The 54,915-nt window shown below is 44.3% G+C and overlaps 2 protein-coding genes across 2 annotated transcripts; both read left to right on the plus strand.

The window, feature by feature from the left end:
- The first annotated feature begins 1,627 nt into the window (after window positions 1-1,627).
- On the plus strand, window positions 1,628-9,145 carry ABRACL (ABRA C-terminal like). The gene is made up of 3 exons (XM_083498252.1): window positions 1,628-1,848; window positions 5,788-5,854; window positions 7,198-9,145. The coding sequence occupies exons 2-3, from the start codon at window positions 5,794-5,796 to the stop codon at window positions 7,380-7,382; spliced, it is 246 nt and encodes an 81-aa protein (XP_083354378.1). The 5' UTR covers window positions 1,628-1,848; window positions 5,788-5,793; the 3' UTR covers window positions 7,383-9,145.
- An 11,261-nt stretch (window positions 9,146-20,406) lies between these two features.
- HECA (hdc homolog, cell cycle regulator) lies at window positions 20,407-50,642 on the plus strand. Its single transcript, XM_083498247.1, has 4 exons — window positions 20,407-21,045; window positions 37,105-38,145; window positions 43,032-43,186; window positions 45,076-50,642. Exons 1-4 carry the CDS (start codon window positions 20,814-20,816, stop codon window positions 45,238-45,240), a joined length of 1,593 nt encoding a protein of 530 aa, XP_083354373.1. The 5' UTR covers window positions 20,407-20,813; the 3' UTR covers window positions 45,241-50,642.
- Window positions 50,643-54,915: the final 4,273 nt, after the last annotated feature.

Consider the following 54,915-nt stretch of genomic DNA (forward strand, 5'->3'; position numbering starts at 1 on the left):
ACAAAAACCAAATTGTGTGTGAGCTAGAGCTGGGTTAAAAGCAGGCTACTGGCAGAATCCAGCAAGTGACAGCCATGCTTGATTTCTGCTTGAATCCAAGGCTGTGACTACAGGAGAAGCAAGACCTTCTAGGTTGTTAATGCCGTGAGCCCCTCCACCATAGGCTCAGGTTGCATATACAGTGGTACCTCAGGTTACATACGCTTCAGGTTACATACTCCGCTAGCCCAGAAACAGTGCTTCAGGTTAAGAACTTTGCTTCAGGTTGAGAACAGAAATCGCGCTCCGGTGGCGCGGTAGCAGCAGCAGGAGGCCCCATTAGCTAAAGTGGTGCTTCAGGTTAAGAACAGTTTCAGGTTAAGTACGGACCTCCGGAACGAATTAAGTACTTAACCCAAGGTACTACTGTATGTGTAAATAAATCATATATCAGAAAGACACCACAGTCTCTGCTGTCCTTCATTCCAAGGAAACCAAACCCTTGGAATCCCACACTGTTCAAAGATTGGGGTGGCATGCATCACTAATTTAAAATATGATAATTACAATTTAAACTTTTAGAATAAACAAGTAGTACAAAATATTCTCAGGCCAACTTCAAGAGCTGGTGGCACAGGCTTCCTGGTCTGGGCTTCCACACTTCTCTCAGAGCACACAGTAACTTCTGAAGTCGCTGGACATAGGAGCCAACTCCTGGGGCCCAAGGGGTCTTCACCTTCCATAAAATATTTGAGGGGGCCGGGTCCCCTCCCCAAAGTTGATGGGCATTGCCATTCAAATAGTGTGTGCACACCACATCATGTGATCAGTTATGCAGGGTGGGGCTTACCTATCCCCCCAATATTTTATTCAAGTTGGAACCCCTGCCCTGGGAAAGTGGGAGGGGGGCTACTCTACCAGGCTGTTGATGATTTTTGGATCTATAAAGTTTTTTATTTGTACATACAAACCATTGACTGATGCTGCCGTAGCATATAATGAACATACAGGTGCAAATCAGCCGTTATATCAAGTGTGGAGAACCTTTGCTAACCCCCCCCCCCGTTGCTGAACTACAGCTCCCATTATCCCTGACCACTGACCATGCTTACTGGTGCTAACGCAGTTGTAGTTCAGTAACATCTGCAGGATCGATGGTTCCTCACCTTACCTAAAGTAGGTCTACACATCACTTGTGAAAACTCCACAAACCCTTTCCCCAGGAGAACTCTGTGGAAGTGAATCCTGTACCAAAGCCCATTATAGAAGCAGAGTGGCCAGAGGCAAATCATGAAAGGGTTTCTGTGCGCTGAACAGTTGTGTGTAGAAGAAGCTTTTTTGCTGAAATCCCTTTACATTGGACAGAAGGCAGATCTGGATCAACTAGTAGGTCTCTATGTGACTCCCACCAGTTTAACGATGGCAGCAACAAAATGAGTTCCCCCTGCTTTACACTATATATATATATATATATATGGTATTCAAAATGAATTCCTGGGCTTACAATTCTTTAAATTCTTTTGAATCAGGTTGGGGCATCTCCAGGTTCTGGCGGGGCCAAAACAGATCCCGCAAGTATGGAGTCTGCCCACGCAACACTAACAACAGAGGACAGGGCTTCTGTACCTGTTTCGCTCGCCCCACCTCCTCTCCCTCTCCCAAGAGAGCTTCTGTTCCTTTCTGTGGGCGGCACCTACCCTATTCTCGTGCCTTTTTTTTTTTTTTGGCAGCAGCTTCCCTCCTTCTGACACTCCCTCCGAGAGCCACACTTCCTCCTGTACTTTGCTTCCGAAGGCGGCTCCTTTCTAACCATTCAAAGAAACCGGAGGAAGGAGGAGAAGGAATCCTGCGCAGGGGAATCTGATCAAGGTGAGCGTGGAGATGGGGGCGCACCACGAGGGTGGGCAACCGGTGGTGGGCGGCGGCGGCATGGAGGGGCTCGGTGGTTGGCCAGCCGACTCAGAGCTGGGGCTCATGGGTGGGGGGAACAGGCGAATGCATGCAGCCATTAAGTAAAACCTGCGTTTTTGGCGCTGAGATCCAAGGCGGTGGCGATTTTGGGGAGCCCGGGGATCTCTCGCCCTGGCCCTGCTTAGGAAGGAGGCGGCGTGTCAACCTGCAGTACTTCCGCACCGGGGTCCCCCACGTGACCTGCTGCACGCAGTTGGGGACTGAAAGGAAGAAGCCGCCGGTGCGCGTCACGTATTATTTTTTATTTTAAGAAAAAGGGGTGGGAAAGGGGTCTAAAGACTCCTTCCCTCCTTTTCTTAAATTAAACAATTAAAAAATCCGGATTCTTTGCTACTGCTAAGGGTTTGTGATGGGCTCTCACCCCTATAAGGTAACAGCAGCGCTCGGAAGGGCGCGCTGGTTTCATATGGAATCAGGGCTGATCTTCTCCCTAGTAAAATAAAATAAATCAACATGCTTTGCGGGACTTAATGCTCAGCATAATGGCAGCACCAGGGTGGCATTCCTAAGCAAGCTCATTTTGGGTGGGCGGAGTGGGGCTGGCTTCCAAGCAAAAAAGCCTGGGGTCGGGGCTGCAAGGCTCGCTCCCGTGGCGGCACGTGCGCCGCCGTCTGCTTTCCTCCAGTCGGCGCCTGCGAGTTGTTTCCACGCCAACAGTTCCCGCTTCCCCGTGTCCGCCCCGCCTCCGTCTCCTCATTGAGTCTCCAGCACAGGTTTCCTCACCGAAGAGCTGACGCGCGGCGCGCCTTCTGCTGCTCTTGGAAGCAAATGACGAAGAAAGCAGCGTGTGACCTGTGGGGTGGGGGACGCGCACAGGCAAAAAGCTGTTTTGCCGAGGTAGCCTGGGAAAGGAGGGTTTGTGGGAGCCCAGGGAAGCAGCAGCAGCAGCAGCAAGGAAGGCTCCCTTGGCGTGATCTGAACCCAGAGGCAACATTGCCAAATTAGGGTGTGCAAAGCATCAGGAAGGAAGTTACTCAGCGACTGGTTTGCAGAGCGCTGAACTAACCCACACGAAAGGAATTTGTGGTCCTAAACACAACCAACCCATTTCCTGCCTCTCCTGCACTCCTAGGACCAGCATCCTAAGTCAACTCCCCCACTAACATTTAGCTGTTGCAGGGGTGAGGAATCTCTGGTTCCCCAGGCTCCAGTTTCCACTTTTTCCAGATAGCATGGCCACTGGTCAGGGGAGATGGGAGTTGCAATTCTACCGCCTCTTGGATCTATTGGGATCCAACTTCATGCCTTAGCATTCTGTGAAAATTTGGAGATAAATATATCCTTTCAACACCTTGGAATAATGTGTGAACAGAAACATATTCAAGGAGACATTGGCCACTTCCTGCCACATTTATTCTATTTCAAGTATTCCAGTCTTCAACTGGGAATATACTTGTTCCAAGTTGTTGCATTTCATGTAATTGTGGAAGCAGGATCATGACAGTGATAAATGTGTGTAGCAGCTACAGTCATTTACTCACTTGCTGGGCAGTAAGTCTCATTGAACTCAATGTTTCTTCAGAGTAGACATGTTTAGGATTCTACTTCTTAACTGAAAATATGGCAATTTCTTAGCCATCATGGTTATGGTGAACAGACAGGAAATTAAGAGACAGTCTGCTAAAGTCTCTGTCCTGCTTCTAATATGTTCTGTGTTCCGTGTTAAAGTGATAAGGTGAATGTCTCTATTGAAACATCACCTGAGGGCAGTAATAGTTTGTGGACTCATTCTTGAAGAAGAACTTGCATGTCTGTCAACTCCTGTTCAAGGGTTTAGTTCTGGACATTCTGTGGGAGATATCCAGCTAATTTGTCCCATCAGCACAAGGATTTCTGCTGGCACAATGAAACTCAATCCCCCAGCCCCTAAATCTGTTTTGGGATTTCCCCCAGCTCTTCAGTACAGATTTTGGATGGGTGTGGGGTATGTGGGCAGGAGAGAAGACACAGGGAAAGTTCTGCTGTGTAAGCAGAAATCCTTGTGCTGACAGGACATGTTAGGGCGGTATCCAGATATGCGGTTCATATACAGAAACAATAATTTTATCCAGTAAAAATGCCATTGGTTGGCTTAAGAAGTAATTTGCTTCAGCGGGTCAGTATCATTGGAGGTGGTAATGTTACAGCATATGTTGTCAGGATGCTGTGGTCTGTGACCACCTGCCTATCTATGATAAAATTATGTTTTTGGTGTTTGGCCATTTTACTCTTCCACTTTTTTTTCAGAGGAACTGTGAAACCACTTCATGTGCAATGTTTCTTTTAAAAATGTATACCCAATGAGACAAATATGTATGGAAACACTTATATTCCACAAGTATACAAATCAGAGAGACAGCATTGACTGCAGTTCTCTGCTGAATGTACGCCCAGTGGCAAATCCTAGTTTACTGCTGTGTAATGTGTGGCATAATCCTCATGGCACGCTACCAGCTTACACAATTCCACCATCAACTGTAACTTCATTGTTTTTGGAAAAACAACAACTTCTCTTTTCCTACCAGAGGAACAAAAAAGATAAAACTAATGGCTGGCCTCCACATGTTCACTTTGCATTGCTTCATGTGACTGCCGTTACTATATAATGAAACACTTGTGTTCAGGGCTTACTACACAGATTGGGTCATTTCTCTAACGCAGAGCAAATTATCATCAAAGTTTGATGTGGTAGCATGATAAGCACTGCCTGATGCACATGGTAAACTCCTCTAGTGTTGTTTTATGTGCCATGTGGAGCACGTTAAAGTGACAGTAATGTGTCAGCAGCAACGCTTAAACCTTTTCTCAGCCTATGGGCAGATATTCTGCTACATATTACAGCTATTCTGTTCTATGTATTACAACCTGTTGCACTTTGGGTGCCACGCATGCATGTTCACACACACATGCCCTTTCTGAAAGCATATGGAATACAATCCTTTAATTAGCCATGCTGGAATTAAATATGGCACGTCTCTCCAATTTAGACCAGAGCTGAAGGAATAAACCACCTGTGGTCTCAAAATTAACAATGCTTATTCCAATAACCTGAGCACAAAATGCACATGGACCATAAAATATCTAGAACCAGTAATCAGAGAAGACTCTGCCAGTTTTTCCTTGTGTTTTGTTGAGGAAAGTAATGATTTAAATCCTGCGGGTTGTATCCAGCTCAAGTCATACTCCAAGTAGACCCACTGATATTAATGGATTTAAGTGAGTTAATGGTGGCCAATTTAAAAAAAATAAAATGTAAAAAGATGGTGAATCACAGAATCATAGCATTGGAAGGGACCCTGAGGATCAACTACTCCAGGCTTCCTGAACCTCGGCCCTCCAGATGTGTTGAGACTACAATTCCCATCATCCCTGACCACTGGTCCTGCTAGCTAGGGATCATGGGATCCCTAGCTATAGGGAGTTCCAACAATCCCTAGTTGTAGGCCAAAAACATTTGAGGAAGCCTGAACTAGTCCAACCCCCTGCAATGCAGGAATATGCAGCTGTAATTGAGGCTGTGCATGAGACTGGGATCGCGGGAAGCATGGCTGCCGCATCCCCACACTGCCCTCTCCAAGAAGCCTTGCAAGGCTTGGATCCACAGAGGGTGGCACGAAGAGGGCACAGCAGCCATGTCACTCAGCACTGGTGTTGCTCCAGTGGCGGTAGGGTCTGGGCGGGCACAGTGGACTCTGTTTGTGGGCACACGCACCCATGCATACATGCACCCTTGTGGCATGGAGACACTCTCCGTCGCTGGCACTGAGTCCACAATAATCCAGTGTGGTGTGATCTGGAAAAGAAAAGAAAGAAGACTGAATGGAACAAGTTGTAACCCATTAAATAATTTATTTGTAGGCAACAATGAACATTGAACATGAAATCGGCCTTTTAGTTGAAGAGATTCGGAGACTGGGGACCAAAAGTAAGTATCTGGAACTTAGTGGTTAAGAAAGAAAGAAAGACGGTAACGGTTTAGGCATCTACCTCACTCTCAAGATTTCTGTACTTAACTTTCTGAGAACAACTCAAATGTGATAGGATACGGTTACAAAATTTGTTCCAGTCTGGAGAATTATCTTTAGCACCTCTGTTTTGGGGTTCACCTATGACTTACGTACTGTAGGAAGTGTCTTCAGAACTCCCCATTTCCAGTTAATGTTTGTCCAGCTGCCATTTTCCTGGGCTCTGATCTAGCAAATTCCTAGCTAGCTATGCTAAGAAGACTAGCAGAGTATGTGTGTTTGGCTTTCACTGGCAAAGGCAGCTCTGCTCTGCATTGGCTTCTGTGCTACCTAAATGTGGAGTTTACAGTGAGGGAAAAAAGTATTTGATCCCCTGCTAAATTTTCCCTTTTGCCCTCTGACAAAGAAATGACCAGTCCATAATTTTAATGGTAGGTTTATTATAGCTGTGAGAGACAGAATAACAACAGGAAAACCCCCAGAAACCCAGAAGACAAAAGTCCTTCAACTTTGACGGATGATATACACCAGGCACCCTCAACCTTCGGCCTTCCAGATGTTTTGGACTACAATTCCCATCATCCCTGACCACTGGTCCTGTTAGCTAGGGATGATGGGAGTTGTAGTCCCAAAAAATCTGGAGGGCCAAGTTTGGCCATGCCTGCTTTATGCCATAATAACTTTTTTTAAAAAAAAGTTTTTAAGGTGTGACAAGAATTTTTACAGTTACCCCTGAGTTACTTTAGCTTAACTAGGCCTAAATGATTTTGGGTTTTATTAATAGTACTCAATATAGAATCATAGAATTGAAGTGTTGGAAAGGACCATGAGTTCGAATCTGCTTTTGTCCTTCTAACTTCCTGTGAGTTGAGGGGGGAGAGGCTTCACCAATTTGCCATCTCACACAGATCCACTTTTTTTGTTCCCCTTCATGGCCCATCACCCAGGCGATCACCTCATCAGGAGGCTGGCCTGACTATTCCAATAATTAGAAGCCTTTATTGGATTTTAACACTTGCTGTATCCTTAGAAAGGTCTCTGCATGTAGTCTAACATCCCAAAGTCATAAAAGTATTTTTCAGATCTGCTTTTAACTGAAAACTGTTCACAAGGCACTTTGCAGCAATTCTAAAAACCTAAGTAAAAGCAATTCATACAAAGCACAAAAAAACACCAGGACAACTAAAATAATAAGACCAAAAGTGTAAAATCATGCATGAAAATCATGTAAAAGACAATGAATTAATGCTCGATGAAATAAAAATATTGTCTATAATCGCAATGTAATTATTTCATTGTCTAGATCCTGATGGGACACTGAGTGTGAAGTTTGGTGTGCTCTTTGCTGATGACAAATGTGCCAACCTTTTTGAAGCTTTGGTGGGGACTCTTAAAGCTGCAAAACGAAGGAAGATTGTTAATTACCCTGGAGAGCTGCTTCTGCAAGGTGTTCATGACAACGTTGACATTTTGTTACTGCAAGAATAGCATAGCTTTCTACGTTCGTTATTTTTTCAGACAAATGAATATACAGAATTCTCAGACCAAGGCCAAGTTTGCATGAACGTGTATTTTGTTATATATCTTTATAATGAAAATGAATGTACTTCTTTGGGGACCTAAGCCTTTCCTTTCCCTTCTATCATTTTGTGAATGCATTGCTGCAAATGAGTGTTGGATAAAATGATATAATGATCTCCCTTTTTCTTTTGTCTCAGGTATTGCATTTTTAAACTGTCCAAATGGTTATTAATGTTTGAACAGGAGATTTTACAAATAATTTAGCTGTGTTTACTAGCTAAAGGCACGAATCCTCAGTGGCCATGCTTATGTTGGTTTCTTTTTTTGTTTTGCTTTTTTTATCTTTGTAACTAGGGTAGCCACTAAGATATTGCCCCCTCCCCCGGACACAGATGTGTATGAGCAAGTAAATAAACAAAGCTGCAGATTTAGAAATAATTACTGTAATTTAATAATTACTGTAATTTAAGTAGAAATACAATACCTTTCACCACAGTCTGTTATCTAGGTGCTAAGCCCTGAAGGGCAACTTCAGGGCACTTCCTGTTCTTTATTTTTAATGGTCCTTTATCTTGAAGCCAGGCTTGGACAAGGCCTTCAAATGGAGGAGGCCTTCAAACCAGCATCAATTACTCTAGGCAAAACAAAGTAATACAACAGAAGAACAGACACACACAAAGAAGCTTGAAAAAGTCTGTATTTAATAGACTCTCCCCATGTGACATTTGAGAGGCACAACACAGTAGTCTTATGTGATGTATCTCTTTCTGGCCTGTAGCACTTCAGAGGGGTTGTGCAAGGGATAGAAAATGTCTTAGAGACCTGATAAACAAGATAACTGCACGAAGCTTTTATTTTGAATGACCGCTGTGTAGGACGGTTATTAGAGAGCCCAATTCCTCTATAGAACTTGAAGGTGCTTCCCGTCTGGGAAAATGGGCAATTCACACCTGTTTCCCCCCAGGGAAATTGGGTGGGCTCCTATAGGCTGCAGGCTGCTGGAGATCCAGCCCTTGGTCCATTTGAGAACCAGAGAGCCCAGAAAGGCCTCCCTCTTTCTAACTTGAAGCCTCTGTGGAGATTGTAGTTTCTTAAGGGCGCATGGAATTGTTGATCTGTGAAGGATATGCTATGTGATTCTTGGGGAGGGTGTGTGCGCTTTAAATGTGCTTTGAATGATGGGAGGAGCGTCTCATGAAAGAAGAAAGCGTTGTACTGGAGAATCAGCCAAAACAAACAAACCAAACCAAACTGTTCTACAAGCACATTCCATGATCTTCCACTTCTCTGCTCAGGATAACTGAACTGTTCTTCAAACGTGTGTCATTTGTTCAGAGAACTAATATGACATTTCTGTCCCAATAAACATTCAGGGGGAATATCCAGTAGCTTTAAGGAAGTGGCAGTACAATAACCACCCATATTTTGCTACTTACCTTCTAAGTCTGTGGTGAACTTCTCTCCATAGTTCCGTCATGAACTTGAAATGCACTGATGAGTCTGTTGGTTTTGCACTTTCTTTCTCTACTGAATCAGTGGCAAAGTGGTCTTTTGTGAAAGCTTTCCAACAGTCCTGAAAGCTCCAGCTAGAATAGTAAAAAAATAAATAAAAACATGATAGTTATTTTTTGCCATCCTTTCTCTGTGTAAATAATTTCGCTTTGACTTGAGAGACTTTACTTTGTATGTTTGCACCAGCAGAATTTGGTTCAATAAAAGTTTCAACTTTCCCCCTGCTCTACGATAAATATTTTCAAGTCTACAAATCTCAGCAGTATTCATGTATTTCTTTCAGTACTGGAAGACACTTGAGCACAGGAACCTTGTTCTGTTTTATATAGATCCTCCTCTCCTATTCTACACACATATTAACAGCCTCAGGGCTGATTCACACATGAAGTTGAAAATGCCGTTTCCTTCCTTTGAGGAATATTGTCTCTCCATGTTAGGTGACATGAGTGGAGCAGCTGGAAAAATGAGGGGGAGAGAAATGGAGCTACCAAGGGTGGCAGGTAGAGGGAAGAAAGAGGGCTGCTTCAGGAGTCAGGGGAGATAGTGTGTATGGAATTGTCAGAGACAGGGAGGGGCTGGAACACCAGAGTGAAGGCTGAATCTGGTAAAACATTCACATAAAAATACATTTTTAAAAAGTGTCGCCCTCCAATTAAATAACCAGTCACATGAGTTTTCGTTTACTGAACTGTAAAAACCACAGATCTAGTATGTTACAGCACTGGGATGGCAGGGGGGCGGGGAAGGATCCCTGATGTGGCTTGTTGTAGTTGTTCTAAGAAATTCCCTCAAAACCATAATCTGATCATAGGCTATCTCTATGGCCTACATGTTTCCTCTGATTTGTTGGTGCTTTTGTTGCCATCCTGTGTAAGAATATTGAAGGTCCATGAGGATCTGTGCCTTGGGTCAGTGTTTTCTGTGGTGCTTCCAGCCCCAGATCTGTACTGTGCATACATGTCCACAGGTGGGAGTGAGCTCTCAAGTCTGGAACGCAAGAAAGGCTAGACCTGGGGCTGGCAGGAACTTGAGCTGGTCACTGGGAGCTAGCAAGTACCGGTACTCCAAATAGCAGATCTACACCACACTATTGAATACCACCCCAGTCTCTGAGCAGTACAAGAGTCCAGGGATTCTAGGCATTTACTGGTATACACTTTACTTAGGGTTTGTGTTTCTTTTGGAAATGAGGCACAGCAGAGACTGTGGTGTCTTTAGGATATATGGTTTATTTATGCGTATATAGTATATATAATATATACAAACTGAGCCTACGATGGAGGCGTTCACAGCATTAACACCCCAAGGGGGCCTTGCTTCCCCCACAGCCACAGCCTTGGATTCAAACATCAATCAAACATTGCTCTATCTCTCTCTTGCTTCCCAGCTTTCTGCTTTGCTTCTAGCTCACATCACTCCAATTCTCTGCTCCCAACTCCGCCCTTGTCCTTCCAACTACCTGCAAATTGAGGGAGAGGAGCCGCACCCATTTGCTGTCTCACACAGACCTTTGTTGCCCTTTATTTTGTTCCCCTTTGTTCACTCAGGCTATCAACTCACCAGGAAGTTGGCCTGGCTAGTCCAATAATGAGAAGGGGGCCCAGGCATTCAACCTAACCCCCCCAAACTCATAACAATACATTTAAAGCACATCCAGTGCACACTTCAAGCCCATGACTTCCCCCAAAGCATCCTGGGAACTGTAGTTTCCCACCCACAGAGCTACAATTCTCAGCACCCACAACGAACTACAGCTTCCAGGAGTCTTTGGGGGAAGTCATGGGTGTCAAACGTGTGTTGGATGTGCTTTAAATGTATGGTGTGGATCTGCCCTGAGTTTCATCTGAGCTGTTAGAGACTTTCAAAGGCTGCATCTCTTTGCTGAGAAAGAGAAATAAGAAGAGAAGGAGAAAGGGAAAGGTGCGTGGTGGTAAGGATGACATGAGCAGGGTAACAAGGATATGTATGTCCTATGATTAGCAGTTTTTAATCAGCTATTGCCTTCTGGATTTAATAAACATGTGCAATGGAAGTGGAACACATAGACAATGTTCCAGCCTTGAGAAGCAGTAAGAAAGTATAGATATTGCGAAGGTGTAATTGCAGGGGTGGGGAAGGCTATGGTGTTAGTCATGTGTTTGTCAGAGTTGCTCTAAAGAAGCCTTCATAAATTCTAGTTCCCTACTCCATAAATAAACAATAACTTGACTTCAAATCTTGTTGAGCTGAACCTCGCTAGTAGAAAACCCGCGGGAGCAAATAAGAAGAACTGCCAGAAAGCAAGGAGCTATCGGTGCGCATGTAGGGTAAATCAATTGCAGTCCCTTGAGAGGCCTTTAGTTGTCTGAAACATCTTGTTTTAGCTGGTATATGCAATGTTTGTTCCCCCATCCCTGTGTTCTCTTATTGTTTCACTGCTAGCAGTCTTCTGGGTTGGCAGGTAGTCCCTGGAGAACATAAATGCAATGAAATTACTGAAGGAAGTAGGCACAGTGGAGACTTGGGGTGTTTTCACACATGAGGCTAAAGCCGTGCTCGTTTCAATCGATTCAAGCCTCAGCTAAGATGTGAAAAATGCTCTTGGAGGTCTGCTGAAATCTGTTTGGAAAAGTTCTGAGCACAGGAAATGTGGTTAATAGAATCTATTTGGAAAATTTCTGAGCACAGGAAAGATTTTGTGTGTTTTAAAATAGTGGTTAACGAATAACCCCCTACATTCTTAAATGCTGCTTTGAAACCAGCCAAGAGCATTTATTCTGCCTGCCTCCCTCATTTTTGGCTAAGAAAAGCCCCCCTTGTCAGTGCTGGGGATGACTGAAATGGAACAAAATTTACCTGCCTTAATCAAAGACTTCATGAAATATGCCTTTTACTTTATTTCAGCAGGGATTATAGGTAAACGTTTCTCATTTAAGAAATTTAATTTTAAGTGATTTTATTCTTTGTATCTCTTTTGTAACCACATTGTACACGGTTTAGAAACTATGGTGTTAAATGGTTTATACGTTGTATAAATAAATAAATAATTAAAAAAACAAATAAAAAAACAAATAAACCAGATGGTGCTGTAATGTCCTGTGCTCTGTAGTCTCTGCTTACATTTCCTGAATGGTGCTGTTTCACAGTTGACAATCCCAGGAAGTGTTTTATCTGGCCTTTTCACAGTTAGCTCTTCCAAGAATGTTGATTTCCATTGTATTCACCTTATACTGTTTTGCCCATTCTTCTGCCAAACCAAGAATCCCTTCAGTTATTTCTGTCATATTTCAGGGACACACAAGTCATTACACAAACAAACATACAGCCTCAACCCACATTTCTTTCTATATTATGTTGTTGTTGTTAATGCAGGAGTAGGATGCTCTTCCAGGGTAACATTCGCAAGCAAGCAAGCAAGCAAGCAAGCAGTATGGCCACTGAACCCCTTCCATGCCTGTCCATTCTTGGGCCACAAACAGGGATTTTTTCCAGCCAGAACTCACAGGAACTCAGTTCCTGCATCTTTCAGGTGGGTGCCATGGCTATTATAAAAGAATAAGGGAGGCATTCATGGTGAGTTCTGGCACCTCTCTTTCTAGAAAAATAGCACTGGCCACAAACCACTTCCCCACCCCCACAGCCAATGAGCTTGGCTCAGTTTCTTCCCTGTAAATCCTCCCCAGCCTTTGCATAACATCATGAGAAGAGACACAGGGACCCCTTGTTTCCTTCCATCAGGAGTTGCTGAATTTGTCTGTGCTCCTTGGTGTGGTGAACTGCCAAACAGCAGGTGGCAGCTTGTTGGAGAAATACCTGCAGGTTATGGTCTGACTCTGCCCACCCAGGCTGGCCAAATGGATCATCTGGAGCAGGCAGGAAGTAGTATAAAGTGCTTCCTGTTCCAAGTTGAGCCTTGCTTGAGCCATGCGGTCTTCCTGAGCTTTGGTGTATCCCTGACTTCTGGTTTGCTCTTTGATTCTGCCTCTTGGTTTGCCTGTTGGTTCTGACTTACTCGTTCCTGACTCCTGGCTCAACCCATGGCTCCTAGTTTGCCTCAGACTGCTACCCACATCCCAGCCCTGATGCCTTCATAGAATCTAGTTCTTCCCTCAGTGGTATCTGAACAGGAGCAGCTGGCAGGGAATGGCGACACCATGGACCTGTGCTCTGAACAGAAGCATTGTTGCCCCAGACTGAGATGGTGCAGGGATGTGGCAGGGCGCTGGTGAGGTTGGGACAGTTCGGGTTCAGCAGTGGAAATTCTGGATTGGCTTGTTGTTGCTCTGCTCTGCTCCTACACTGTCCTGATATGCAGTGACACCACCATCAGGGTGCTAGATCTATAGCACCGCCCTTCCCCGCTACACAAGTCTGCACAATATGTGACACACCAACTATGTATTGTGACATGACAGGTGCTCTAAATTTCCCTGTGGTGCCAGTTTTGGGTGGGCAGAATAAATATTGAGCTCCTAGTAGGCGACTCTACATGGCTGCTGAGAAGCATTTGTGGGAGAGGTATGTATCTCCAGAATCTCATCCAGCAATGTCACCTGAAAAAAAGTGCTAGGTATCTCTACTGCTGTTTTGTTAACAAGGGGTGCAGAGTCTGGTGTTATAGAAAGCAGAAATAAACCGCCACATTAGGGAATGTTAAAAACAATCACTCTCTTGGAATTCAGAGGCTTATATTTCCTTCCACAGCAGGAAGGAAGTAAACTGAATTTTCAGGGACGCATACAATAAATATGGGAATTCCTCTTGAGAATACATTAGCCAAAATTAGACCAGAGGGGAAAAAAGGTTTTATCCCTTTCATCATCATTATTAACCGTAGTGACTAATATAATATAATTCTATGTTGTAAAAGGTGTGTTTTTAATAGGCAGCTTTTAATTGGGAGTATGTCTAATAAATAGAAAGGAGGACAATTTAAGATCTGAAATTAATGTATGCAAGGACAAATATAATTACTTTTTTATTTCTTATTTTGTTTACACTTAATATTTAATGTTATTTCCAGAAGAAAACTTTACATTTTGGAATAGTATTGTTCCTTCATGCAGGCCTGGATAGGATAGGATGGGATGGGATAGGATAGGATAGGAGTTGTTGTTGTTGTTGTAAGGGCATTTGCCCTGGACAGGTTATGGGTGGTCTTTACTGCACTTTAATCATTACTGACACTGTGCCAGGGAATGGGGGGGGGGGGGGAAGCCTTTTGATAAGAGAGGCCAAACTAGCCATGACCGTTCAATTTAATTATGACCCATTCATCTAATTTATAGACTGAGTGGGTGACTGTGGGACACCTGTTAAAGACCAGCTCCTCCACAACCTGTGTTAAATGTTCAGCCCTGAAATGTGTGATGTCAATATAAAAATAGTGCCTTTGAGCATGTGCAGAATGCCTCTTTCTTGCTGCTGAGGTAGCTGGGTTGGTTGACGGGAAAGAGATGAGCCTTCAAATCAGTAAGACTTGACTTCGCTTTTCATCTTTTTTAAAAAAAATTACGGTAAGCACTGTGGAGGGGCTTGTCTTTAAAAATGACTAGCCTGGAACCTTTCTTTCCCCTGCCTTCCACCAGGGAGAGACTACAGAGCATACACCAAAATATATTTTTTAAAAAACAAGTTTATTTGATTGCTGAGATTTACAGGACACAGATGTTGCAGAACTTTCATATACATTGCAGGATGACAGATCAAAATGTGAAAGGAGATACAAAGGCAACTTTACCATTGGATGGAAGTTCTCACAAAATCGTTCCTTGCTGGTTTGATTAGGGTGAGACTTACTCCAAATGGCTAAGGCAGGTGGCTCGGTTCTCCAGTTGCTTTTCAACACAGCCCACTCGCACCAGCCTGCAAATGGCAAAACTATTTTTCAGGTAATCATCTTTATTTACTCCTCAGCCCTTGAACTGAATTGACCAGGTTCAGTAGGATTCTTTCATGTCTTTCTCCTTTGAAACATTTTTGCAACTTGTCAAGGATCATTTTGTTCATGTGTGTGTTCATCCTCAAAGTCCCCGTTCTTTTCCATTATCCCTGACATAGCTAACTTGCTGCTGCTGCTTGGATGGTTGGGGTGGGGGGGGTGTGTGTGAGTGGGAGAGGAGGAGTTGGGAACAAACAGCCTGCTATTGATATATTTTATATATTATAAATATTCAAATAAATAGAAAGACTTTAGACCCTTGGCATTCACAAAGTGGTGTGTGTGTTGGCAGTGCAGACTTTTGCCCCCTATGGCAATTTTTTTTTTTGATCGGGAACTGCTTTCACACATCCCATCCTTGGGAGTTGAAATCTAACATTTAGAGGACCACCCGTTAGCCATTCCCTGCTGTGAGTGTCTACTCAGATGTAAGCCCTGGCAAGTTTAGTGAAAGAAAAGCCTGCTTCAAAGGATTAGTGCTTCCACATCTCTAGAAAGATAAGATTTGTACAAGCCCTAACAGTGGATATACAGCTGAAGTAGATTCATAGGATCAGGGACGCAAGGATTTATTTTAAACTCAATTATTGTATGCTCACAATAATGCAAGTCTCTGCCACTGCAAACACACAGTAAAAAACGGGCCTCTATCTTCTAGATCTCTTCCCTGGTCTTCTAATATGGAAATATGTCAAAAATGCTTTGCAAGCTTGTCTGCAACAGATTTAAGGCTTTAGCTGAGTATCTGCACAGACATGTAGGCCCCTAAATGCGTTGTGCATTTTCAGAAAGATTAGCCTGGATTAGCTCTCAAAGATCATTTCTCAACAGCAGCTAGAACTGCTTTTTTCCTGCCATCGATAAGGTACAGGTGGCGTTGTTTGGATATAAAAAACACAGAGTAGCAGTGCTAAAGAAATAAAACTTCTTTATTGGCATTACAACTGGGCAGCGGTTTTAAACAGATAATTGAAAAAAAGACAATCGCAGGGGTAAACAAGGGTAGGTTGTTGTTTAATACCTGCACATAAAACTAATTATTCTAGTTGAAAACCACAGTACATATATTTTAAGGTGTAATGAAAAATATATTGAGCTGTATTGTGCAACCAACCCCTCTACTAATCTCAAAAGATTTTGAGTCCACGTATGGCTCAGGTGAAACAGCAAAAAGAATCTTTTATTGAAAAAGCAAATTATAAACATGTAGATCAAAGAGAAGACACAGAATCTTCTTGCATTTCAGGCTATAACCCATTTTGAGCTGCATATTTTATGGGCTTCATGATAACTGAGTTTTGTTCACTGGCTTTGCCAGCAAGCACCAATAAGAACCACAGCAACAACAAACAGAGACCCATTTACCGGTATTTGCAAGAGAAATTGAAAAAATAATAAATGCAGACAGTGGAGCCAAAGATCTACAAGGAAAGGCAAGAGATGCAAAATTTAAGTGTTATACTAATTCTAAACAAAAAGTAATCCTATGTTCCCTGAGAGGGCAGATGGGGGCCACATAGGAAGTAGTGGAAGGGTTGCCCCACCCTCAAAGAGGGAGGCCAGCCACTGGAGAAACCTTCTAGCATGGTGGTGGAAAGCTCCTTCTCCATTCCTCTCCTGCTAGTGGTGTTCTGCAGGTTGTGGAGCTGAAATAGAGTCTCTCACTAGGACATGACAGAGTCTATGGAACTGCAGAATCCTTTGATCCACTCCAAGCAGGGCCCAAACTATGCCAGCCTTGGAACTGTCTCAGTTAATTCCCTATGGCTTTTGGACATAGCTAAGATGGACAGGGAGGCTAAAGAATGCATGAAGAGGTGTGACAAGTGTCAGGCTTCAAGACTGCTGCCACTACATGCTCCAGTGAAACAATGGGAATCATCAAAAATGCCATGCTCAATGACTTCATATTAGCTTTTCATGCCCCTTCCAAGGGTAGACCTTCTTGATTGTTGTTGACTCATACTTCAAATGGTTGGAAGTGGTTTCTGTTTCATCAATGACATCCTGTGTTGTTGTCAAGGCATTATGCAGACTCTTCATAACACACAGGCTGCCAAACACCATTGTCGCAGTCAACGGGGCCCAGTTCACATTTGTGGAATTCTGTCCATTGGACTGATCCGACAGGTCACTTCAGCAGCCCCTTTTCATTCAGCATTGAATCGCCAGTCTCAGCAGATGGTCAGGACAACAAAGGATGCATTCAAGCTGATTTTTTTAGGGTGACTGAGACTGTTGCCTTGCAAGTTTTCTCCTGACAGAACACATCACACCACATTCCACAACTGGAAGGAAACTTGCCAAGCTATTAAAGAACAGGAGGCTAACAACTCTGCTTGATTGTAGGGCCCTGACAATCAGTGTCAGGTGCAGTCCAAAGACCTGCACGTTTGCCCTGGACGACGACCTTGTGGATGTCAGAAACTATGGCCCTTGTGCTACATGGATTCCTGCAACTGTGACCCAAGCTATGGACTCAAAACACCAGATAGCCATGTGTTATTGACATGTAGGCAAGATGACAGGGTGCTTTCCATATCTACCAGTTATCTCTGAACGTGCTGGGGATGCCCAAATGGAAAGAAACAGCAAGACATTGGCTACTTATAGGGTTGCCATATTTTGAAGAGCAAAAAATAGTACATATTTGTTGACTTCTACTTTTAACTATGGATTGCTATGACAACTCTCATTTTACATATGCATGAAAAAGAGGACGTGTCCTGGAAAAAGAGGATGTATGGCAACCCTATAAGAGCTTTTGTGCCTGGACAGTGGCAAATATCCAAATGAAGGGTTGAGCAGCATGTCAGCAGCACCAATTCACAGCTGACATCAATCAACCCACACAACAGCTTGCTCACATTATCTTCAGGACTATGTGAGCTTAGCGGTCAGGGTGTGGTGTATGTGAAGCACCGTCTTTTTCTGCATCACAAGCAATTGCCTGTTGCATGATTTTTTTACCTCCATAAACTGTTTGTATTTACACTGGTTTTGTTCATGCATTATGTGTGTGACTGGCAAACTCTTCACAATTTCCCCCCAAAAGATTGCACTATGAGCCTCCACCACTGGGTGGCTTCTGCTTTCCTTCGCAGTTTTTTTACACAAGGTGGTATCCTTGTGTAAGCAACAGTACTCTCCGGTTGAAGGTTGGAAATAGAGGGAATGACTGGGCTATTTAATCATTCCTAGTGCAAAGAAACGACAGAGTCACCCACTCTAGAAGGAACTGTTGTGTCTCTCTGCATGACTCACTACTCTGGGCTTGCCTCTTTCTAGACAGCCCAGACCAGTGATTCACTTAGCATCACTGAGGTTTAGCAGCAGCAAATAGCTGGTTGTCCATAGAACCGGTCCAATATATTTTGTCAGGTTTACTGGGATCAGTTTCTTGACTATTTGCCTTCCTGATCCTTGTCTTTCTTGAACAAGAACTAGCCAGTGATACTTGGCTGCCTGGCTCTGGAGGCTAGTAGTGTGAGTGGTTGAGATGCAACCTTTATGAAAGCAATGGTGGTGCAGTTCCTTCTCAAGACATCCTCCTCTGAACCCTAAGGTGTTTGACAACTCCTGGCTAGCAGTGAAATGGCTTTGGTCATCCTGGTTGGTTATCTATACCGAGTGGGAGATGAGGAGAGTGCAACTCTATTCATTTTCATTTATATCAGTGGCTTTTGATACCATCAACCATGGTATCCTCCTGGAACAGCTCTTCAGATTGAGAATTGGAGGTACTGTATAAAGTTATATTGTTTCTCCTTCTATCTGCAGGACTGCTGCCAAACAGTAGCATTAAGGAATTTCTGCTTGGCCATTAGCTTCTGGCCTGGTGGATACCACAGTTTTCCATTCTGTGCCCCACACTACTTAACATTTATATGAAAGTGGGTGTTGCTTTCTGGGGATTTGGAGAGCTATGACATCCGTATGCAGATGACAGCCAGCTCATAGAATCATAGAGTTGGAAGAGACCACAAGGGCCATTGAGTCCAACCCCCTGCCAAGCAGGAAACACCATCAGAGCACTCCTGACATACGGCTGTCAAGCCTCTGCTTAAAGACCTCCAAAAAAGGAGACTCCACCACACTCCTTGGCAGCAAATTCCACTGTCAAACAGCTCTTACTGTCAGGAAGTTCTTCCTAATGTTTAGGTGGAATCTTCTTTCTTGTAGTTTGGATCCATTGCTCCGTGTCCGCTTCTCTGGAGCAGCAGAAAACAACCTTTCGACCTCCTTTACCCGTACCACTGGCCATGTGGCTTTTTGTCTCTTTGTAGCATGACAAGTCACTGAACACTGAGATATCAGAATGAAATCTGGAACACATGCTGATTCTACATTTGAAGTCTGACTGCTCAGCTAGACTACCATACCAGGTTTTTTGAAAGACGATAAAGCAAAACACAACTCAAGTCCTACACCTCCTTGCAAGACTGGTATCAGATTGTAAGATTGGCATGCACAGTTTGGGTTACAAGAGTGGAAACCCATCTCAACCCTTGCCTTAACACGCAGCACATCAAGAGATCTTCCCAGATATTCCAAAGGTTGAAATACTGGAAGCAAAGTTGAGATCCAGATCCAGCAAAAGGTTTTGCATATTTCTGAGAAAACCCACCTCAGTCCCCACAACAATTTCCCAGAGGGCTAGGAACAAGCAACGCCTCTGAAATGCTATGATTATGGCAAGCAATCCTAACAGCTTCAAAAATAATAAATTTGTGGGAATAGAAACTGACTTGGCAGCGGGCTTTCTAACCAGTTATTTTGAAGAATAGACAACATTTTGAACTTCAGGCTCTCTATCCTACTGATTTTAAAGCATTTGAATGATCAGTTAGGAGGACTCTTCCTTCTATCAATGTTCATTCCCACTGTTCACATGTCTTACTTGTCCTGCTTTCAGTGTGCCCATGTCACCTCCGTCTAGGCATTCATGTAGTGGAGACATTGACCCACGTGCCTCCCTAGATGCTGGCACATTCTGCCTTGGTTGCTTCCAGCTGGGCTTGGGGCAATCCCTGACATATTCTGTTGGTATTCACCTGTGCAGGGAGAAGGAAACGCCTCTTTCGCACACCTAAGATCGCACTTCTAAAGCTCTCCGCTAATCTGGACTGACGCCTCCTGGTCCTGTTCTCACAAAGCAATCAGAATCTCCACCCGATTGGGGGTCCCTGCGAGAGCAGAGGATGAGGGACTAGATAGGCCTTTGGACTGATCCCGCAGGGCTCTAGTTCTGCTTTTACCCCAATATGTGGACTGGGGGTCGGTGTGGAGGCATCCGGAGTGAACATGAAGTCCACACCACGAAGGGTGCCCACAACCAAACCATATCCCCACAGTGATCATGAGACCTTGGCGTCCCGACTCGAAGAAGGAACCCTCTTCCCCACGGGCAGCGAGCACAACCCTCAAGTCAGCTCCGGGCTTTGGAGAGGAGGGGGGCAAGCCGAAGCGCCTCCCCGCTGCCGCTAAGCCCGGCCTCTGAGCCGCGCCTTCCTCCGTCCTCCCTCCCTCCCCTTTCACTTGCTCTTTGCTTTCCCCTGTCACCAAGGCCTGGCAGGCGAGAGAGAAGCAGGAGGAGGAGGAGAAAGAGGAGGCAGCGGCGGGCGGGGAAAGGAGCGCCGCGGAGCAGGCGGGGGGAGCAGCAGAATCAAAACAAGCGAGACACGCCTTTCCCGCTCGCTCCCTCGCTCGCGCGTCTTGCCGTGGCCCGGCGGCTGGGGTGGGTGTGCATGCGGCGGGGCCGTGGAGAGCGCGCGGGAGGGCGCCTTTGCTCCTCCGCCTGACAATGGAGCTGCAATAAGCCGCGGTCGGTGGCGGAGCCCAGCAGCCGAGCAGTAGCAACAGCGAGAGAGGAGGCAGCAGCAGCAGCCGCCGCCTCCGCCACCGTCGCCTTCTCCGCCTTCCCGCTGCCGCGACCCGCTCCTCCTCCTCCTCCTCCTCCCTCGGCGATGCCGAACCAGAAGAGTAGCAAGGGCAAGAAGAACAAGCGCGCCAACAGCAGCGGGGACGAGCAGGAAAATGGAGCCCTGGCGGCGGCGGGGGCGGCGGGCGGAGGAGCAGCGCTGGCCGCCGTGGTGGCGGCGGGGGGAGCCAGCGGGCCGGCGGCGGCCGCAGGCAGCGCCGGAGGCTCCGGAGGAGCGGCGGCCGCCGCGGGCTCGGCGCCGGGAGACTCCAAGAACGGTAAGTACCCGGGGAGGCCGAGAGGGGGGCGGCGCGGGCGGCCGCGCAACTTCTCCCACTCTCTCGCTCTCCCTCTTGCGCGCACCATCTCGCTCGCTTCCTTCCTGCTCCTGCGGATGGGCAGGGCGGGCGGACTCTGACTGGCGGCGCCCTAGTAGTTGCGAAGCTGCCCGGGCCTTCGATGGCGCAGCAGTCAGAGGATGTTTAAAAAAGAAAGAAAGAAAGAAAGACCGGGGGGGGGGCGAGCGAAAGGAAAGCGCGGGCCCTGCTCCGGTGCTCCGAGGGCGGCCGCAAGTGCGTGCGCGGCCTGCCTGCCCGCGCTCGCCTCGCTTGCAAATGCACATGGCTTCGAAGCGTGCACTGGGAGACCGTGCCTCCCTCCCTTAATTGTAAGGGTCCCTATCTTGGCCACCCTCCGCCCCTATTTATTTGCAAAAGCTTGCGCTTGACGCTTGGAACCGAAAGTAGGGTGGCCTGCCTTTTCGGCTCCCGTGCCCGGCGTGGCGTACTGAGACACTGCTGGGCCCGAGGTGCCGGACTCACCATGAATGGATTTGAGTCATCCTCGTGCAAGACTGTGTGTGTGTGTGTGTGTGTGTGTGAAGTCGGGAGGTGCGGGGAAGTGGCCTAACATCTACTAGGCATGCTGTACACGTGCGCACCCCGCTTCTGAGGCCTGCAGTTTTCGGCAGCTGGCCTTTGTTTTAACACAGCCGGAATCGTTTGGTTCTGTTGAAAGAAATGTGCAAATGCTGGGGTGCTGTTTGTTAGTAAGGCTGGTCGGTAGATAGTCCCGTGTCCATGCGTTTAGTCCTGACACTCTCACCATCATGGGCGTCCCTGCCCATCAGTATCTGTTACCTGAGGCATGGGAGAGAGAAGCCCCACTCATCTGCATTACTGTTATTAAATATATTAGGTGCCGAGTAACTATGTTAGACAGTGAATGCTGAATAAGCATTAGAAGGGCAAAATAGAAATTATTTGTATTAATAGGGCAGGGTAGAAATTTTTGTATAAATAAAGATCCTGTCCATGATTACCAAGTGTGCATACCTAGCTGACCACTCTGAACATGCCCTCGATTCTGAGCGATTGGTGTTGATCCTCAAGCTTTAGCCAGGTTGCTGAGCCTTTTTGGCCAGCTGACCTCATTGTACCATGGTTTGAATTGCTGGGAACAAGTGATTGATTAAATAACTCCTATTTCTGCAGCAGGACTGATGTGTGGCCCAACTGCCACTGTGCCATTGATCTCTCTATACTTACCTACCACCATCTGTAATGAACAGGAACTATTGCTTTCTCTTCTCCCTGACCTTTCCCTGTAGGTCCTCAGTGCCCATAATAATATTGCATTGTGAGTACTTCAGGTTTGAGTGGAGTGGGATGCCTATTTTGTAGGTGAATTTTCTTCTTTGGAAAGGTACCGGTGGGTGCTTGGATTGCTTTGGTCCAAGGGTGTGTGTAAAAAGAAACAGAACTATTAGACCCATGAATAAAAGTTTGCAAATTAGTGATGTAAAACTTCTGCACCCAGACATGGTTATTTGCATGCTTAAAACATTAAGAATAGGGTTGAAATAAATGGACATAATTAACTGCATTTCGCTGGGTCTTCTCTGAGCAGGACCTGTGTTGAATACATGTCTAGGAGTTTGAAGGAAATAGGAAGAATTTGTGCTTTGCTTCTTCTGCCTGCTACAGTGATGGGCACAATAACTGCTGTCTACAGTTATTATTAGTGCCCTTTCCAGCAAAACAAAATCAGAAAATTTGCAGTCACCAGGAGTAGCTTTTGGCACAATGCCCACTAGTGATGAAATATAGCAATCCGATAGTTTGTGCTAAATATAGGACAGATTTGGATGAGGTTTGATAGTGCATGTGTGTAAAGGATGGCTATTTTTGCATCTCAATAAGGATATGTTCCCAGACTTTGGCTCCTCTTCCTCAAGCTGGCATGTTTCAAAAAGAGTGTGTAGAGAGAGTGGGTGAGTGGGCGAGCATGAGAGGAGGAGGAGTGGGATTTGCTCCCTTTGCAACTTGTACACTATTGAGGCTTCTAAAAATTAGGGGGATACTGTGGTTCTTTCCCCCATCCTTCACCACCTATCTATTGCACTACTTGGTGCACACATCCATTTGTTTTTCAAACAGTACTTAATTTGTTGTGGAGCATCTATATCCTACAATAGTATTAGCTCTCATGTTAATAGGACTTCTTTTCTGATTTATTTTCTTACAGTTTTTGTAGCAAAATTATATTGGGACATGGCCCAGAGGCTCCCTGGTAGTCATCAAACCACTGGTGTGATGCTTGCTGTATGCTTCTGGGTTCCTGACAATTCCAGTGTGCAGATTCTACAAGGCTTGCTTTCTGTTATAGTGGCTTAGATAAATTTGAAATGTTTAAATGGCACAGAAAGTTTCAAGAAAGAGTAAACACACACACACACCATGAATCAGAAAGCATTTCCTAAAGTTACAATGTTTTAAAAATAGATTGTGGTTTGGACTCCTATAAAAAAGTAAATAAAAACATGTGTGGAGATTTCTTCTATCATGGTGTAGAAAATTCTCCTATTAAGTTTTTCAACAACTGGCTCAAATTTGCAGGTAAGACTTTCAGAGTTAAGTGTACAGTGCAGTATGAAAATAAGTATCTGATGGAAGATTAGAAGCAGGTGAATGCAAATTGTCTGGAACCCTTCAGGCCCTGAGATATTTTCAGCTGAGTCCTGAGGTCAAAGAAACTGTTAACCTCTGCCTGGCATTGTATTGCTTGCTACATCATGCTCACTCACCTTGAATATTTTTTGCATTGTTAAAGCACTTGTGGGTATTCAGATCTGCTAAGATTAATGAGACTGGGGGAATCCAGACATGCATATCAGTGGAGTACAGAACACTTGGTAACACACAAATGAATGTGTTCACTGATGCTATTTAAAAGAGAAATCATGGTGTCTTGGATTATATGGAAGTTCTACCTGTTGTGTGTGATCACTGATGGGTCATTCACATGTGCACATTATAACGATTGTTTACCACCATCAAGTGGTGAGCATACTGTGTGAACTAGCCCTGCATTTGCCTTAGTGGTCTTCTCAGCAACAAACTCAGCCAAAGTTACTATACACTACAGCAAGCTTAATTGTAATGTGTACTGTACTGTATTACACTTAACAAAAGATTGCTATTTAGAATAGGTTTGCAATGAGCTTCAGTCCCTGTTTTATGAGCCATTAACTTGTTAAGTTATAAAAGGGAAGTTACATGTTTGTACATAATGATAAATCAAGAACCTTGGCTTAATAAACCATACTTAATATGCAGTCTATGCTCCCACTTTCCTCTTTCAGGAAAAAGAATCATGGTTTGTTTTCCATTAACAACCCAAGATTTGTAAGCCAACAACAAACCTTGGTGCAAGGCTGGCTACCCCTCCCCCCCAGCTTGTTAGGGAGAAACAAACTAGGATTCCCAGGTTTGGATGTAACACTAAATTATACCCTTCCTGGTTTGTTTACCCACACATTCAAAAGAAAGGAAGTGGGAGCAATTGTGCTGCATGCATTAGCCTGCATCTCAAGTCCAGTAAGGTTTTTAAAAGCCAAGATTCTTGGTTTTTCACAGGGGTAGCAAGCCCATGGATAATATCTGGCCAGTGACCTGCTACCTCTCCAAAAATTGGCTCTCTTTTCTGTTTACTGAGCTGTAATATCTTGCAATGATGTTGCACCAGAGGGAAAAGAAGAAGGAAAGGATAAATGGAGGGCTTTCTTCTCAATGCAACAGTAAGCTGGGAGGAGAGGTTCAGCTGTAATGGGGAGGAGCAACAGTGTTGCCTGCCTGCCTTAGTGTTTGTGTGTGTCATGAGGACATGGATGCACATGTGTGTGTACATGAGTGACTGTGTGTGTGTATATATATATATATATATATATATATATATATATATATATATATATGAACAACCATGGTTGAGTGTTTGGGCTGCTCTGGCCATGGCCACGGCTGGCATATCACACTTGGAGTGTTGACAATCCTCAGTGTGGCCTTCAAGCCAAAAAACGATAGTCAGCTCTGGTTCATTGTTACGTACAAATGCAACCAGCATCTCATACTTTTGCACAACCCGTTTTCTATAACCTGTCACTGCTGTTGTCTTAAGCTTTTAGATCTTCATGAAATGTTCATGGCTGCTGTAGAAGTATATTGTGTTGTCAACTTCTTTTGCTAAAACCCTCTCGACTGGAGTTGAATCTCCTTTTAAAATATACATGTTGGGTAGATTTTTTTTTTAAAAAAAGAATGACTTTATGGATTGTCCGTATGTGAGGGATGAGGAAGTTCAGAAATTCCTGGACTACAACATCCATCACCCTTGCTCACTGGTTATGCTGGCTGGAGTTGATGGGAGTTGGTGTCTGACTATATCTAGAGCAGGCTTCCTCAGCCTTCCAGATGTGTTGAGACTACAATTCCCATAATCCCTGACCACTGGTCCTGCTAGCTAGGGATCATGGGAGTTGTAGGCTAAAAACATCTGGAGGGCCGAGGTTGAGGAAGCCTGATCTAGAGGGTCACATAGCCCATGTCCTGCCATATATATCATACCTGGGTATATACAAAACTGCCTTATACTAAGTCAAACCAGTGATCCATCAAGCTTCAATGTTCTCTTCATTAATTGGCAGTGGCTGTCTAGAATTTTGGACAGGGATCTTTCCGAGCCCTACCTGGAGAGGCCGAGGAACGAATCTGGGACCTTCTGTCTGCAAAGCAGATGCTCCATCACTCAGCTGCAGCCCTTGCCTTTAAGAGCGGTAGTCACGTAATCTGGGTAACCGGGTTCGCGTCTCCGCTCCTCCACCTGCAGCTGCTGGGTGACCTTGGGCCAGTCACACTTCTCTGAAGTCTCTCAGCCCCACTCACCTCACAGAGTGTTTGTTGTGGGGGAGGAAGGGAAAGGAGATTGTTAGCCGCTTTGAGACTCCTGAAGGGGAGTGAAAGGCGGGATATCAAATCCAAACTAGCCCCTACTAAAAGAAATGTGTAAGACAGAATGAAATTGTAGAGTAGTTGGACTCCTTTTGTTTTGAAATTACGATTTGTTCTTACACCTATTCTACTGGCTGAGAGCTAATTCAAACATGCAACTTTCAGCACGTAATACAGTCTTCTCAAGGCTTTGTACCAACTCAGTATTCAGGTACTGGGTGTTTGAAAACACCCCACATCACTTTATAAGCTTCTGTATGTATAAAGGTAGCATGCCACCTTGATTTCCACATGAATGGAGGTTTTGATGTTTTTCAGGGGTGGTATAGGCACATGAGAGGGCTCTACCAATGTGTTGGACCAAAGTCTTAGACCAGTTTGGAATGAAGTCTGCTAGCAGAGACTTGCTTTATTTCTTCATAGTTGTACAGAAGCTGCCATTTTTAGCTGATATTAATCAGCATTGCAAAATGTTACAAATCCCTGACAAGTACGGTTTGTTTGTTCAGCTAGTCAACAAAACAACCCCAGACCTGCAAGGTTTGCCTTATATAGGCTTCATTCAAGGTTGTCCTGAAATGCCATTCAGTGCTATCTTACAGTTCCCTGACTTAATTATTGTTACTGTTTCTCTGCTTTTGAGCAAGGGTTGAAAATATGCAGCCTTTGACCCAATTTCAAAAGTCTTCTACAAGCACTCAGATCAGATCTCCTGGTTGCTTCCTCAGCAGCCTGCTGGGCTTTAAGGAGTAGAAAGAGATGGGGTGACCTGATTCACTTTTGGTTCTGGTTCACCCACTGCTGGCTTTCGTCCTGCCCACAGCATGTGGTCTCCAACATACTACTGAAGAAAGGCAGCCATCAACAGACGAAAGGTTGCCTATTGCTGCTTCAATTCGGAGTGAAGGCTCCTGATTGTCCCTCTGCAAGTGTGGGGCTCTCACTCTTGATTGTTCCTTAGCAAGCATGGTTTGCCTTTGGTACTATTAAATTGGGTGCTGAATGCAACCTGCTTTGGTTTGCTTGGGATTGTAGCCCCCTGATGTCATATGATTAACAGCTGGGCAGCCATGGAGGGTTGGCCGTGATTGCTTAGACATTGGGCCATACGTGGGCTGATTTCTGCGATGTTTGAAACAGTATCTTTTGTTCCGTTCCTGTAAGTGACTGAAAAAATGTTGTATTCATTATACAGTACTTCCCAGAATTGCCTCCAGAGGCTGTTGTACTATGGGGATGGAAATGAACTTTCAAAGTTGAGTGGTGAGCCAGCAGATGAAAATGAAAGTACAGAGCAATTCTAAATCATGGTTTGCTTGTTCATACTCGAGAAGGTTCAAGCTGAGGTGGTGTTTGAGTTGAGTATATGCCGGCTTGTTGAATCCATCCACTGTACCTTGTCACTTAGAGAGAAGAAGCTCATGCAGCTTTTAATCCTTCTCTCACAATATATGGGCAGTAAGGAACGTGCTAAGGATGCACCAAAATTCCCTGTTGCAGTTCATGCTCTGGCTGGGATGCTAAGAAGCAGTATTAACTGTACTGTTAATTATGGGTGCGTGTATATAAGTGCACATGTTTGCTTGTTTGCAAGGTGGAAAGACTTGGAGCCATCTCCTGCTCAAGAGACATCTATCATTGGGTCACTATCTTAGAGGAGAGGGCAGCAGGAAGTTAATGTGGATCTGAGTTGAAGATCAGAGATAAAGCAGCGCTGGTAGCTAAGCTTGTGTGGGCATCTAAAATTGGGATCTGTTCCGCTCTTGGCAGTGGGACTTTTTTGTTGATAAAATGTAAAGGGGGAAAGTGTATATCTTGAGCTCTTTGGAGGAAAGGCTGGATATAAATGTAATAATAATAATAATAATAATAATAATAATAATAATAATAATAGAAGATTAACCCTCCTCAACTGCATTGCCCATTTGGAGATTTTGCTGATGGGGTGTGTGTGAGGGTGTGTGTGCAGATGTGCGAGTGTCTGCCTGTGGTTCATCTGTGTGGCAAACTTTGGTCCCAACCAACTTTTGGACCCCACCCATCACTGGCCTCCTTTTGGATTGATGGTGACAATAGAATCTGACCTTCAGGATCAAAAAAGGTTCTCTACCCCTGGCCTGGAGAAGAGAGGGTTTGATTTCTACCTGAAAAATGAGAGAGGCACATGGGTGAACCAAATACTTGTCATTGACAGCAGTACTTGGTTTAACCTGAATACACCCCATTTAGAACTGTTTTCTTTTTACTGTTGTAAATGGGATACATTTGCATTCATCCTTCTTTCTATAGAAGCTTGATTGCTTTTAGAGCTCCTGTGCAAGCACTAACCTGTTTTGAGTTTTTTGAGTGATCTGATTGAAGGGGATTTGGCTAATGTAACATTTAAAAAGTTGCTTGTCACTTTACAGTTACTAAAAGCTCCACTGCTGCAAGTTGTAATGTATGTGTTACCTAATTAGGCCTGTACTTAGCTGCTCCTTTTACTATGTCTCTTTTAAGAGCTCGTGTACGTACTGTATTTCATCACATAGCTGTTGTACAAAGATGTAATTGCTGTTGTGGTTATAAAAGCTGAGCTGAATGTTTCTCATTTCTAATCTTAAAAGTAGTGATTTGGGAGACCCTGAAAATCTATCGTTTTTACCTTTAGCCTCCATGGCTGGGTCGGTATATGCAGTTTATCAGTCTTTTGCTGCCTCAGTAGCTGCCCCCCTTTCACTCTCCTCATGTGATCCCACCTAATCAGATCACTGGATGTGATGATGCTACAATCCTGTGCATCCATTCAGACTTGGCTGCTTACTGCACTAAGAGCAGATCAAGTCCATTTACAGAGAAGCAAGGCTTCCTATTCAGGTCACAATCATGGATCACAGAACTAATATTTCTGCTGTCCTTTTGACACAATTCCTGAAAAAACTGCCCAAATGTGGTGTGCTTTTTTAACATTCTGATTAAAGTTTTAGCAAAACAGGAGAAGTCCCATTTGGGCACAATTCTATTACTTATCTTTGAACGATTACAAACTACAGTAATCAGTAGCTGGTGGTAAGAGATAAGCAAGAATCTGATCAGGCAGCTGCTGTGGTTTGGGAACAGCAGCATTCTTTGGGAAGATGGCAGTTTCGACTAAGTCTGATTTATTGAGTCATACAGTATAAACCTAACGTCACAAAGGGCAGATGACAGCAGTTTAAAATATCTAACATTAATGGTACCAAGTGAAGTGAAAACAGCAATGTTCTTACCTGCACACTCGAACACGCACACTTTTTATACTGTCTAATAATTTCCCTCCCCTTACACTAGATGGGCAACTGCTACCTTTTTGCAAGCTATATCTGATCATTCAGGTATGTGGAGTGTTACTTTGTGTAAGACTTAGCTTTTTATGAACAAAGGTGGTAAAGAAAATTCTTAGAATATTTACTTCAATCTTCAGATCACCTATTTTGGAAGTTCTGAGATAGATTTGGGAAGCAGGAGTTCAAGACAAGAATAGTGTAATGTTAAATTCCAAAGCTCACTGCTTCCTTGTCTTCAGAGAGCTGCATGTTTTCTGAATTCCATGTTACAAAATTGCTTTCAACATATATGCCAATCTAAAGCTATTTTTTCTGTTGAATATCACTTCATATTATCTACAAATCCTTTCTGAATAACTCTTGTAAGAAGATTGCTTGACTTACATCATTATCTAGCCTCTTGTATTGCTACTGCATAGTTGACATGTGAAATCAATCTCTATTCACCTTTCTTACAGGATGCTACAGATACATATTAGGCTTTCTTCATAATTTTGTAAGAACACATCTGTGTGTAGTTTTCTGCCCCCATCCCACCCTGGTACTTGGCAGTTTTTTTAAGTAGATCAGATGTCAGGGCTATGTGTAAAGAAACTATGACCTTATTGTGTTCCCAGTGGTTAATGTCCAAAACATAGTCTTGAACAGAGTCTCCCACCATTCCACACACTAGAAGAAGTGTGTCCTCATACTGAGTGTTAATAATATGCATAGATGCAAGAAACATGACTTATCTGAATCTGTTTCCCTTCATCACATCTCATTCTTACAAGCAAAATATGTCATAGTCCCTTTGCCACCAGGTATGATAAATGGGGATTATAGACCCCTCTAGTAGTCTACACAATTTAGAGTGTGATGTTGGTGAGGTAAAGGTAAACCACTGAGTCTCTTGAGCTTACCGATCAGAAGGTCAGTGGTTCAAATCCCTGCGATGGGGTGAGCTCCCATTGCTCTGTCCCAGCTCCTGCCAATCTAGCAGTTCGAAAGCACACCAATACAAGTAGATAAATAGGTACCGCTGCGGTGGGAAGGTAAACGGTGTTTCTGTGCACTCTGGTTTCCGTCATGGTGTCCCATTGTGCCAGAAGCGGTTTAGTCATACTGGCCACATGACCTGGAAAGCTGTCTGCAGACAAACGCCGGCTCCCTCAACCTGAGAGCGAGATGAGTGCCTCAACCCAGCGGCGTAGCATGGGTTGTCAGCACCCGGGGCAAGGCAAGTAATTTGCGCCCCCTAACCCGGGGCAAGGCAAGTAATTTGTGCCCCCTAACCCGAGGCAAGGCAAGTAATTTGCGCCCCCTAACCTGCCGCCGCTGCCAGCTTCTTCTTGCTGCTGCCTGGTCTGGTCTGGTGTGGTTCTCTCCTGCGCTCTGGGCGGCCGCTGCACTGTCCCTCCCCCAGATAGTCCCTCGCTCTCTCTCCGCACCGCACGCCTGGCACCCACCCCCTCCACAGTGGGCGGCGACCCAGTGGCTCGGTTCGGATTCGCACAGCCAGCACTGCAGTGAGAGAGAGTGAGTGAGCCAGGTAGGGGCAGAGAGCTGCGAGTGCGAGCGCCCCCCCCAGATGTTGCGCCCGGTGCGGCCGGCCCCCCCTGCACCCCCATGCTACGCCACTGCCGCAACCCCATAGTTGCATTTGACTTAACCATCCAGGGATCATTTACCTTTACCTTTTTTTTGCCTTGGTGTTGATTTTTTTTCTGAACAGCACCTGTACTTGGGTTTGGTGCTGAATCTGGAGTGAGAAATGGTTTAAAGTGAATACCTTTTAAAATATCACTGAAGAACAGTTTAAATGTGGTCTTAGGCAGGCTAAAATTGTTTACCTAGGAAGTGTTGTTCTGGTACTGCATAGTGCCTGAGGTCTTGATTTAAACATGAATCTGGCGGCTTAGAGTTCTACACTTGTGAGCTTTTAAAACTTATTTGGCTTCATGTTTTAATCAGATTTCATAGTTCATGGCTTATGTTTGTTTGCAAGCTAGGCAGTTTTCAGTGGTTTTAACAGATTCTGGAGTGGCCAGTTGCTAATGTGGCTTCTTTTTGAAATACAAATTTTCAACAAAAATCTGCACATGCAATTTTGATGTTGCATGTATGTTGTACCTTAGGACTACTCGTATCTTGATAAAATTTAAAAAACCTCTTCCATCCCTCTTCCAAGCCCCTTCTTCCTTTTCCTACTGAATTTGTTATGAACAATTAAAAATAAAATAAAATTTGTAACAATACACATAATAAAATAACAGTGTTCAACACCTTATAGAAAAGATTTTATTAAAACCATTGGGGGGGTGGCATAGGAATAAATTAGATTACAGTACAATCATTGCTCCTTTGCTACCCCCAGCCCTACTTCATAGGGACTCCATGGGAAGTCAGCTATGTCCTGCTGGTCCCGAATGTGGAGATGAAAGGATACTGATTTTGCACACACAATGATGCTGTTGTCGAATAGCAAAAAGCAGCCTTCCCTGCACCAGGGAAAATGTACGAGGCAGCCACACCCCACACTCTTGCATACACATGCAGTCACACATGCATCTCTCTGTGTATATGTCTGTCTCTCACACCAAGCAATTTCAGATACACAGAACTCTGCTCATGCTCTTATGTACAAGCAATCATTTTCCCACACACAACCACACAAATATGTCTCTATTTCCTCAGGTGCATGTCTTCCTTTCTCACACGCACCGCCCATGCACATAAACCTCCTCTTCCTCTCTCTCTCAAACAAACACACCCCACACTCCCTCTCTGCCCAACTACATCTGACTGCATCAGACTACACATACATGCACACCCCTTTGTTTCACATGTACACAGAAAACATATACCGTATTTCTCGCTCCATAAGGCGCACCTACTTTTTTTGGGGGGGGGATTCAAGAAAAAATATATATACGGCTTTTGGGGGCTTTTGCGGGAGGTGTCCCTTCCCCCACCTCCTGCAAAAGCCAGGGATAGCTGCGCGAAGCCTCCCCAGGGCAGCGGGATGAAGGCTCCCTGCTGCCCTGCGAAGGCTTCATGGGCTACCCCAGAGCTGCTCGACCCAAAGAGCAGGTCGGGGAGCAGCGGAAAGGCTGCGTGCAGCCTTCCCGCTGCTCCCCGAGCTTGTCGGGGCTGGCGCGGGAAGCCCGGTTTCCCCTCCCCCCCATCCCCAGGGACCACACATTCGCTCCATAAGACACACAGACATTTCCCCTTAGATTTTAATAGGGGAAAAGTGCATCTTATGGAGCAAAAAATACGGTATATCCTTCCCTCCATCAAACATCTTCTATAGCATCTCACCTGTATATTTGGGTATACACCTCTTCAAGTTGTTTCCAGTGCTCTCTGTTGTTTGCTTGCTGCATCCACACAAACCCTGCTGTTAGTTTTAGTAGTCCATCCATCACATAGATTTCTGTCGTCATGGTCTGTTAATATTGTAGGGTTTCCACACCAGCACTGCTTTTGCTCCATCAACCTGAGCTTTCTCTTGCCGCATGCCCTGCATGTGTCCGTTTCAACTTTGCAGTCTTTCCCACTTGCTCTGTAACTTTTTACCTTTGTTGGGTCCAATTATTAGTTTTTCTTTTTTTTAAGGATGTGCCTAACATTGCTCATTCCAGGGCATGTTTCATTGTTCTTAACCTTTTTATGTTTCTTTGTGTCATGGTCCAGTTCTCTGCTCCATAACACACTATGGGTAATATACACGTAATGAATGTGTGCATAGCTTTCAGATCTGAGGAGACATTTTCATTATGAAGCTGAGTTTTCCAAAGGTGGCCCATTATTATCCCCCCCCCACTTTATTCTTTGGTTTGATATTATCTCCCCAGTATATATATATATTGTCCTAAATAGATGTACAGTGGTACCTCGGGTTACAGACGCTTCAGATTACAGACTCCGCTAACCCAGAAATAGTAGAGTTCAGAACTTTGCTTCAGGATGAGAACAGAAATCACGCGGCAGCGGCACGGTAGCAGTGGAAAACCCCATTAGCTAAAGTGCTACCTCAGGTTAAGAACAGTTTCAGGTTAAGAATGGACCTCCAGAACAAATTAAGTTATTACCCTGAGGTACCACTGTCTTCTTTAACTTGCTCTGTTTCCATCCAACATAAACACCACAAATCTCTCCCGACTCTCTTATCACAAATTACACATGCGTATCTTTCTCAGTCACAGATGCATAGAAAACAAACTGTGAGAGAAGAGGAACAGGAGAGGCAAAAATGAATCTGAGCAAATGCAGTTACTTGCTTTTGTTTCAAGTTGAGATGAGGGCAGTTTACAGGGTTCAGAACATGGCAGTCTGATCCATTAGGGGGTTATTGTTGTTTAGTTGTGTCTGACTCTTCATGACCCCATGGGCCAAAGTACGCCAGGCACTCCTGCCTCTTGCAGTTTGGTCAAACTCATGTTAGTAGCCCATTAGGGATAGCTAACCTTTTTTGGGATGCATTCTGGTTTAGCCCATGGTAAGTGTGCTGAGGCCCATGGTGCAAAAGTGGGTGTGACCAGTCTTTATTGAATAGTATACATACTCAACCTGGGAGTTCCATTGAACTCAATGTAACATGTATAGAATTGCATTTGTAAAAAGTTTACTAAATAATATATGATTTGATGTGCCTTCCTAGTAGGGCTGAAATTAATTAATTATATCAAATGAATCGCTTTAAATGACTTGAAAGTTTGAGCCATTTAATTTAACTTATAGTATGTAACTAATCAGGAAATGCTGTTTTTTTTAAAATTAACCCCCCCCCCTATTTTGTATACAAATGCTTCTAAAATTGCAAGTTGTAGGGATAATCTTAGAAGAGGCATTTCCTCTTTTTATCTTGCATAGGAAAGAATATATCTTCTGGGGCACCTATGCAAAACTAGGTTTGAGCAAATTTAATTGAGTTGGATTTCTTTAATTGCCAACTTTGCAATGGATCACCAGTTTCAAGAACTGTATGAAAAAAGGGGGGTTTCCTCTCTGAGCACTTCTTTTACTTGGGTGCTACTGGACTTTATGGTCTTGGTCTGGAAGAATTGGTAGAACCTGAGCTAGCCACCTTATGTTTTTATGCAAGATATTTAACTCAAATTATTTCCTCATACCTCTTAGTCTTCCTAAGGTACAATTTTCTTCACACCAGGAGGTCTAATTTCTGAAAGTGAAATTGCAAAGACTTTTACTGTTGGAAATCTGTGTTTTATTGGAACAGCTGGTTGAAGTTCATCAAGTGTATTAAAGGCCATGGGAAATTCTGACATTGGAATGCACAAGCATGCCTTGTTTTTAGCATTGTAGAGCTTGAAAACATCTTCTCCCTCTTAGGCTTGTCTTTGCTTAGTCGTAGGCACAATTTTTAAAAAGGTTGGATTTAACCCATATGGCTTGATTGAATAACTTCTTTATGACATGCACAGTTTGGAGAAGATAGCAATCGGAGTTTGATCTTGTTTCTGAATAATTTTGGGCTCTAAAATAAAAACATTTAGGATGAAGGCCGATCTGGAAATAATGAGGATGCATTATGTTTAGACAGCAATGCAACATACAATTTGTTAAATTATTTTGTTACTAATTCAATGAACACAGTGTTGCAGTTGATAATATTACTTAATGTTGTGAGTCACATTGAGAATTTTGTTACGGAGTTGGTTGTATAAACACCCTAAGTAAAATAAATAATTGTTGAACCTGGTATCTTAGACCAGTGTTTCCCAACCTTTTTTGGGCAAAGGCACACTTGTTTCATGAAAAAAATCTCAAGGCACACCACCATTAGAAAATGTTTAAAAAATTAACTCTGTGCCTATATTGACTACCCTATTTTTCGCCCTATAGGACGCACCGGCCCATAGGACGTACCTAGATTTTGGGGGGGAAATAAAGGGAAAAAAATTATTCCCCCCCCACGCGGGGCTGGGGCGGGAGAAGCCCGAGCTTCCCCCGACCCCAGCCCCCAGAATGGGAGCCAGAGTGGCTCCCGGAGCTTGCGGGACTGGGGGTGGGGGAAGCCCGAGCTTCCCCCGCCCCCAGCCCCCAGAAAGGGTCCGAGAGCGATGGCAAAGGTGAGCGCACCTTCGCCATCACTCCCAGAGCTTGCGGGGCTGGAGGTGGGGGAAGCCAGAGCTTCCCCCACCCCCAGCCCCCAGAAAGGGTCCGAGAGCGATGGCAAAGGTGAGCGCACCTTTGCCATTGCTCCCGGAGCTTGCAGGAGCTGGGGGTGGTGGAAGCCCGAGCTTCCCCCGCCCCCAGCCGCCAGAGCAGGTCAGAGAGCGATGGCGAAGGTGTGCGCACCTTCGGCATCGCTCTGGGACCTTGCGCGGGCTGGGGGCGGGGGAAGCCGGAGCTTCTCCCGTCCCCAGCCCGCAGAGCAGGTCGGAGAGCGATGGCGAAGGTGTGCGCACCTTCGCCATCGCTCTGGGATCTTGCGCGGGCTGGGGGCGGGGGAAGCCGGAGCTTCCCCCCTCCCCAGCCCCCCGAACAGGTCAGAGAGCGATGGCGATGGTGTGCGCACGTTCGCCATCGCTCTCGGGGCTTGGGAGGCTGCGGGCGGGGGAAGCTGGAGCTTCCCCCGACCCCAGCCCCCCGAACGGGTTGGAGAGCGATGGCAAAGGTGCGCGCAGCTTTGGCATCGCTCTGGGAGCTTGCGCGGCTGGGGGGATAGCTTCCTTAAGCCTGGGGAGCCTCCCTCCCATGGCACACTAGGCAACGTCTCACGGCACACTAGTGTGCCGCGGAACACCGGTTGGGAAACACTGTCTTAGACAAGACATTCCTGGTGTCTTCTGGAGGAATTTTCACTTAGTCACTATTGAGAGCAAAACATACTGTATTTTTCCATGTATAAGACACCCCATGTATAAGATGACCCCTATTTTTTTAAACCCAAAATTAAGAAATTAAGTTGTTTAGCTTTTTTGGGGGGTGGGGGAGGTCACTTCCGCCAATTGCTCACCCGCCTGCCCCCCACTGTTGAATGCTTGCCACAGCCACTGTCGTTCGTACACCTAGCCACAGCCGCCAATTGTTTGCCCACCTTTGCCATAGCTGCCAATCGCCTGCCCAATTGCCACAGCCAAAGCCAATCGCCAGCAGGCCATGCCGCATCCACCAATCACTTACCCAATTGCTGCTGCCAATCGCCTGCTTGCTGCTGCCATTAATCGCATGTCCCTTCTCTGCATTCACTATCCGTGTATAAGACGATACCCAATTTTTGCCTTTTTTTTTTTTTTAGCAAAAAGCATTGTCTTATACAGTGGTACTTCGGGTTACATACGCTTCAGGTTACATACGCTTCAGGTTACAGACTCCGCTAACCCAGAAATAGTACCTCGGGTTAAGAACTTTGCTTCAGGATGAGAGCAGAAATTGTGCTCTGGCGGCGCGGTGGCAGTGGGAGGCCCCATTAGCAAAAGTGGTGCTTCAGGTTAAGAACAGTTTCAGGTTAAGAACAGACCTCCGGAATGAATTAAGTACTTAACCTGAGTTACCACTGTACACGGAAAAATACGTTAAGTGGCTTGATACCTCCCTTCTTTGAAACGGTATGGATTCTCCCATTACACATTCCTCAGTTTGTAGAATAGTACCAGTGTGTTCATGCAGCTTCATTTGTGTACCAGAAGCCCTGGATTGTCTCAGGATAACTTGTTCTTGAGCCCTTTGAATAACAATGGCGGATACTGATTGCATACAATACAATTGATACATTTATCTGTTCTTTGTCCTGCAGAAGCTGCTTGTGCTACCCCACTGATATGTAGCTTTGGACGGCCTGTTGACCTCGAAAAAGACGACTACCAGAAAGTGGTATGCAACAATGAACATTGTCCCTACAGCACTTGGATGCATCTTCAGTGTTTTTATGAATGGGAGAGCAGCATTCTGGCCCAGTTCAATTGCATCGGGAGAGCAAGGAGTTGGAATGAGAAGCAGTGTCGACAAAACATGTGGACCAAGAAGGGATATGATCTCGCCTTTCGTTTTTGCTCTTGCCGGTGTGGACAAGGCCACTTAAAGAAAGACACCGATTGGTACCAAGTAAAACGGATGCAAGACGAGAAGAAGAAGAAGTCTGTGTCCGAAAAGAGCACTGGGAGGTCAACCTCGGAGTCCTCGGAAGATGTTAAGAAGTGCAGACCTGCCAACAAACCGCAGAAAGGTTTAAACCACGATATCCAGCGGCGGCATTCGATGGATCGGCAGAACTCTCAGGAGAAAGGCACCACTAGCAGTAGCTACCCAGTCCGTTCTCCCTGTGGTTCTCCAGGCCAGTCCCCTCCCGCTGGCTACTCTGTCCTTGCCCCCACACATTTCAGTGGGCCTCGCTCTTCACGATACTTAGGAGAATTTCTGAAGAATGCCATTCATCTAGAACCTCACAGGAAGAACATGGCCAATAGCGGCATGTTCCGGAATGCCCACTTCGATTATGGGGCATCTGGGCTACAAGCACACAGGTCGGGACATTTTGATGCCCCTGTCCAGTTTTTGAGGAGGCTTGACCTATCAGAACTTCTTGCTCACATCCCCCGGCATAAATTGAACACTTTCCATGTTCGGATGGAAGATGATGCCCAGGTTGGTCAAGGAGAAGATCTACGGAAATTCATTCTTGCAGCGCTCAGTGCCAGTCACCGAAATGTTGTCAACTGTGCATTATGCCACAGGGCATTGCCAGTATTTGAACAGTTTCCTTTGGTGGATGGAACCTTGTTTCTTAGCCCATCAAGACATGATGAAATTGAATATGATGTTCCCTGTCACCTTCAAGGTATGGGTTGCTTCATTTCTTAATGAAAACTTTGCAATTTATATCTCATTTACTGTGCTGCGTTTTCTGGCAGAAATATACCTTACCATGGAACTGTGTTTAACTGCAGAGAAGCTCTATACTTGTTCAGGTGTAAGAGAAATGGAAGAATGTTAACACAGGAGTGGGAACACGGGGATGAAGATGTTAGATCCATCTCTATCTCCATCAGTCCATGCTAGTTACAAGTCTGAAGTGAGCAAGCTGCTTCTACTTGTGAAAGTCCTTGTTACAGAGAGGGGCTTCAAGATTCAACATCACATGGGTTGTCTCCATGAGAGGCTCCTCTGCTTCATACAGTTGAGGACAGCAGGGATTACAGGGGTGGAAAGAAAGTGGATCTAGTGTTGTCACAGTGGCCTTTTCATGTGCCACATTCTCCGATTTCTCTTAACACCTGAGTTGGGCTAGTACGTGAAAGGAATATTGGTTGCTTTGCTCTTTCTCTGCCTACTGTTAGGCCTCAGCCCTCAATTACAGATTTTTATTTACTCTCACAAGCATGTGGATCTCTGCCAGGGATGAAGTGATATGGGTAGAAGAGTTGCTGGGGGTGGGATGGAATGTCCCTGCAAAAGAAGTGAAAAATGACATGGTTAGGGATAGGGGAAGAAGAATGAAGTGGTATGCCGTGATGGATATATGAAAGTTCAGAGAATATTCCAACTACGTGTTTATAGAGAGGAGGAAGGTAGAGGTTGTGGTTTTTAGTTCATTGTGACTCTGGTTCCCTGTATTTACATTGGGCAGTGTTCAAACCAGAGTCTGATCATAGTTTGAAGTTGTGTGTTAACCATAGTTCACCCACTTCATGTGTCATGAAATCTGCTCACAAGGTTCACTCTTGCAGCATGCTTCCAATCCTGGTTTAGAGGATTGCAAAATAGTTTGTGAATTGGACCAATCTGGAGTGGCCAGAGTGGTGGGGCATTGGCAGCCTCCAGAAGGAAGATGGGGTTTGAGTAACCTGGGTATTCTGAATTGGGTAGAGTTGTATAGACACTGCACCACTTTCCTGCTTTCACATTTGAATCTTCTCTATATTTACACACCCAGCCCATGTACAGATTGATTCATTTCTTGTGGTCTGGGCTTTTCTTTTATTTCCTGAAACTGAGTTAAAGCAGGGACTTTGTGGTATGGAGAAATGGCATACTTTTTGGTCAGTAGGATACTTTTTGTGTTTCCTGAATGCTTTTGTTCTCTTAAGGGCTTATATGATTTTCTGTTCTGCTGAACCAGGACATCTATGTAAGACCTTTATTTCATTAATTCATACTAACCTAACTTGGCAGATGTTCATGGCAGCTAAATAATAATAATAATAATAATAATAATAATAATAATAATAATAATAATAATAGCAGCTTAGAGGAAATTACATCTCTCTTCCGTGATTTTGTTCTTCAAGGGGCTCAAGGTGATGAACATAATTAGTTTTAAAAGTTTGGTTAGCTAAAAAAGCTAGCTTCATAACCCATGGATTGAACTTGGCTTGTTTTGAAACTTACTAAAGTTTATTGTAAGCCAGGATTCCTGGTTTGTACTACAAAAGGAGCTGTTCTTCCTTCAAAGGGAAGCTAATCTCCACAGAAGTCCTTTTCCTGGCCATGCGGGAGGAGGAGAACAAGGGGAGGGTGCATCATGTCCATGTACAACTATGGTTTGGATCGATGTGTGAAGAAAGGTCAAAGGTCATGCAATGCATTTGATGCTTGAGTGGGAATTCAGACTCTGGTCTCTTAGATCATAGTCTGGCATACATGCTAACTACTACACCCGACTTCCTCAATCTCGGCCCTCCAGATGTTTTGAGACTACAATTCCCATCATCCCTGACCACTGGTCCTGCTAGCTAGGGAACATGGGAGTTGTAGTTCCAAAACATCTGGAGGGCCGAGGTTGAGGAAGCCTGTACTACACCATGCTCACTTGTTGGTTCTTAGTGCTATTGATCTACATGATTTAATTGTGTAGTATAAATGCTAAACATATTTTCTGCAGAGTTAATTTTAGACAACTTCAATGCTTGCATTTTTTAAACGTTTAAATAGTAATCAGAAATTAATATTCTAATATTAAATGTTTAGATCTGAACATTCGCATTACTGTTTTTAGAGAGTAACCTCTGCTGAACAATCCACAGTGGTAGTGGTGAAGTCAAGAATTGCCGATTAATAGCAAGGAAGTGGCTGCTGCTGGTGGGATTGGCTGTAGAGGAACAGGCAGGTTGAGAACTACAATCCTACAAAGCCCAGTTTGTGAGAATATTTTGAAAAATCTCTTTTTTTTTTTACTTCACTGGTACCTTCTGGCCAGTGTTTTAAGACTGTTGCTTACTAACAGTCAGAGTGTGAGCTACTCTTTGAATAGTTTATAGTCCACTGTGTAAAAGGCTTATATGTAGGTTTCAAGCTTTGAATGCACTCAATGGGTTTTAGCCAAGGAAATCATTTTGTTCACAGAAGGCGTTCCACTTTTGCAATGCAACGTCCCCCTCCCTCTTCTCCCAAATCCGCACTGTTATTTTCTTCACTTGCTGAAATTTTTGTAAGACAGAAAGGCAACTGACCTATCAAATTATGCCAGTCATGGAATTTCTCAACGTATATATTGCATAATCAGATCAGAATAGCCCTGCTAAATCATGGCAAAGCTACATTTAGGCAAGCATCCTGTCTTCAGCAGGTCCAACCAGAGGGCCTTAGGAAGCTCAGAGTGAGGACAAGCTCAGGGTAGACATCCCCCATTTGTTTAGAGTAGGGCTGAGGCATCTGTGGCCTGCCAGTTACGGTTGGATCCTGTTAGCCCCAGCCAGCATGGCCAGTGGCCAGCGGCCAACCATCATGGAATTGGAGGCTACTTCAGAGGCACGTCTATTCCCCGTTTCTAGTCTAGAGCTGCTGGTATCCGAGGTAAACCTGCCTGGCTATATCAATTCCTCTGTGGGCTACCATGACTGGTCACTTTTAAAACTCTACAATAAACTTTTAACCTTCTCGTATGCTAATAGCCACCATGGTACACAATGATGAATTCCACCTATTCTGCAAGTTACTGTTGATTATGTTAACTTCCTGCCTTCTTTAATAATAATAATAATAATAATTTTTTATTTATACCCCGCCCTCCCCAGCCAAGGCCGGGCTCAGAGCGGCTTACAAGCAATAATAAAAACAAGATGAGTGATTACAACTTAAAAACAAAAATAAAATACAACATTAAAATAATGGAACATTAAAATATTAAAATGAAGCCTCATTGCAGGAGAAGGAAAAGAAAAAAGAAAAAAGGGGGGAGGGAATCAAATTGGCTCCAATCCAAAGGCCAGGCGGAACAACTCTGTCTTACAGGCCCTGCGGAAAGAAATCAGATCCTGCAGGGCCCTGGTCTCATGAGACAGAGCGTTCCACCAAGTTGGGGCCAGTGCTGAAAAGGCCCTGGCTCTGGTTGAAGCCAATCTAACTTCCTTAGGGCCTGGGACCACTAGGGTGTTGTTATTTATGGACCTTGAGGCTCTCCGTGGGGCATACCGGGAGAGGCGGTCCCGTAGGTACGAGGGTCCTAGGCCGTGAAGGGCTTTAAAGGTCAAAAGCAGCACCTTAAATCTGACCCTGTACTCCACCGGGAGCCAGTGCAGCTTGAAAAGCACTGGATGAATATGCTCCCATGGCAGAGACCCTGTGAGGAGCCTCGCTGCAGCATTCTGTACCCGCTGGAGTTTCTGGGACAGCTTCAAGGGCAGCCCCGCGTAGAGCGAATTACAGTAGTCAAGCCTGGAAATGACTGTCGCATGGATCACTGTGGCCAGGTCGGGGCGGGAAAATTTACAGGATGAACTCCACTGTTTCAAAACAGAAAATCATTTCTCTCTCTGCCTTTACAGGCCATTTATAATCTTGCAAAGTTTTATTACTATACCACCTAGTTTCTCTCCCATCTACACTTTAACAATTCTCGACCTCTTGAAGCGGTGTCTCTCTCCCTCCCCCTCCATAGCCAAAGATACTATTTTTCCCTTGTTAACTTCAGTGGCTGTCGTTAATATTCTAGAATAAAAAATGGGATGTGAGAATAACATTTCATGTTATTTCATGTTGTTCATATATTTTTGGAAAAGTAGCGTGTGAGATTTCATGTGCCCGTTATTTAACATGCCAAATGGGAGCACGGAGGGGTTCCTTTATATGTGCCAAAAGCTGGGTATTTCTTAGTAATTTTATATGTATATAATTATTGCAGTACCTCAGTAGATACATCTAAGTAGACACATGCATCTAGGTACAATTTCCAGAAATTATTAAGGTACTTCCAGAGCACAGGTCTAAAATTTGGTAAACCTGTTGTGAAACATACCCGTTGTATAACATACACAGTTAAAAAGGGCAGTTTTGCATTATTATTTTTTAGATATTATATACGGCACAAAAATGAGCTTCAGGGAGGTGATCACAAAAGTATAAAATCCACAATACAATATTAAAAACAGCAATAAATAAATAAATAAATAAATGATAGTACATTCTAGAGTTCAGGATGCTACCACATTCTCATTTCTACACACACAGTGTACGTCTCTTACAAGTAGAACATGGGATCTTTCTCTGTCTCTCTCAAAAATTTCCTAAGATCTGCCACTATAAAATGGCCAAACTAACCATAGATGGATGAAATACTTCGCTATTGCAGTTCCAAAGTACTTGGGGAACGGTAGCTGGAAATGTCTGGAAAATGGAACTTCCCTTTTTTCATTTATTGTACCCAGGAACATACCTAACGTTTTCAGAATGCATTTTCTTACCAAAAATGTCTTTCAGAGTACCAAATCTTTGTTTTCCTCTTTACAGGAAGGCTCATGCACCTCTATGCTGTTTGTGTAGACTGTTTAGAAGGAGTTCACAAAATTATCTGCATAAAGTGCAAGTCCCGGTGGGATGGAAGCTGGCATCAACTGGGAACCATGTACACGTATGATATTCTAGCAGCGTCTCCCTGTTGTCAGGTTAGTATACAGAATTACAGTTTCTATCTTATCTCTAACTAGGCAGAAAAGAAGAAGAGTTAGATTTCTGATCGGTAAAGTAAGACAGTTGAGATTTCCATTCAATTTATCTACCATATTTTTCGCCCTATAGGACGCACTTTTTCTCCTCCAAAAATGAAGGGGAAATCTGGGTACGTCCTATGGGGCGAATGCAGGCTTTTGCTGAAGCTTGGAGAGCGAGAGGGGTCGGTGCGCACCGACCCCTCTCGCTCTCCAGGCTTCAGGAAGACATACGCAGCCTAGGCAGCCCTGCGGGAGGTCCCGCAGGGATGTCTAGGCTGCGGATAGCAGCCTGCCGCCCAGCGCGAGGGGCTCCCTGAAGCAGAGCGCCCCTCGCGCCGGGCAGACATCCGCAGCATGGGGAGCCCTGCAGGAGTTCCCCGCAAGGCTCACCACGCTGCGGATAGCAGCCTGTCGCCCAGCGCGAGGGGCGCCCTGAAGCAGAGCACCCCCCGCGCCAGGCAAACATCCGCAGCGTGGGGAGCCTTGCAGGGGTTCCCCGCAAGGCTCCCCACGCTGCGGATAGCAGCCTGCCGCCCCGCAGGGGGGGCGCCCTGAAGCAGAGCGCCCCCCACGCCAGGCAGACATCCGCAGCGTGGGGAGCCTTGCAGGAGTTCCCCGCTCCCCACGCTGCGGATAGCAGCCTGCTGCCCAGCGCGAGGGGCGCCCTGATGCAGAGCGCCCCCCGCGCCAGGCAGACATCGGCCAGCCCCACAAGCTTGGGGGACAGCAGGGAGGCGCAGCGCTGCCATCCCGCTGTTCCTCGACCTGGTTCTGTTTCCCCGACCTGCTTTTGGGGGGGAAATAAAGGGAAATTTCCCCCCCTTTATTCCCCCCCCCAAAAAACTAGGTGCGTCCTATGGGATGGAGCGTCCTATGGGACGAAAAATACGGTAGATAAAATGCATTGGGCGTGGGAGAGAGGGGAGGGTGGCAATAATTAGAAAAGTTGCAAGGAACCACTATATATATGTTATGCATGGGGGTTTCTTGAAAGCCTTCTGATGAGGGAGAGGCAGAGTTTGTTGCATCAGTGGTCCCTCCTTCCTGCCTTGTTCCTTTTTAGACAGCTGAATGCTTGGAAAGGGCCCATAGATTTATTATCTTGGTAACAAGAAGGTCAGAGACTAAGACAGAATACATAAAAAGGCACTTCCAATCCCTTCCTACTCAGGACTGATTCTTACTTTTTTTTTGTATTTCGGCCCATGTACCTGAAAAGAAAATATATGCACAGCCTTTCAAGTACGAAAGGTGGGCATATGTAGAAAGCAGTGCGTGACTTGTTGGAAAAACCCGGCAAAACAAATCCTGACACAGTTTCTCTTTCGGTGTTTCTGGGCTGCATCCAGCACTGCATGCACAGATTTCTGCTTGCACAACAGAAACTTCTTTTTCCTCTCTTATCCATGCGCCCCTCCCCAAACCTACCCCGGAGGGTCCCCCCACCCCCTGGAGCAGAGTTTGAGGGTGTGCTGGGGGCTGCAGGGGAGAGGAAAGGAGGAGGAAGTTCTGTTGTTCAAGCAGAAGTCTGTTGCACAAGTGCAATGGCAACTTTTGATACCACCCTCTGTTGTTTTTTAATCAAATATGTCTTTACTTCTCTGTTGCACAAGTAGGCAAAACAGTTACAAACAACAACCCTCTGTTTTAAGTCTAAAAAGAAACACATGCCTGCCTGACTCCAAACATATATGCTATTCGCACTTACTGGGGCACACATGTCTGCCCGAGTGCAAAGAATTAAGTGAGAATCTGTATCAAGTTTCTGGCTGAATCATATGCGAGTAAATGATTTTTGAGACTTCTCTTGTTTTGTCTCCCTGCCTCCCCACACCCTCTTCCAGGCTCGACTGAACTGTAAACACTGTGGGAAACCTGTTATAGATGTACGTATTGGAATGCAGTATTTCTCTGAATACAGCAATGTTCAGCAGTGCCCACACTGCGGAAACTTGGACTACCATTTTGTGAAGCCATTTTCGTCGTTTAAAGTTCTGGAGGCTTATTGACAAAAGCTTTGCCATAGTAATAGCTATTTTATGAGTATTGTTCCTTTATTTTACATATCTTTTATAAGATCTGTTCTGTGAGGGGGAGGGGAAGGGGCTTTTTTTTCTAACTGAAAGAAAGTGCAGCAGCTTTGTGTGATTGTGTACATGTGTTCCTAATGTAGATATGTGTCATCAAAACCGTGGTCCTCTTGCCATGATCTCAGTTGAAGGCAAGGGATGGGGCAACAGATTGTCTCTCGCTCTCCGCACTCATCTAAGCAGGGAGGGGGGAACACCACTCTCTTCTAATTAGGGCAGAGTAACTTCAAGACATGGAGAGAAGTTATGGAAGCCAGCGACTGGTTCCAAATTCATTTCTTTTCTTGTTGTACGTGTAGATTTGGAGGGAAGGGGGAGGATCTTCATAAATGGCTCAAAGAAGTGAATGGAAAATCCTATGACTGTCCTTACAGATGGATGGAATATTATCTATGGAACAGGGTGATAGGACCTCCTAGCTAAGGAGCTCTTTGTCCTTATTTCTGCCCTGGCCCCATGCACTCAAATACACTTCACATCCCAGTATGATGTGTGGGCCACTGAGAAGAGAAAGAGGCATTCTGAAGGGTCTCAAGTTGGCATAATCTCTCCATGGTTTAAACCACAAAGCCTCACATCTTGCCCTTAGATCCACTCTGTGCATTTGCTGTGTCTGGATGAGGTTGGTGGTCAGGCTGGATGAGATCCCAGTGTTTGCCTCTTTCGTAAGAGAAACTCCCACGTTGTTGTTCCCTGCTGAATTTGCCATCGTCATCCCTGGGAGCAAGATCTTGTCTTGATAGTATAAGTAGTTCTAGCTCATATACTTTGAGGTTCTGTCTGATGAGGTGAACTTAAAACGTTGACAAATGAATGTAATGCTATGTCAGAAAATGCACTGTTTAAAACAAAAAAACAACCCCCCTTATTTTTGCATAGTGTCTTCCTGGAGTATATATTTGATAATCGGAGCTACTCTCACTGACAGATCATAGTGTTTCCGCTAACATTGTAATTCTAGTAGTCAGGGAAGTTGCTTCTACCAAAACAAACACTGAGATCTTAATTAGTTGCATTAGTTCAGCTTCTTTGAAAGCATTAAAAAAAATTTCTTGCGGTTCTCAGAGGGATTATTGAGCTCAGTGCAAAACCTGTTATTAAGAGGTTCCGTGCATCGGTTGGTTTGACCCTTTTGTCTCTTACTGCACAAATGTAGGAAATGAGGTACAAACCAAATGGATTGTGTTGCTTAAAGTGGTCTACTCGGATGCCTGATTTTTCCTGTAGGGTAGATAAACTAAATGAAATACTACATTTTAAAGAATATAACCCTTCACTCGAGCCAAGCTGATATGCACCAGTGGTACAGGGTTTGTCCAAACACCCCATTAAAAAAAAAATAACTAGTATTGGTGTAAGCATGCCCTAAGATTGTGTGTAGGCTCATGTGTAAATGGGAATTGTGGAATCAGCTGGGATATGGCAGGCTAAAGGTTCCGAAGAGCATCTTTGGATCACAGAATGGGCTTCTGTTTTAATAGGTCTTTGTGCCATATAACAAACTGCAGCACTTTGTCATGTAGTAGTGGCCTGAAGACCCCCTTGGGTGCATGGAATTAAATTCCATCTTTCTTTTTGTTTTTTTGCTTGTTTACCCTGGCCATGATCTAGGTGGTGCTAAAATATGAAGGTAGATGCTACCTTATTTTAAACCAGTTGACTTCTACTTTTGGATATCTATTTTGAAATGGCATTTTTACTTAACTTGTAAAACCTGTAATTTAGCTTTGGGTTGAGGAATCCAAAGTGAAATTAATGAACTGATTGATTTTTGCATTCCCAGTAGATTCAGAATCAAAACCAGTGAGATTTATGAACAAAAATTTCACATGATGTTTGTATTTTAATTCTTATCATAGGCTCCTTATGATTTTGTGCAAGATGTTTGGTTTTTAAAGGAGGGAATATGTTATCTTTTAAATTGTGATAGTTTGGAGTATTTTGTTTTTTGGAACAGATATTGAAAATGGGCAATCTGCTGGAAAACTTTATGGGACTATTATTCATAAAATAATTTCCTAAGAGAAGTAGCTTAAATTACTTTCTGTAAATTAGCAGAAATGTCGTTGTAGCCGGTGGAACACATAGGCCACTACATTGTTGCCTGGGTGTTTTATTTGGATGGAGTGGGGTTAGCCATCCACCTTGTACACTGCAGCTCTGGTCAGATCTACCCCCTGAGCTGTTTTTAGGTGCAGAAAATGACATGGGAAGAGCAAATCACAGTTCATCAATATAAGGTTGATCCTAAGTCATTGGCACAACCTCAGTGCATGAGAATACACACTTAAGCTCCATGAAATTTAAGTGGATCTAATCAGCCCAAACTCCCTACTGCATAATAGACACTGTGTAGCTTGGCAAAATATAGTTTGCAAAGATGTAACTCCTCCATTGTACTTAAAGCAAGTATGGATTTAAAATGAGTCACACAGTCTCAAAAGAATGCAAAAACCTAATAAAGCAAATATGTAACACACAGTACGCTGCCTCGTAAACTAAGGCTTCTGCTTAATATTAAAATGTCCAGTCCTTGCAACAGCTCTGACTGCTTGAACAGCTGATGTAGTCTTTGGATCAAAATAATGCTACTTAGAATTCTCACTTCCCAAAATACTCACTTTCATATATATTTTTCATAGTTAATCAAGAGGTCAGAACAACTGCAATCAAGGCAGGTCAGCTGCAATTAAGCTTTTGTTTGTTTTCAGCTGAACTGGATATAAGCATTTTCAGATTTTATCTTCCAGTTTGTATACTCCATACAGCTAGGCATTTTGCATGGATTTCAAATCATGTGGCACTGACTGACCGTTCTGCATCTGAAGGGAAGAATGGTGGCAGTTCTGTCATTGTATGCCTCACTGTTTGAGGCCTGAAGCTCCTTCCAAATTTGCATTTTTGATTAGATTGCCCTTGAGAAATCTGTGTGTGGCTCACAGAGGCCCTGAGCTCACACTTAATGTGCATGTTTTATATGCATGCTTAAGCCCACACCTCTGCAAACAGCCTCACTGTTCTGCAGTTTGTACACAGAAGTCTGTGCTCAGTAGGTAGCTTCACAGAACGGCCATTGTGAGGAGGGGACAGAGGGTGTGCCAGACCTCCACTTCCCCTGCTTCCTCAACAGGAACTGCCAGGAGGCCCTGTTGCCATAGCTCCTAGGCCTTCCACGCACCTATATTGCCAAGTGGCACTCCATGGGGAGCCAGATTGTACTCTCAAGTTGCTGATTCCTAGAGTTTAAGGTAATGGTGGCACAAGAGTGGTAGGACTTGGTATCTGAAACTACAGATGACCATGACAAGGGAGATTCAGGCTAAGTTTTAATGTTCTAGACCGGAAAGTGGTAAAGCAGCTCATAGGCTACGAGATTTAATTTGCCTTTTAAGGAGGAGTCAAAATTTATGGGTCTAGCCCATCCAAGGCTAGGTAAGGTTTTTAACTCCTTGTTGTTTTAAACAGGTGACTTTATTACGGACACTTCGATTGCACTGACGAAAACGTAACAGACCCTGTTCAAATGCATCTTCCTGTGTTCACTGGAAAGTGGCACTTGAGACCCTCAAAGATGTAATTTTAGTGTCTTCTGAGATACCACTGCATAACTGTGTGTGCCACCATCTAAAAAAACAGTATTTGCAGGATTTAAATTGCAAGGATGCAGTGTTAATCAGATGAAAGGTTAGGAGCTAAACCAAGAGGGCTGTTCAAAAAAGGATATTAAATTTTACCAGCAAAAAGTATCAGTGGCTTTATGTGCAACAAATGTGAGTAACATGTTGCATATAAAAGGTGCAAGCAGTTTTATATTAACAGCATGCACAATTGTCCACTGTATTTTAGTACGATCAGAGTATTTTTGTTTTGAAACCACCTTAGCCATGAAATTCTATATTTTAAAGGCAATTGTCCTTGAGTTAATATGGGCCTGGCTGTCTTGTTCTGTTGCTTAATGTAATACTTCCAGGCAGGCATGGGCAACTTGGTGGTTTGCAGAAGGTGCCTGGACTGCTCTCCAGGTTACAGCCAGAGTGCAAGGCATGATGGCATCACTTCTCACCTGCCTCCTCATGCCACTCTGCTCACACATCCTGATGGGAGGAATGCCTGCCAGGTAAGCAGTGGCTCCTTACCTGCTCTATTTTGGCCTGGCCAGCCTCACATAGGAAGCAGCACTAATCTGGCAAAAGAAGCCTGCAAGGAAGATGCACACAGTTCTGTACCTGGTAAGCAATCCTTTCTTCAGAAGCTGAGAGTTACTGTGAATCTTCTGTTACGATTCTCACGCTCTGAGGCCAAGCTGCCTTGTGGGGTAAGACAGTTTCATGGCGAGGGAGCAGCGAAGGCCTCTCTGGGAACTCCTGGGTTATATTGCATCTGGAAAGGCTTTATTTTTCATCCATTATTTGTTTTAGTGAGAAAACAGACCCCTAAATTCCATGCCCATATAGTTTCTCTGTAAAATATCAGGATGCTTTTATTTACTGAGGCACTCACATTGATAAAGCTATGTTAGAAACATGACAGAAAGCTTCGTATATCACACACCTCTTAACACGTTGAAAATGGGCGGGTTTGGGTTTTTTTGGCACTTGCAGATATAAACTAAGTTTTGTTCCTACTATTGCTATAAAAAAGGCATTGGGAATCAGATATTGTTGGAGTGTCTGATCACTGCCATGATCTCTGATCACTGCCAAAACTGGGACTAATGGAAATTTGAGTTGGGCAACAGGTGCGCCCATCCCTGTTGTAAAAGTACATTTAAAATGGTATGAGGGAAAAGCGCAGCAAATCTACATGCAGTCCTAAGATGTTTAGCACCAGTAGAACCCTAAAGTGTAGAGCTTGACTTCATCTAGTATGATTCTGTGGCAACAATCAAACAAGGCCCTGCTAATCCGTTAAGTGTACCTAAGACAGTGTCAGATTGTGGCTTTTGTCTGTTAATAACTAACACATGAAATGGGTGGATTTCTGAGAGCAAGGTTTGAGGCAACATGTGATTCTGTCAGTGTGTTCTGTTGATGGGAAGACATGTCGCAAGTTTATGTTCATTTCTCTCTGATTTTATTGTACGAGGTATTCAAGGACAAAGTTGTGAGGTTACAAAGCCAGCCCCGCTACGTTTGTCAAAAAAGCCTTTTTTCCAAAAGGGGAAAAAAAAGTTTTGGATTGCACTTTTGCAGAGGAAAGAATATGTACATAGCAAATGAATGTTGATGAAATTTAAAATAATTGGTTATGATGCCATTTTTGTGTGGTGTTAAGTTTTTTGGTTGTGATTTATCTGTAATAAAAGAATAAATTGCAGTGAATTGTGTTCATGATTATTGTGGTGTCATTATACCTCGGCCCAGTATACCTGAAGGAGCGTCTCTACCCCCATCGCTCAGCCCGGACTTCCTCCGAGGGTCTTCTGCTGGTTTCCTTACTGTGAGAAGCGAAGTTACAGGGAACCAAGCAGAGGGCCTTCTTGCTAGTGGTGCCCTCCCTGTGGAACACCCTCCGCTCAGATGTCAAGGAGACAAAGAGCTACAGTGGTACCTCGGGTTACAGACGCTTCAGGTTACAGACTCCGCTAATCCAGAAACAGTACCTTGGGTTAAGAACTTTGCTTCAGGATGAGAACAGAATTCATGCAGCGGGCCCCATTAGCAGAAGGCCCCATTAGCTAAAGTGGTACCTCAGGTTAAGAACAGTTTCAGGTTAAGAACAGACGTCCAGAACGAATTAAGTTCTTAACCCGAGGTACCACTGTAATAACTTTTAGAAGACATCTGAAGGCAGTCCTGTATTGGGAAGTTTTTAATGTTTGATGTTTTTCTATGTTTTATATATGCTGTAAGCCACCCAGAGTGGCTGGGGAAACCCAACCAGATGGGTGAGGTATAAATAATGAAACAACAGTAATAATAATTACAGGTTCACCATGTTGTGCAGTAGCCCTTGATAATGTGTCACAATCGCTGCTTGCTTTTTAAAATTTTATTTTCATTTTTGTTTCGCACTCTTCCTTCAAGGGGCTGAGGAAGCATACACAGGGCCGATCCATTTTGTCCTCACAACAACTCTGTGAGTTACTTCAGGGTGAGAGAGGGCAAGTAGCCCAGTGAGCTGCATTGCCGAGATAAACTGATCTCGCAATCCTTCCTGTTGAAGCCAGTTGCCACTGCCAGGATTTTGGTAATAGCTGAATGAACCATCTACTGCATCTTAATCTGGAATGCCTAAAGCAGGGCTGTGATATTGTTCGGCTACACCTCCCACCTTCCCTGATGATCAGCCACAGGCAATTAAAATCAAAAGCCAAGTCTCCTTAATAATCTGTTTGATTTTTTGCCATCGCATCGGATCCCTGCCAGTTCCTTGCAATTCCAAGGAAAAGGGAGGGTATTTGGGGTGAAAGATTTACAGTCTGATCTACAACAATTCTTCTTAGGAAGACTGTTCATGTGGCAGCGCAGATGCATCTTTTGTAGTGGTAACCAAAGAACAGATGAGAACAGAACAGTACAAATTGCAGCAAGTGACTGTGCGCTGGCACACAACTGATGTGCAGCTGACCTGTTGTTTTTAGTAACATGGGCACAGCTTAAGTCTAGGGGGGGCAAAGAACAAGTTATTTGCACATCCCACTGTGCTTGCCCCCCCCCCGAGCTCTCCACAGTTGCAGCTCTACCCCAGTGACTCAAGCCTGTTTTAAAACTCTTGCAGGTTGTCTTGCTGTATATGGGAGCTACAGTGGAGGAAACTATACACCAGAATCTCCTGTTGTGTGCATAGTGGCCTTACACCTATGCAAACATCTTTGTTGAAGGGCAGCTTAAGACATGAATTTCCATTCTGCTTTATCCCCGTGACTGTCTCCTATTGCCAAGCAAATTGGTTCATTTGCTGATATTACACTTTGAGTCCCCTTACTCTGGAAGCAGTATGTTATGATTGCTTGCTACCCAGGGAATTGCATGACCACAGAAATAAGGTACCAGACAAGATGTGGGAGTCTATGATTAGAGTCTTCCAAGTGTGTGTGTGTGTGTGTGTGTGTGTGTGTGTGTTTGTGTGTTTTAATAACTGCATGGCACTTGGGTGTGGAGATTGGAGAACTGTTGTCCACTAAGCCTTTTTTCTGATTAAAATCCTCCCACAGAAGTTATTGTGGAGAAAACTTGTGTATCGTGTGCATGCTTGCAAACTTTCTCTGTCAGGGAAAATAGCTTCAGCGACAAATGCAAAACCCCACAAGGATGGTGTTTACATCAGCTCCCATATAATGGCCATAATCTCCAGCTCTGAATGGGCAGAGGTTTCCTATGACTACAAATGCTCAGTACCTTTAGTCTGTGCACACATTTAAAGCACCCTCTCCCTGAATCCTGGGAACTGTAGTTTACTCTTCACAGAGTGACAATTCCTGGCACCCTTAACAAATGATGGTTCTCAGGATTCTTTGGGTGGGTGGGTGTGCTTTAAATCTACTTTAAATGTATCGCCTGTATGGAGCATCTTAGAGATTTCCTATTCTACATGTTGAGTATTTCCCCCAGTAGAGAAAAGAATGGGCTAACACTGCACAAGGAACGGTTCTTGCTCATGTTCCAGCATTTATGTTTAACTGTGGTAGATCAGCATCCTGGAATGTTTTGAATAGTACCCAAATGTGCTTCTAGTCTTTCATCACTGTAGAGAGTCTATGTATGGGCAGGCTGCAGAAAAGGAACAGGTGTGTCAGTCAGTCTGAATGTTGGTAACTTAATGGCAAGGTGCCAAGGAAAGGGAGTGTTTGCAAATGCAAAAATACATTTGGCAGACTCTTTAGAGTGCTATCTGGACACAAAGTAAAAAGACAGGCAGCACTTTCATCTTGTTGTGTGAAGCCAGTTTGGGGCAGAATGAATCATTAGGCTGGTGCCCTCTAACAAAAATTTACCAGAGTACAGTGGTACCTCAGGTTACGAACTTAATTTGTTCCGGGGGACTGTTCTTAACCTGAAACCGTTCTTAACCTGAGGTGCACTTTCTCTAATGGGACCTCCTGCTGCCGCCGCTGCGATTTCCATTCTCATCCTGGGGCAAAGTTTGTAACCCGAGGTACTACTTCTGGGTTAGCGGAGTTTCTAACCCAAAGTGTTTGTAACCCAAGGTGTTTGCAACCCAAGGTACCACTGTATTATGAAGAGAAGGAACAGCAAGTTAAACTAATGGCAGATGTTGGTCTCATATGTCAGTAACTAGTTTTATTGTTTTGGCTAGGAATATAGGAATATCTACCTCAGTTTTCATGATCTTCACTTGCTCATTTACAAGTTCTGCAGATGAAATTTCCTCTCACTTAACCCATGGGGGGGGGGTCAGAAGGAATAGCTTTTGAAAACAGAACAAAACAATAAAAGTTAAGCTGCTTTTTTAAAAAATATGCTGAAAAGTCTTTTAGCTGTGTGGACAGGGGCTTGCTATTTTTGAACCTTAGCCGTGGGCACATTCTGCTCCTTTCCATTTTTGTCAATCCGTCTTGGCTGTTGAGCTTAATTTTGTTTTGCATAAGGGCTCTGTACGCTGGGATGTCCCTGCCCAACGGCCAACAATAGCGTCAGCTAACACCAGTAATGATACACCCTTCTGCTGACATCAGGAAAATGCAGCTTTCTGGAATCAAGGGTGTGAATCACTTGACCTGCCGAGATCAAAATATAAGATGTGCTTCTACTGTCATTTCGTTATTTACATAAAGGTAAGCTATTTTGGTGCTCATAGTGTGGGTGGATCACTAGCTCTCAACAAGTGTTAGAAGCACAAAGGAACAAGCCGCTGGTGTTGCAAGGTCAGAGATTTGAAATGATCTGCAAGTTGGACCTGAATGAAAATACTGTTCTGGCTCCAGTTGGTCATCAATAATATTGGTCATTTCTGGTTTGTTTTAAGATGGCTCTTTGTTTTTTAAAAAAATGCATTCCTTCATTAAAGTTTTGTTTAAATCTGCCTGAACAAAAGCATGGCAGTTAATGGTGAAAGGGGTCAAGGGGGACAGCGGAAAACTCACACCACTCCCAGAACACCTGGTATTTTGAAGCTTTCAGGTATGTGACTTTGCTGTATTCTTCTAGGTATACTTCACAATGCAGGCCAAGATGGTTCATAAGAGATGGTGTGTAGGACAAGAAAGGCACCTAGGAAACCTTAAAAATCATTCACAGGTGCAGTCTCTTCCATTTGCAATAGTACGCACGAGCATCTAGCTATTGTTCTGGACCTGTGCCCAGTTTTCAAAACCTGCAAGCTTACTACTTGCTGCCTTTCATTAATTCTGCATCACAGGTGTGGCTGCTGAATCACAGGCTTCACGTATAGACTTGAAGGCCATTAATTATTCCCTGGGCTGATTTGTGTGGACTCTTCCCGGATATTATGTGAGAAGGATCAAAAGGTTTGATGTTACTCTGCCTACATGAAACTTTTTCCTTTTTTGGGGCTTTGTAGTCTTTTATAGCCTTTGTAATCTGTCTTGGAGACTTGCCAATTCTCACACACCCAGAAATGCCCTCTGAAATAAATTAGTCATTCGGATACATTTGCTCAGAGAAACTTTCA

Source organism: Podarcis liolepis (assembly GCF_965112155.1).
Source record: "Podarcis liolepis genome assembly, chromosome: 3".
In the NCBI taxonomy this organism is placed as follows: domain Eukaryota; kingdom Metazoa; phylum Chordata; class Lepidosauria; order Squamata; family Lacertidae; genus Podarcis; species Podarcis liolepis.

Bases quoted from the DNA above. Each gene is read 5' to 3' on its own strand.
- ABRACL (XM_083498252.1), top strand. From the start codon at position 5,794: ATGAACATTGAACATGAAATCGGCCTTTTAGTTGAAGAGATTCGGAGA. The intron at 5,855-7,197 runs GTAAGTATCTGG...TTCATTGTCTAG, and splicing joins TCGGAGACTGGGGACCAAAA to ATCCTGATGGGACACTGAGT.
- HECA (XM_083498247.1), top strand. From the start codon at position 20,814: ATGCCGAACCAGAAGAGTAGCAAGGGCAAGAAGAACAAGCGCGCCAAC. The intron at 21,046-37,104 runs GTAAGTACCCGG...TTTGTCCTGCAG, and splicing joins GCCGGGAGACTCCAAGAACG to AAGCTGCTTGTGCTACCCCA. The intron at 38,146-43,031 runs GTATGGGTTGCT...TCCTCTTTACAG, and splicing joins TGTTCCCTGTCACCTTCAAG to GAAGGCTCATGCACCTCTAT.